Genomic DNA, 72,089 nt, shown 5'->3' with positions numbered 1-72,089 from the left:
TGAAAAGTAAGCAATATCAGGCTGGTTCAAGAAGAAAACAAGAATTCTAAATGTCACACAACCAACAGCTTTATCATTTTTCTCTCAATAATATTTCCTAGCCAGAATGCAAAACAATCTGAAATTTTGAAGTAAGCATAAACATGAATAACAAAAGTCTCAGGAGAAGCCTGCTAGTTCTGGCTTACTAGTAGAAAAGGGGAAAAATAAAAAACTATGTGGACCCTGGGTTTTTTCTTCTGTCTGATCTCTCACTCCCCAGACACCAAGCAATATTCTGGCAATGTTGGCAGAGACTTCAATGCAGTAAGAGTTTCTAGGAGCCACACCTTGAGGAAGAAAACCTCTTTCTCTGATACATGGTGCTGATAACATGATAGGGCAAATCCTTCCTATTTGTGTTTTTCTCTCTCTGTATTCAAAGGTTGGTGCTAAATGCAGGAGGAGACATTAAGGAAATATGCAACATGGTGGGATAATTAAGCCCCACCATTCAAGGGAGTGTATCAAAAAGGGGAGCCCAAGCTTATTGGAAATCACAGGCAGCATGGTGTTCAGAGTATGACTTCATAAATTTATTTGTAAATACTTAGGGTCTTTCCCAAGTTATGCATTCTCAAATCTGATCCTAACTATCTGCCAAAAACCTTGAAAACTTAACTAATGGAAACTACCATTAGGTTTCAGAATCATTGAGCAGTGCACACAAAAGAGATATGTAAACAAGATCACAAAGTCTTTAAAAACGGACTGACATTGAAACCACTGTCTATAGAAATTTGGTTGAAATTTGTCACCTGAACTTAAACAGGTCAATTCCATTCTAAAAGAAAAAAATGTTAACATTTTCCATGAGATTTAAACACAATCAGAGGTCTCAACAAAATATATAAAATGTCCAGCATATACTCCAAAATTATTCAGCATATGAAGAACCAGAAAAATTGCAACTGACATGAGGCAAGACAATAAATAAAATTTTCCAAATAAAACAGATATTGGAATTAGCTGGAAAATATTATAAAGCTGCTATTATAGAAATGTTTAAATAGTTGTGAATACTCTAAAGAAATGCAAAATAGACATAGAAAATACATAGAATATATTTGAAAACAAATAAAATAACATGGCTTTAAAAATCACACAAGATGAGTTCAATAGCACTTTAGATATGGGAGAGAATTTTGAAGACAGTACATTAGAAATTAATCTGAAAAACAGATTTTTTGAAAATAGTAAGATAGCAAAATTTCTGGAAATATAACAAAAATTAACATGCTTACTAATGGAGTCTGAGGAGAAGAGAAATATTTCAATAACACTTAAAAATTTAGTCTAACTTAGTTTTTGGAACAAAATATATGACAATTGTAATAAAAACTTTTAACATTGCCTGGTGTGGGTTTTTTTTAAAAAATGTGTATAACTATCACATATGAGACAATTGTAATATAAAAATGAGAGATTAAAGGGATCTATATGGCAATATGGTTTCTAAATTCTACTTTAACTGTTAAAATAGCCTAAGTAGACTGTGTGAAGTTGTTTACAGCAAGTCTTTGAATAACATCTTTTCATTCAACTTGATTTCCTTATAATGTTGATGAGGAAAACAAAGTCTATTCCCAGATGGAGCCACTGTCTAGGTAATGTTTGCACTTCACTTTCTCCCATGTCTGTGAGATTTCCTTTGAGTAGTCTAGTTTCCTCTTACTTCCCAAAGATGTGAGCATTAACTTAATCTATGTGTCTAAATTGTCCCAGTTAGTATTCGTGTGTGTGTGTATGAATGTGTGTGTATGTGTGTGTTTGCGTGCAGAGAAAGTACCCTGTGATGGAATGGTGTCATGTCCAGAGTTGGTTCCTGCCTTATGCCCTGAGCCCAGGACAGGCTCCAGTCACTTGTGACCCAGAACTGGAATAGATGGATTGGTGAATGAATGGAGCAAATTACTAAAAATTATTATATTAAAAAATTATGTAGTATATGATAATCATACAGATTTACAACAATATACGATATGATAAAACTCTCAGAAATCCCATCATATTGATTTTATTGTTTGTTTCTAAACTGCATGGTGGTAGAAAGTGTTTTTTATACTTTTCAACTTACAAACATTTATTATTTGATTTAACCTACCATCACTATAGCTTCTGTCATTCAAACATTTGCCAAAAATCCGATAAGTAGTCTAACTTGTTTTTATTAATCTTTCTTAAATGTATATATATAGCTCAGATTATTTCATTATTTAGCACCAAAAGACTTATTTAGAAATTCGGTGATGTTTCTGTAACCAGAAATATGCTATGGAACTTATCTCTTGCTTATATCAATTGGCCTATAGTGAAACTGGTTTTGTTACATGTTTTTTTGCTAAAAATTACACATTCCAAGAACCTGTTGAGAATATTAACTGAGAAGGTACTGTATGTTGCAAAGTCTAAAGTGGGCAATAAAAATTATATGAATTTATCAATATGGAGAAATAAAATGAAATACTAAAATATGCCAAATAGCCCCCCAAAAACAGAAAAGAATAAACAGATAAATAAAAAACGTGTAAAAAAGCACAAATAATAAAAAAGTAAACATAAACACAAATATATTAGTAAATATATTAAATACACATGACATACACAAACTAATGAAAAGACAAAGATTGTCAGAAAAGATAAAAAGAAAAACAGAAGACATTACCCTAAAATATTCTGTCTTCTAGAAATTCACTTTAAATGTAGTGATGTAGGCAGAATGAACATAAAAGAATAAAAAAAAAAGATGTCTTACATAAACCTACAACATAAATAAGCCTACAACAGTCACATTGAAAGCTGATAAAATTGATGTCATAGACATAAATTTGCTAGTAATAAAAAGGGATATTACATATTATAAAACACTCACTAAAATTGGAAGGCACAACAATATGAAGTGAGTATGCTCCTAACAATAAAGCTTCAAAATGTATAAGGCAAAACCTCACAGAACTGAAAAGAAAAATGAAAAGTGCACAATTACAGATGAAGATTTTAATATATCTCTCTCAATATTAAATATAACTAGTAACCAAATATAAATAAGATATGGTACTTTACAAACCATTTTGTTCTCATTATATTTATATAACACTTAGCCTGACAACAGCAGAATATAAGTTATTTTCAAGGGCATACAGAACATTCACCAGATCATGGATCACAAAACACAATCTAACAAACAAAAAACATTAATTAATAATTAAACTTGTAAAATTAATTAAAGAATGTAAGTTTCAAAATCATGGCAAAATTAAACTAAAAGTTACTACCATGCTCAAAAGCTGACAAACAATACAACTATAGTCAATAGGAGAATAATAGAGAAGGAATGTAGAAAGCAGTATAAGTTAATTAATTGCTCTGTATGTCATAAGAATGGTTCAGAATATATTGCCAGTGGTAATATAATAAATATAGAAACCTGAATAGAAAAAGACAATTAATGACATATAGAGAAAATTTAGAAACACTCCCAAGAACCAAAACACTATACTTACATGCTTTCACAGAGAGAGGATCTTTAAAATTTTCAGATAGATAATTCTTTTTTAAAAATATAATTTATTGTTATGAAAAATAGTATAAAATTAACTATTTTGAAGTAAAAATTCAGTGTCACATTATGGTCACAATATTAAGTACCACCTCCTCCAATGATTGCCAAAACATTTCTATCACTTCAAAGTTTTTGATGGACAATCTCTTTGATACATGGTGCTGAGAAAGCTGGATATCTATATGCAGAAGAGTGAAACTAGACCCCTATCTCTCACAGTATACAAATGTTAAATTAATATTCATTAAATACTTAAATCTAAGACCTGAAATTCTAAAACTACTAGAAGAAAACACTGGGAAACACTCTAGTACAGTGTTCTCAGCAAAGATTTCTTGAGTAAGACCACAAAGGCACAAGCAACCAAAGCTAAACTACACAAATTGGATCACATCAAGCTAAAAAGCTTCTGATCAGCAAAGGAAACAATTAATAAAGTGAAGAGAAAATGCACAAAGTGAGAAAAATTAGTTGCAAACTACCTATCTGACAAAAGATTAATAGCCAGAATATATAAGGAACTCAAATTACTCAATAGAAATAATAATTTACTGAAAAATGAACAAAGGATCTGAGTAGACATTTCTCAAAAGAAGTCTTACAAATGAACAAAAGGTATATGAAAGTGTTTAACATCACTAATGATCTGAGAAGTGCAAATCAAAATTACAATATCATCCTACCTAAAGTATCTTTTATCCAAAAGATAAGCAATCATGAATGCTGCCAAGGATGTGGAGGGAGAACACTTGTCCAGTGATAAGGGGAATAAAAATTAGAGAAGTCACTATGGAGAACAGTATTAAGGTGTCAGAAAAAACTAGACAAAGAACTACCATATGATCCAGTAATCCAACTCCACTGCATTTATCCAAAACACAAAAATATAAAATAAAAAAGGACATTGGTATAGAAAATTGATATCTGCACCCCTATGTTTATTATAGCAGTATTCACACTAGCCAATATATAGAATCAACTTGTGCCCATCAATAAATAAATGGATAAAGAAAATGTGATATATATTGCTTTTGGTGTTTTAGTCATGAAGACTTTGCCCATGCCTATGTCCTGAATGGTATTGCATATGTTTTATTCTAGTGTTTTTTATGGTTTTTTGTTTTACATTTAAATCTTTAATCCATCTTGTGTTAATGTTGAATAAAGTGTAAGGAAGGGGTCTAGTTTCAGCTTTCTACATATGGATAGCCAGTTTTCCCAGGACCATTTATTGAATAGGAAATCATTTTCCTGTTGCACTTTTTGGTCAGGTTTATCAAAGGTCAGATGGTTGGAGATGTAGGTGTTGTTATTTTTGATGTCTCTGTTCTGTTTCATTGGTCTGTGTATCTGTTTTGGTGCCCATACCATGCTGTTTTGGCTACTGTAGCTTTGTAGTATAGTTTGAAATCTGGTATCATGATGCCTCCAGTTTTGTTCTTTTCGCTTAGGATTCTCCTACCTATACAGACTCCTTTTTTTGGTTCCATATGAAATTTAAAGTAGTTGTTTTTGGTTTTGTTTTTCCTAATTCTGTGAAGAAAGCCAATGATGGGAATAGCATTAAATCTATTAATTACTTTGGGCAGTATGGTCATTTTCATGATATTAATTTTTCCTAACTATGAACATGGAATATTTCTCCATTTGTTTGTGTCCTGTCTTATTTCCTTGAGCAGTGGTTTGTAGTTCTTGAAGAGATCCTTTACATACCTTGTAAGTTATATTCCTAGATATTTTATTCTCTTTTTAGCATTTGGGAATGGGAATTCATTTATAATTTGGTTCTCTGCTTATATAATGTTGATGCATAGGAATGCTTGTGATTTTTGTACATTGATATTGTATGCTGATTCTTTGCCGAAGTTGCTTATCAGCTTATGAGTTTTTGAGCAGAGACAATGGAGTTTTCTAGATATAGACTCATGTCGTCTGGAAAAAGAGACAATGTAATTTCCTCTCTTCCTGTTTGAATACCCTTTCTTTCTTTCTTTTCCCTGATTGCCCAGGCCAGAATTTTCAATACTCTGTTGAATAGAAGGGGTGAGAGAAGGCATCCTTGTCTTGTGCCAGTTTTCAAAGGGAATACTTCCAGCTTTGACCATTCAGTATGATATTGGCTATGAGTCTGTCATAAGTAGCTCTTATTATTTTGAGATATTTTCCATCCATACTTTACTGAGAGTTTTTAACATGAAGAGATGTTGAATTTTATTGAAGATGTGATCTAATTAAACTAGAGAGCCTCTGCACAGCAAAAAAACAACAACAACAACAACAAAAAAAAAAACGGTATCAGAGTGGACAGGAAAGCTACAGAATGGGAGAAAATTTTTGCAGTCTACCTATCCGACAAAGATGTAATATCCAGAATCTAAAGGGAACTTAAAAAAATTACAAGAAAAAAACAACACTATTAAATTTTGGCAAAGGATATGAACAGATACTTATCAAAAGAAGACAGGGATGCAGCCAAAAAAACATGAAAAAAAGCTCATAATCACTTATCATTAGAATAATGCAAATTAAAACCACCATTAGATACCATATCATGCCAGTCAGAACGGCAATTATTAAAAACCTAGGAAGTAATAGATGCTGGTGAGGCTGTGGAAAAATAGGAAAACTTTTACACTTTTAGTAGGTATGTAAATTAGTTCAACCATTGTGGAAGACAATGTGGCAATTCCTCAAGGATTTAGAACCAGAAATACCATTTGACCCAGTAATCTCATTATTGGTTATATACTCACAGGAATATAAATCATTTTACTATAAAGATATATGCACACATATATTTATTACAGCACTATTTACAGTAGCATAGACTTGGAACCAATCCAAATGCCCATGAATGATAGACTGGATAAAGAAAATATGCCACGTATACACCATGGAATACTATGAAGCCATAAAAACGAATGATAATTATGTTGTTTGCATGGACATGGTTGAAGCTGGAAGCCATAATATCCATAAACTAACACAAGAACAGAAAAATAAACACTGCATGTTCTCACTCATAATTAGGAGTTGAACAATGAGAACACATGAACACAGGGAGGGGATTAATACTCACTGGGGCCTGTTAAGGGTGGTGGTCAAGGGGAGGGAGAGTATTAGGACAAATACCTAATGCATGTGGAGCCTTAAACCTAAATGATGGGTCAATATGTGCAGCAAACTACCATGACACATATATACCTATGCAACAAATTTGCACATTCTGCACATGTATTCCTGAACTTAAAGTAAAATGAAAAAATAAATAAAAAGATAATATGATATACACATAATATAGTATTATTAAGCCATGAAAAAGAATAAAATTTTATCACTGATGACAACATAAATGAAACAAGGGGGCATTATAGTTAAGTGAAATAAACCAAAGCACAGAAAGATATATATCACATGATCTCACTAATTTCTAAAACTTTTAAAAAAATTGAACACATTGAGATAGAGAGAAGAATAATGACTGTCAGAGGCTGGGAAGGGTAGTGGTGAGAGGGAGATAAACAGTGAATGGTTAATGAGTACACAACATTATTATTTATAATAATTAAAATAAGTCAATAACAATAAATAAAAGTTTAAAAAACAACAAAAAAATTACCTATTATTTCTCTCCATTCACCTCTTTCCTCAGTGCCTGGTTAAAAACAATTTTCATTAAGCATCTATAGATTGATTGATTGATGGATGGATGGATTTAATGTTATGATTTGGCAATGTGTCCCCATCTAATCTCATCTTGAAATGTAATCCCCATGTGTTGAGAAGGGACCTGGTGAGAGGTGATTGGATCATGTGGGAGGCTTCTCCCATGCAGTTCTTGTGATAGTGAGGAAGTTCTCATCAAATCTGATGTTTAAAAGTGGCAGTTTCCCTTGCACTCTCTCTCCTGCTGCCATGTAAGGTATTCCTTGCTTTCCCTTTGCCTTCCGCCATGATTGTAAGTTTCCGGAGGCATCCCCAGCCATGTGAAATTGTGAGTCAATTAAACCTCTTTTGTTTATAAATTACTAGTCTTGGGTTGTTTCTTTGTAGCAGTGTGAAAATTGATTAATAACTTAATCAATTTAAAATTTTGACTAATATATTTGACTTAATCTAATATATTCCAAATATTCAACATGCAATTAACAGAATTATAAATATTTTACATTGTACATTATTTTTATGAGTGCTAATTTTAAAAATTAGGTATGTTTTTATTCATTATTGATTATTTAATTTTAAATATGGATTAATAGTAGTTACACATTTATGGGCTCCATGTGACATTTTGATATACAATATTTAGTAATCAAATCAAGGTAATTGGTACATTCATCACCATGTACATTCATCATTTTGTTGTGTTAGGAACATTCTAATTCCATTAAGTAATTTTGAAATATACAATAAATTATTTTAAACTATAGTTGCCATATTATAGTACTGAACAATAGATATTATGCCTAATCTAACTGCATATTTGTACCCATTAACTATCCCCTTTTTATCTCCTCCTCACCACTACCCTTCCCAGTCTCTGGTAACCATCATTCTATTCTCTATCACCATGAGGTTTTTGTTTTGTTTTGTTTTTATTCATGAAAATATGAGATAGTTGTCTTTGTGTGCCTGACTTATTTCAGTTTTCTCTATGCTGTTGCAAATGACAGGGTTTTATTTTTATGGATAAGAATTCACTGTGCATATGTACCACATTTTCTTTAGCTATGGATTTATTCTGAATATTTTATATAAATGAACTCATAAAATGTGTGACTTTTTGTGATTAGCTGCTTTCTTCTTTCACTTAGCTTACTGTTTAAGTTTGTCCACATTTTAGAAAGTGTCAGTACTTCATGCTTTTTTGGCTGATAAATATTCCATTATTTTTGAAATTTATCCAAAATATATTGCTTTGTTTATCAACATTTGGGTTATTTCTATGTATTGACTCTCAAGATTAATGCTGTTTATGAACATTTGAGTATATGTTTGTTTAAATACTTGTTTTTACTTAGTTTGAATGTATATTTAGGAGAGTCATTGCAATTCTGTACTTAACTTTCTTGAGGAACTTCTAAACTGTTTTTCAGAGCTGAATCATTTTGAATTTTTACCAGCGATGTCTGAGCATTTTTATTTCTTGATATCATCATTAATACTCATTTTTAAATAAAGTTTTATTTTCAACTGATAATTCATTGTGGTTTTAATTTGTATTTTCCACTGACTAATGATATGGAGCATTATTTTTTCATGTTTTCCAGGTCATCTGTATACATTATTTGGGGAGATATCTATTCAAGTACTTTGTCCACAGTTTAATAGAGTTTCTTCTTTTGTTGTCAAGCTTTAAACATGCTTCATAGACAGTTTGAGTAAGAAAAAGTAAATGACTTCACTTTAATGTAACATATCAAATTTACAAAAATCCTGGAGTGCATAGGAATACACAGAAAAAGGTTTTGTCAGGATGATCCACACTTAGGTCACTGAAAGGGACACCTTTGACAGGTCAGTGCAATGGGTAATCCATGTTATATTTTTTCTGATGATTAGTCATTTTATAGCATTTTACTGGCTTTATGAATAAAAATTATGATCCAGGGAGTTGCAATTAGCTGGATCTGTGAATAAAATCTACCCAAGAAAATCTTAAACATTTTTGTCTAAGATGGGGCTCCTTTGATATCCCAAAACTTACATATCTGTTTGCACAATTCAAACAAAGAAAATGGTGAACACCTAGGGGACAGTTGGAAGCTATTTTTCCATTGATGCTTTAATAATTCTAATTAGAGAACGAGCTAATATTCAGATTCTACAAACAACTTAAACAGATTTACCCCAAAAAAACAACTCAATCAAAAAATGGGTGAATAATATGAACAGACACTTTTCAAAAGAAGACAACAAACATAGGAAAAAAAGTTCATCATCACTGGGTATTAGAGAAATGCCAAGTAAAATCACATTGAGAAACTATGTCACACCAGTTAGAATGGCAATCATTAAAAAATCTGGAGACAACAGATGCTGGAGAGGATGTGAAGAAATAGAAATGCTTTTACACTGTTGGTATGAGTGTAAATTAGTTCAACCATTGTGGAATACCATTAGGCGATTCCTCAAGGATCTAGAAATTGAAATACCATTTGACTCAGCAATTCCATTTCTAGATATATACCCAAAGAATTATAAAGTGTTCTGTTATAAAGATACGTGTACGCATATCTTCATTGCAGCACTGCTTACAATAGCAAAGACTTGGAACCAACCCAAATGTCCATCAATGATAAACTGGATAAAGAAAATGTGGCACATATACACCACGGAATACTATGTAGCCATAAAAAAGGATGAGTTAGTGCCCTTGCATGATGAAGCTGGAAATCAACATTCTCAACAAACTGACACAAGAACAGAAAACCAAACACCACATGTTCTCACTCATAAGTGTGTGTTGAATAATGAGAATACATCAACATAGCTGGGTGCAGAACATCACACACCAGGGCCTGTTGTGGGTGGGGGGCTAGGAGAGGAATAGCAGTGGGTGGAGGGATTGGGGCAAGATAGCATTAGGAGAAATACCTAATGTAGATGACAGGGTGATCGAGTCAGCAAACCAACATGGAAGTGTATACACCTATGTAACCAACCTGCACGTTCTGCACATGTACTCCAGAACTTAAAGTATAATAAATTTAAAAAGCAAAATAATAAAATTCTAAATAGAATCAAGAGCCTACTATTGCCTGTCTTAGAGAAAACAATTCCAAATTTGGTGAGCGCCTTAATAAAATAGAAAAGAAAGCATAGTGCTTCTAAGACTGAAATCAAACTGTAAAATCACTCTTAAAAGACCCTACTCCCACTTAAACCCACTTGCCTGCTGCAGTGCCTATCTTCTTGTACCCTTTTCACTACCTCTGCTTTTATTTGTCACTCCATTCCTCCTTCACTCTTTCAGGTGGTTATCTTTAAAAGGTTTTTAATTTTTCCTAAGGATCCTTTGTGTGTTTCCTTGTAATATCCTGTGATAAATTTCTAAAACTGTATTTTACATTGGTATCCATTTTAATCCTCTTTTAACACACCAAACAGCTTCTTGAAAAAGCTTAAATTCTTTCTGTGCTTGGAGATGCAAATTTGCTACTCTGTTTTCTCTAAAATTTGGTAAGGGATTAAGTCATGTGGAATAAATTTCAGCCTGTTTCATTTACAGAGATGTAATTTGAATCCAAATATTCTTTTAAACTAATGAGTTTTACCTGACTCCTTGTCAAAGCTTTTAAATTAAAGCTATATGATTTTAAATTTTGTCTGTCTGTATGTCTGTCTTATTTGTATATATACATATGGGTACTGTCTATGGTACCAAATTAGCTTATAAGAAAATAAATATTCATGAATTAAGAAAAAATCCCAAATGCTTTTTAAGTTTACATGAATTATTAATATTTTTGAGGATGAGACTAGTATAAAAATTTTGGTTTGATGGGAATGGCTGTGTCTTCTGAGTTATCAACAAAGCATGCCTATATTTATGTTTCTTGCCTAATGTACAGTAAAATGGAAATAAATGGTTAATCAAAAATTTAATTTGAAATGATGGCTAGTTTTAGATGATGCTTCATGAAATTTCTTAGGCATAATTATTAAGAATGAATGGATTAAAAGGATGTAAGTGAGATGAAAGCATATAAATTAATTTTCGGAAGTGATTGTTTTTTAACATGTTTACTTGGGAAGGTTTTTCACATTTTTTAGTAACTATACACTTAGAGATTTGCTAAGCTAAATTAAATAATGGATAGTCATCAAATATTTAGATTATTTTGAAATAATATATAATATTAAAACATTTGTTGCTGAATATGAGTTTAGACTCATTTACTTGGGTATCTTATTTCATAGAAAGAAATGTTATTTGGATCTGTTAGTTAAGAATAGTCCTGTTTCATGCTAAACATTTGTTCCATTAGAAAGTCTAGGTCTCTGGATATTGGAAACTGTGTATTTATGAATGGCTGGTACAGAGTTGATGGCTAAAAAGTGCTTATTTTTTAGGTTTCCATGAAATTAGTGTTGCTGATAGTTAACATTGTAATTAATATGTGTGATTAAAACTACTAGAGATGGAGAGACAATTGTATATGCAATGTAAAATGTACTTTTGGTAAGAAAAATTGTAAAAAGGATAATTTTTATGATGAATTATCTTGTGCAGTAAATTTATTTTCTATAATAAAAAAGTGAAAAATTGAAGCCCTTTGTACATGGCCTTAGTAAATTATGATAAGGTTTATGTAAATAAAGTTTATAAAAGGAATTTTCTGTGTGATTAGTTAGGTTGGGTGTAATTGGAAATAAATGGTTTCCAGGTCTATGAATTGAGTTTGATTTGAGAAATGCACTGATGCAGACAAAAAAAAAAATTGTCTCCTCAGGCTTTCTTAAATATTTATTTTCTCATGGTAAAATTCGGTTTGAGATTTAATTCTGAAATCTAATCTCTTCACAATCATCCTTTACAGTAAAAACAGTTTATATTTCTGCCATATTTCTTCCTGATAACTATCTAATTTTTTTAAGTTTAGGTTGAAAGTGCAGCTTTCCTTCCGTTTTCAAAAAGACCTAGCTTTTTGCTTGGCTACTGTGATAACCCTCTCATTTAACTTTTTTGTTAGCTGCTGTAATTTTTTTCTTCAGTTCTAAGTCTCCTTTTATTGCTTGATATGGTAACATGTTTATCTTGAAGGTCTTGAAAGGCAGTGTTTCCTGCAGTATAACTTGATTCTGTACTGTTGACATTTTTTAATGTGCCTAAATTATTCCCTGTACCAAGAAATTTATTATGCTGTTGATAAAAACTGTGCATTCTCCTCAGCTGAAGGTGTTTTTTCTTGTTACATTCCTCCGAAATTGAGTGTATCCTCATAATCCTATCAGGATATTCTTTCTGTGTCTAATAAAATTCAGCTATCTTTTTTGTCAGGTTTAATTTTCAGGCCATCTAAATGGGCTTCCTTTAGAGGGAACTGATAACACAGCAGGCAGAAGGTTTCTTTGCTTTTTGTTTTGTTTTGTTTTTCCTTTATAGAAACTGACCAAGGAAACAAAAATTCTGTTTTTATTGAGATGGAGTTTCGCTCTTGCTACCCAGGCTAGAGTGCAATGACATGATCTCGGCTCACCGCAATCTTCGCTTCCTGGGTTCAGGCAATTCTCCTGCACCCGGCCAAAAATTCTGTTTTACCAAGATAGTTTTTTTGTGCTTCCTGTTGTCTTTATTCAATTTTTGCTTATTTAGGATAAATGAGCTTCAAAAGGGTCATGGCTTTTATATCCATATAACTTTCTGTATTGCTTTTGATGTCTCTTGATTATCCCTTTAGTTAAATGAATAATCATTTTACAGTGACCTGTGATTCTGTTAATAATTGTTTTGAATCTTTTCACATTTTTTTTTTGGCAAGCTTCCTCAGGAACAGAATCTCAAATTGTCTTTTTGACGTAAAACTAACTTTGGGATTTTCCAGTTAGGCCCCTGGAGAACATCAAAGAATAATATTTTATCATGTGGAGATATTAAATAATTAAGTTTATTTGGTAAATTGTACAGAAAACATTGCTAATTGATAAGTGATACTAACTTCTTTCTCAATACATTTCTGGGTATAATATGAAAATATGTTTCACAGTTTCAGTTTCATTAGAATTCATGTTATTAGTCATAATTTTGGATATGATTAATGTGAATATTCTAAACATTATGTGAAATTTCTAAAAGCCTAATGGTTCTTATGTAATGTCAGTTTATTCTTGTTACATTAAATTATTGCACATAGTAGAAGTGGCTAAATTTCCTTCATAATTGTAAATTTTCATCAGATTTTCTCTTATTTGTCATTCACAGATACTATTTTAAATTATTTTCTGGAATCATTTGCTTTTTCTTCTCCAAAATTCAGAATCTATTATTGAGTATTCTTATTTTATTTAAATAATTTCGATAAAAAATTTTTTTTTTATAAGTAGGATAAAATTGGAAACATTAGTTATATTGCCGCAGTTTTGACTGAAATGTCATACATAAGAATGTGGAGGCGGAGGTTGCGGTGAGCTGAGATCGCGCCACTGCACTCCAGCCTGGGTAACAAGAGCGAAACTCCGTCTCAAAAAAAAAAAAAAAAAAGAATGTGGATAAAATTTCTGCTTAAAGGTTTCCTAGCATTATAGTAAAGAAGTAAAAATTATCACTTTCTGACTTGCCTAAGAATCTTAAGGTTGTAAGCCAAAAATAAGGCCTGCTTTTGGTTAGCTATCGAGACCCAGTATTTTTTTTTTTTTAATTCTGAGTTTCCTACATAATCATTGTGAAGAGGAAAAGTTATGTTTCTAGAGAAAAGCTAAAGTACACCTGTCGTTAGTTTGTAGTCTTGTCCATTGTTTTCAGGTTCTTGTCATCTATCAGTAAACTGACCTAGATCCTAAATTCCCCCAATTTCTCACAATATTTGGCTATAACTAAATCTTTATACAGTCCCCTGGCCCTCATCCCCTAAGTAAAACTAGGGATGCTTTGGAAACATTCAAGGAACATTTTTCTTACTTAAAGCTAGCCAACTAAGAGAATTAGATAATTTTGTATTTTTTCCCTGGAGTTCTGAATTTATCCATATGGTCACTGTAGCCACCAACTTATAATGGTTCCTAAATCAGTACCTATTCCCTTTCAACTGGGGCCCCTTACTGGGAGGCACTGCCTTTTGCTTGTCCTAAAGTCTCTCATATGCCTGCTAGAAGGAAATTCTTAGGAATCTACCAAGCCCATATTTTCTTCTCCCCTAAAAAGTATTTAATGCTTGAGTTATCTTCAGGAGATTTTACCACAGAAGTAGCTTTTACCCAACTTTACATCTACTCAATTACCTCACCAACATTAACTACCTTTTTTTCCAAAAGCTTCCTGAGAGTCTTTTGGCACCATCCAACATCAACAATAACCCCTCAGACTATAAATGTGACAGTTGTGGACAGTTCCAACAATGTGACTATCATGATAGGGTTAGCCCACATGAAGGAGCTAGATTCTATAGATTTCTGTAATTCTGATTGAAATTAATACATAATCAGAAATATTTCCTATATTATACCAAAATTGCCCATTCCACTTCCTGAGCCATCATGACACAAGAGAGATCCTTAGACTCTCTTACGTGGTCCCAAAAACCACATTACATTAGACTGTCTCCTGGATGCATAGGGCAGTGTTATGGCATCAATACTACTTCCTCTGCACTACTTCCTCTGCACTTCGAATTAACCAGGTCTAATTCAAAAAATGTAAGATCTTTAAGCTGACCAAATCTCTGAAACGGCCATCTTTAGAAAACCTCCTTGCTGGACTTACTGGACTAAAGTTTCCATTTTCGATATTTTCAGCTGTTTTTCCCTGGTGTAGGACCCCTTCTGCATTCTGACCTACAAGTCCTAATGACTTAATTATGCTGATCCAACACCTTGAGACTTTCAACTTACTTCAGTCAGAAATCAGAAGCACATTAACTCAAGAAACTTTTCCAATTTAAAAAGATACTTTAGTGCCTCTGGTGGGAAAATGACTGTTGTTGGTCAAGTGACCACTGTCCTGACATGGGGATCTTATGTGAGAGATTAAATGGAACCCATGAACGTTTTCACCCACTCTGACATCATGTTGGATGCAGCCAACTTATTTGACCAGCAAAGGCTGTCTGCCAACATTTTTTTAATAAACAGTGAGGAAATGTCAACAAATGACCCTGGAAATTTCACTCTTTAAGCTGGATCATCAGTGACTAACTGGTTCTAAATTTAAAATAGGGCCGGGCGCGGTGGCTCACGCCTGTAATCCCAGCACTTGGGAGGCCGAGGAGGGTGGATCACAAGGTCAAGATATCGGGACCATCCTGGTCAACATGGTGAAACCCCGTCTCTACTAAAAATACAAAAAATTAGCTGGGCATGGTGGCATGTGCCTGTAATCCCAGCTGCTCAGGAGGCTGAGGCAAGAGAATTGCCTGAACCCAGGAGGCAGATGTTGCAGTGAGTGGAGATCTCGTCATTGCACTCCAGCCTGGGTAACAAGAGCAAAACTCCGTCTCAAAAAAAATAAATAAATAAAAAATAAAGTCAAGCAACCAGTTCCTTACTAGAGGTCACACATGTACTCCAAATTCTCAGAACACATACCTAGGTTTAGGACTTTTAGATCCTGCTTGAACAAATCAGAGCCAATGGCCAATCAGGGCTTTCATGGCCTGTCTTGGCCAATCAGGGCCCAGCTGTATCAAGCAATCAGAGTTTGGCAGATTTGAATACTTATTTGCATAAATAAACTTCATTGGATACAAGTCTCCTTTGTTCTCTGAAACAAACCTTTAATTTACACCAAAGGCTACATGCATCTTGTATGTATGTACACCAGTTTGTAAGCTGTTCACAGGAATAAAGTCTTCCAAATTCGTTTTCGGAGAACTTTCGTTCACATAACCATATTGAATATAAACCTGGAATTCTGTGTACTCTATGAACTATTTTATCTTTACCAGCTATAATACCATATTATTGCTGTAACTTGCCAATGTTTCCTTATATGGTATTTAAGGGAATGAGTTTATTTACCAAGTACTTAAATTTTTCTTTGCCTGCAACTTTGAAAATAAGTGCAGATACAAAACAACCTCAAGCTATTTATGTTTTATTATTTCATCCAAATCTCGTACAATTAAAATGTGTAATGTCAAGGATTGAACATTCATTTAGTTACATTTCCTACTTTGATTTAGTGAAGGCCTTCTTAGTAACTGTTAGCATTTTAATATGAACAAAGGTGTTCTTCAGGGCAGTAAAGACTACAGTACCCTACTTTTCTCAAAACAATCTAAACTACCTTAGTTCACAAAATATGTGTTTACTGTAAACTTTAGGACAGCTTGATTTTTGAGAGGACATAGTAATTTCTGAAGAACAAAGACACACACACATACACACATCTTTATTCACTTCTGTTTATAACAAACTTTCAAATGTGTTGTACATTCATTTTCTCATAATTTACATTTTTATTGAACACACCTGTTTTAAAAATTCAAAGAAGTTTAGAAACAAGTATATTAAGAATGTTAAAAATTGATTATTTAATATTTGTTCAGCAGCTTAGATGGTTATTTTTGCTTTCAGCTTTGACTTTCGCTTTGTCTATCTTCATGCCTTCTCTAGCTCCCAGATGCTATCATAGCCTTGTGAATGCTTCCCAACTCAGAGCAGTAAACAGAACCACCATGCTTGAGAATAACTACTTTGAATATTGTACTGGCACGTTTCAGCAAAGACAAATATTACCAGGTGCCTCCCACTGGAATAACTAGATGACTTTTTTGGATCTTTTTCTCAACACAGAAAATATCTGAGTTTAATTTCTTCATATAAAGAACATACATTTTTGCAATGTTCATCTTAATATTCCTCATCTATTTGGCTTTTAAAGTATTATTTTATCTAAAATTTTACCAAACATAAATTATATAAATATTAACATAACTTATTTGTTTTTCAGAAACAATTATTAGAGAGAATTATTCATAGAACTTTAAAATATTTTGAAACAGAGGAAGCAAGGGACTTTCATGTTAATATATAAATGAATAATGTTAATTTTATTTTTTCCAGTAAAATATTTCTTTATAATGAGTAAATTCTCAAATTTATTTACTATATTTCATAATTTAGATGCAGAGAATCAGAAGCTTGTGAAAAATGTTATTTTATATTCAAACAATGTAGAAAAATAAAAAATAGGAGTATTCAAAAAATTGAATATTGTCATTTTATTATAATTTTAGATTTACTTATAAGTATTATAAACAGAGAATTTTGACATTTGGACATTACATATATGATACATATATATATTAGATGTGTGTGTATGTGTATATATAGAGATATGTAGAGAGAGAGAGTACAACCTATTCAGATAATCTATGTGTGGCAGTACACACTTTTTATCCCTTTTAACTTAAGTCATCGCCATCCATTCTGTGTTCTTAGAATTGCTTCTAGTCTCTCAGGGTCTCAGTTTCTTTCTTGTTTAAGGGAGACATTTAACCAATGTAATGTTATCAAATGAATTAAAGTCATAAGAAAATAATTATTAATTTTTTATAAAGAAAACTGTCTAATAAACTAATCAATAATGGGCCATGTTATTTTGTTGTTAAAAATAATATACCTACCAGAAATATATCCAAGCTGTCTAAATTATGGCATTTAGCCATTAAATCTCTCTTCTAATCTTACGTTAGCCATTCAGTATGGCTCTATAAATGAGAGAGTTTCTCAATCCCAGAAGAATTGGAGAAGGTATATTGCTGGTAAGTAGTCTGAACTCACAATGCCCTGTGACTGACAAAGTCCAAGCTTCATTTGTTCCTCCATAACCTTGATTTATAAATCAAAGTCAGTAAATAAACTATACCTACAATTCCATATTTAACCTTCTATCAAGACAATTACCTGACGTCTGAATATTTCTTACCACTACTTTAAAGAAATTAAAGAAAGATAAAATCTCTTTTTTAAAAGTAAAAAAAAAAAAAAAAAAAACACTGATGCAATCTCTATAGCAAAATCTTTAGCAGAAGACATATAAGTTTATATTTTGATGGGGCAAAGAGACCTGTAAACTACACAAAAATGCCACAGTTTGGGAGCAGAATAATAAGCAAGATAGTGACGTTATTTACAAATGAGTTAATAAGTAGGATGTGAGATTAGATAATCTAGGGTAGTCTAATAAAGAGATCTCCTAGACTGAGAATTAAAGTTCTACATTGTAACCAGAGAAATACAGCTATATTTCAGTGGAAAAGATGACATACTTTTCAATGTATAGAGTTGTTGATTTTCTTTTTACAAAAGCATTCTAGGTATGTACTACAAACATGGTATTTAGTATTCTGTGTGTCATATCCTTTATTTCTTATTTAATTCTATATTCTGCTATCTCTAGCCATGATTTTACAGATTATTTTAAATAAGTTGCTCTCTAGAACTGTGTGAAAGTTTGAAATATTTAAAAAAATAGTTTACTGCGTGTCTCCAGAAAATTATATACATGTCTTTTAGAGCATATTCTCTCAGGTTATCTCATGCTAGACTTTTGTTGTCTTTTTATAATGTTGTGGGGTTAACACTGAGTGTAAACTAGATTGGATTGAAGGATGTGAAGTATTGTTCTAGGTATGTCTGAGAGGATGTTGTCAGAGGAGATTAACATTTGAGTCAGTGGACTGAGAGAGGCAGAACCACTCTCATTCTGGGTAGGCACCATCTAATCAGATGCCAGAGTGGCTAGGATAAAAGCAGGCAGAGGAAAATGGAAGATAAGACTGGATGAATCATCTGGATTCCAGCTTTCTCCCGTGATGGATGTTTCCTGCCTTCCAACATCAGACTCCAGGTTCTTTGGCTTTTGGACTCTTGGACTTACACCAGTGATTTGCCAGGGCCTCTTGGGCCTGCATCCACAGACTGAAGGCTGCACTATCTGCTTCCCAACTTTTGAGGTTTTGAAGCTCAGGCTAGTTTCCTGGCTCCTCATCTTGCAAATGAACTATTGTGGAATTTTACCATATGATCATGTGAGTCAATTCTTCTAATAAACTCCCCTTCATATATTAATCTATTCTATTTTTTCTGTCCCTTTAGAAAACCCTGACTAATATAGATTTGGTACCATGAGTAAGGTCCAAAAGAGGAGAAGGCCCTGTACAAGCTGCTTTGCCACTTGGGCCATATGACCCAGTAGATCCAATGGAGCTTGAGGTGTCAATGGCAGACAGAGATGCTGTTTGGAGCCTTTGGCAGGGCCTGAGTAGGTGAATAACAGCAGACGCCTCTGGGATTTTGGAGCAAGGTCTTGCCATCTTCTGCAGATAACTACTTTCCTTTTGAGAGACAGCACTTGGCCTGTTACTGGGCTTTGGTAGAAAATAAATTTTTGACTACAGGTCATCAAATCATCATGAGACCTGAACTGCCTATGATTAACTGGGTGCTTTCTGATCCATCTGGCCATAAAGTGGGGCATGCCTGGCAGCATTCAGTTATTAAATGAAAGTGGTATACCTGAGATTGGGCTCAAGCAGTTCCTTAGGGCATAAGTAAGTTATATGAAAAAGTGGCTCAAATGTCCATGGTCTCAACTCCTGCCACCCTGCCTTCTCTCCCCTAGCCTGCACCAGTGGCCTCATGAGGAGTTCCCTATGATCAGCTGACAGAGGAGGAAAATACAATGGCCTGGTTCACAGATGGCTCTGCACGATATGCAGGCACCACCAGAAAGTGGACAGCTGTAGCACTACAGCCCATTTCTAGGACATCCCTGAAGGACAGTGGTGAAGGGAAATCTTCCCAGTAGGCAGAACATCAAGCAGGGCATGTGTTTGTGCACTTTGCTTGGAAGGAGAAATGACCAGATGTACAATTATATACTGATTCATGGGTTATATAGCCAATGGTTTGTCTGGAAGATCAGGGACTTGGAAGAAGCAGGAATGGAAAATTGGTGACAAAGAAATTTGGGGAAGAGGTATGTGGATGGACCACTGTGAGTGGTTAAAAACTATCAGGATGTTTGTATCCTATGTGAGTGTTTACCAATAGGTGACCTCAGCAGAAGAGAACCTACGCAACTGTCTTGCATGCTCTGCTCATGTACCCCAAAACCTATAATCCAATAAAAAATTAAAAAAAAAATAAAAAAAAAAAATAATCAAGTGTACAGAAAGACTCACTCTGTGGCCACCACTCAAGTTCATTTCTCAGTGACCTCTGTCATTGCCCAATGGGTGTTGCCAAAGGAGATTAACATTTGAGTCAATGGACTGGGAGAGGCAGCCCCACCCTCAATCTGGGTGGGCACCATCTAATCAGCTGTTATCTTGGCTAAGATAAAAGCAAACAAAGGAAAGTGGAAGGACTAGATTGGCTAAGACTTCAGGCATCTATCTTTCTCCCATGCTGGTTGCTTCATGCCCTTGAATATCAGACTCCAGATTCTTCAGCATTTGGACTCTTGGACTTACATCAGTGAGTTTCCAGGGGCTCTCAGGATTTCAGTCATATACTGAAGGCTGCACTATCAGCTTTCCTACTTTTGAGGTGTGGGGATTTGGATTGACTTTCTGCTGCTTGTGGACAGCCTATTCTGGGACCTCACCTTGCAATCATGTGAGTCAGTTCTCATAATAAACTCTGCTATATAATATATTAATCTCTCCTATTAGTTCTGTCCCTTTAGAGAACATGACAAATATACCTCTTGAAAAAATTGACTCTGCTTTAGAGTTTTTTTGCAACAGTTTCCTCATTAACCATGTTTCAATATATTTAATGTATGTTTATTTTATATTGGTGTGTGTCTCTAGATTTTGGAATTTACTTCTATTCATAATGGAAATATATGTGATGCTGAATCTGTTTAGTATCTATAGCAGAATTTGATAATACATTCAAATTAGTGAAATATCATGGTTATTCACGACTTGATGAAACCTTGAGCATACATTACAAACAATGCCATCTATTGTTTGCTAGGCAGTTAATTTAAAAATATTAAATATCCAGGCATAAAATTATAAATCAAGATCTTGCCTTTATTTTTATTTGTTTATTTATTTATATTTTTAAACATTTTTAAAGATATTCTTGTCTGTTGAAAAGGTTGAAGGGCAGTGAAGCAATCTCGGCTCTCTGCAACCTCTCTGCCCCTCGGGTTCAAGAAATTTTCATGCCTCAGCCTCCAAAGTAGCTGGCATTACAGACCTGAGTCACCACACCATACTAATCTTTTGTATTTTTCACAGAGACAGGATTTCACAATGTTGTCCAGTCTGGTCTCAAATTCCTGAGCTTAGGTGATCTGCCCATCTCAACCTCCCAAAGTTATAGGATTACAGGTGTGAGCCACCACACCCAAGCTTGCCTTTATTTTTACACTTTAATTTAAATTATATGACCATTTGTTTTAAGAAGATATTTTCTAGAAAATTCAAATAATTTGAGACTATAAGTATTTATTACATTATAAAGCATAGTCTCATAGACTTAGAAAACTAAAGAAAACCTTCCTTTGCATTCTCTCTCTCTAGCATATATAGTACTCTGACTTTCAAAGTAGGATTTAAGTAACGCTGTCAGCACTTGAAACTGCCAGGAAGGATCAATGGGGCAGGATAAGCAAAGTATATCATAGCTGTATATCAATATTATTCAAATATTTTATGTAAAGTTCTTATTTTCAGGTTTTGCCATTTATGCAAACAGCCCAAATAAGTGGAGTCCTTTTCTGTATGTTGCCTAATCTTATGCAAGTATTGCAAGTTAGTAGAATATAAGATTTTTATATGAAATTCATTATGGGAAATCTTTCTTTGCCGTGTCTTCTATATGTAGTTGAGGAAACACCAAGAATTGAAGGTTGCTGAAATGAAGGTATCAGTGTTTAAATTCCTGAGCGCTAACCATTTATGTAGCCTGTTAATCTACTACACTTCCTTAGTCCATTAACTTTTGTATTCTTAGACTCTACTTATTAGTTCCTATCTTATGTTAGACCTTCAATATTTTCTCCTTCATCCTCACGTTCAGTTGATGACCTCACTTCTTAATTCACAGGGAAAAAAAAAAAAAAAAAACAAGAAACAACAGCATTAGACAAAACTGGTAACTCACTCCTACTAGAAACACTTTATTCGTTTGAATTTTAGGGTTACATCCTCTTTTGATTTTGCTCCATTCTTGCTGCCCTTTTCTTCTTAGTGTTTTTTGATGATTCTCAGCCTGACATTTAAATGATGGAATGTCTCAGAATTGTATCTTTCATATTTATCTTCTGTTTTCTAAATACATACATTATTGATGACCTCTTTTCATCATATGATTGTAAATTTTTATTACTATAAAATCTTTAAATATTTCATATACATCATAGTGAATTTTATATATGGCCATATATTTTATTTTATATAATACATGGCACTTTCATAGTGTAGAACATGGTTAGTGTTCCAATTTAACTATTCTCTCTACTTGATGTTGCATAGACCTTTCACATTTAAGATGTCTAAACCTAAATTTCTAAAATGTGTCTATTAAATCTGTCTACTGACATTCTTCCTCAGAAATTTAGATAAGTTTGAACTCAATCACTAATTTATCTCCAACAACGTTTAGGTTAAAAAAAAATGCAGAGCAAATAATATCACCCATATTCCAAACTAACAGTATAATAGGAGACATTTAAGTAAACTTTAACTTAAATGTTGGTGAATAAATATGCAGCTCAAATTCAAAGTTGTCTCTGAGATCCTCTATGTGGCTTAGTAGAGGCAGAAAACAGATTATATCAATGGAGAAGACCTCCAGTCTTATGTAGTACAATAACTGAGAACCATAAGAAGGCCTGGTGTTTTAGCACACTGGTTATTGTATTGCTGAAAGTAAAGAATTTGGTTATTGTCAAAACCCTTAGGTGGCTTTCCTCATATCAGAAACTTGAAAATAAATTCTTTCAGTTTGTCAGGACAAAAATATTGGTAGTATTCTAGACTCTTTTATTTTTCTCACACTCTGTGTTCAATCCATTAATAAATCCCAAGAAATGTGCCTTCAAGATATCACAGTCTGATAAGCGCTTACCACTATCATGACTAATACTCTGGTTCAAGTCACCATCATTACTCACCTGGATGCATGAACTAGAACTCCCTATCCCCACCCTATCTTGCACTTAGATGCCTTCAATCTAGTCTTAACAAACAGAAAGAAGTATCCTTTTAAAACATGTCAGATCATTGAACTCCTCTGATAAAGATTTTCCCTGAACCAAAGTTCTTCAAGCCCTACAGAGATTGGTCTTTTGTTATGTCTCTGATCTCATTTTTTCTAAATCTCCAAAACAGTCTCCTTGATATCTGTTAAACCCTGGCACTTATTTTTTTATGTGTTGTGCTCATCCTCACTCGTACTCCCACATAACTGTAGAATCAGCTTCTCACTGTATCTTTGCTTAAATGTTATATTCTCCTAATGACTTTTCAACTAGTTCCATTCTTCTTCCCTGGGGCAATCTAAATTCCACTTCCCTGGTTTACACATGAATCTTTGTTTGTTTTGGAAAGAGAAAGTGGAGGCTCTATTTAATTTCATTAGTCTTTCATCTCTCATTATAACAATGTCTGAGATGCTCTGAAATATGGGAGTTGTTTTGTTTGTTTGATTGTTTCTCTTTGTCATTTCTCCCCAATCTCCAGCATCTGTTCTGTTTGTACAGAAAGCGAACTTCTGGTAGCTGGAATCTGTCTCCATTTGGCCCATGGATTCAAGAATGATAACTTTTCCCCTTAGGGTGAACAGGTAAGCCATAATGTTCCTCTCAGCTAAACTGAAATTAGGGTTCATCCTGCCTTAGTCTTCTTGCCCATGTCTCACTCTATCCCTTACAGAATCTAGATGGTCTAACTCCAGATGTCCCTCTTCCCTTTTCTTAGAGCATTGACTTTAGAATACTTGTATTACTTTGACCCATGAGATGTAAATATTTTTGAAAGTCTACTGACAGTTTCACAACCCACGGCTATCTTTCTAAAAAACATAGAACTGAATACAGATATTTAAAAATCCAGTTAAGTGATGCAAAGGCAAAATGCAGACTTGATTATCAATAAATGGTGTTTGTTTCTCATGGATGACTTTCATGTACTCCATGAGACAGGAATACAAATCATTTCACATTTTACATCATTCATCACTTGCTTTAGTGTAATGACCAACAGAAACTCTGAACCAATATTTCCTAAACTGTTCTCAGTAGCACAGTGTCCCATGAGCTGTTCATAGGTGTTCTGAGATGCTTAGTTTATCAGATAATTTCATAAAATATTGAATATTATCTCTTTTGTAAAATCTCTAAGAATATTAGTATATGAAGACTATAAAATTTCTTGCAGTTTGAAAGTGACACAAAATTGTTTAACTTTGTGTGACTATGTATATTATTTTTGGAGAGCCTATTATAATATTACTGGTAGTCCTTTCTCCCATGTTGGAGCTAAAATAATGGAGAGGTGCTCCATGTGAGTTGAGTTTGAAGAGGAATTTCAAGTGGTTGACCAAACCTGGGATATGAAGGAGAATCACATTTTGAGAAGAAACAAAGAGAAAATTGAAATGGACCAACGATTTCCTTCATGAAAAGAAATTCTGTGTATTATTTATTGTAATAATTTTCTATATTGCATAACAAATTTCCATAGATTTAGCAGCTTAAAATCATATACATATTTACCATCTTACATCTTTTTACGTCAAGAGTCTGGATTTGGCTTAGGTGAGTCCCCTGCTTAGAATGTCAGAGGGCTGCAGTTAAAATGTTGACTGGTTCTGGGGTCTAATTTGAGGCTAAACCAGGAAAGGATCTGCGTTTTAGGTCTTCCAAGTACTTGCAGAATTCCTTTCTTTGCAGCCAAAAAATTTGTGGCTCGTTTAAAGCCAGAAATGGAGAAAAACACTCAAGCAAGATGGACACTTCACTCTTATGTAATTAAGCATGTGTAATCATGTTTGTCCCATCATTTTGCTGCATTCTATTGGTTAAAAACAAATCACAGGTTCTACTTCAGAAAAGGATGTCACACAAATCACAAATACCAGGAAGCGAGCAATATGGAAGCTGCTATAAACTGTTTTGTTACATATATTAATTTGTATAAGATTCAGAGAAGGAAGTATCTATTTAAAAAAAAAAAAAAAACTTTTTCTCAAAAGGAGCCATATGTTTAATTTTATATATTGGAATCTGTAAAATAATAGCTTTGCTATTACCTGCCAGGGTTTATGCAGTTCATTCATATGTATCATAACAACATATTATAGGATAGAGAATACTCAGGTGATATTTCTTCCTTATTTTAGAATAAAAAATAAAATTCCATTGTCTCAGTCCCAAAACTCCTTAAACTGTTAACTTCAGCAAAGTCTCAGAATACAAAATCAATGTGCAAAAATCACAAGCATTCCTATACACAAATAATTGACAAACAGAGAGGAAAATCATGAGTGAACTCTCATTCATAATTGCTGCAAAGAATAAAATACCTAGGAAGACAACTTACATGAGATGTGAAGTACCTCTTCAAGTAGAACTGCAAACCACTGATAAAGAAAATAAGAGAGGACAGAAACAAATGGAAAAACATTCCATTCTCATGGATAGGAAGAATCAATATTGTGAAAATGGCCATACTGTCCAAAGTAATTTATAGATTCAATGCTATCCCCATCAAGCTACCATTGACTTTCTTCACGGAATTGGAAAAACTACCTTCAATTTTATGTGGGACCAAAAAAGAGCCCGTATAGCCAAGACAATTGTAAACAAAAATAACAAAGCTGGAGGCATCATGCTACCTGACTTCAAACTATACTAGAAGGCTACAGTTATCAAAACAGCATGGTACTAGTACCAAAACAAATATATAGATCAATGGAACAGAACAGAGGCCTCAGAAATAAGACAACACACCTACAACCATTTGATCTTTGACAAATCTGACAAAAACAATGGGGAAAGGATTCCCTATTTAATAAATGACATTGGGAAAACTGGCTAGACATATGCAGAAAAATGAAACTGGATGCCTTCCTTATACCTCATACAAAAATTAACTTAAGATGTATTAAAGATATAAACACAAGACCTAAAACTATAAAAACCATAGATGAAAGCCTAAGCAATACCACTCAGGTATAGGCATAGGCAAACACCAAAAGCAATGGGAACAAAAGGCAAAATTGACAAGTGGAATCTAATTAAACTAAAGAGCTTTTGCATAGCAAAAGAAACTATCAGCAGAATGAGCACACAACCTATAGAATGGAAGAAAATTTTTGGAGTCTATCCATCTGACAAATGTCAAATATCCAGAATCTACAACAAACTCAAACAAATTTAAAAGAAAAAACAACCAACCCCATCAAAAGTAGGCAAAGGATATGAACAGACACTTCTCCAAAGCAGGCATTTATGTGGCAAACAAACATATGAAAAAAAGCTCATCACCACTGGTCATTAGAGAAATTCAAATAAAAACTGCAATGAGATATTATCTCATGCCACTTAGAATGGTGATCATTAAAAAGTCAGGAAACAACAGACGCTGGAGAGGATGTGAAGAAATGGTAATGCTTTTACACTGTTGGTATGAGTGTAAATTAGTTCAACCATTGTAGAAGACAGTGTCCAATTCCTCAAGGATCTAGAAATAGAAATACCATTTGATCCAAGAATCCCATTACTGGATATATACCCAAAGGATTGTAAATCATTCTGTTATAAAGACACATGCACACGTATGTTCATTTAAGCACTGTTCACAATAGCAAAGACTTGGAACCAACCCAAATGCCCATCAATGATAGACTGGATAAAGAAAATGTGGCACATATACACCATGGAATACTATGCAGCCATAAAAAATGAGTTCATGTCCTTTGCAGGGACATGGATCAAACTGGAAACCATCATTCTCAGCAAAGTAATGCAAGAATAGAAAACCAAACACTGCATGTTTTTACTCATAAGTAGGAGTTGAACAATAAGAACATATGGTCTCAGGGAGGGGAACATCACACACCAGAGCCTGTTGGGGGATGGGGACAAGGGGAGGAATAGCATAGGGAGAATTACCTAATGTAGATGACAGGCTGATGTTTGCAACTAACCACCATGGCACATGTATACCTATGTAACAAACCTGTACTTTCTGCACATGTATCCCAGTACTTAAAGTCTAATTGAAAAAAAAAAGAAAATGTAAATGCCTGTTGCAATAGCTTGTAAATGAAGAAGTCAGACTACCTAGCAACATCTTCTGTCTATAAAATAAAATAGTGCTGCTCAGCATTTTCTACTGGGTATCACTGATCTGGTAGAATTTTATACTAACAAAAGTATCATCCTATTTTTCTTTTTTAGAAATAACACTGTTATTTAATTTAGGTAGAGTTGCTTAATGAACAACAATTTCATGGAATACCTTAACTATAATCAGTTTATATGTTAATCATAAATACATATTTGTGTTTCTAATATCTTGTTTAAATAAAATACTGTAAGTAACAAGAATATCTTTATTACAAAAAAGTATCAGCTTGTCCTTCAGAATATATTCTATATGACAATAGGATCACAGAATATTTTTTGAGAAAAGCTTATTCAGCTTTCTTTTTTTAAAATAAGATAAAAAGTTAATAGAAGCAGGGGGTTAGTTGCAAACATCAACCTGTCATCTACATTAGGTAATTCTCCCTATGCTATTCCTCCCCTTGTCCCCCATTTCTAATTTCTTCTACTAATTAATTATGTAATACCTCCCTGGCATAAATTGCACTTGTTTGTGAGCTATTTAGGCAGCTAACTGTGTACATGATCTACCCTTTCGATATACATTTTTAAATGTTTATGATAGGAAAAAATATTAACACATTCAAGAAAGAAATGGATAAGAAATATGTTTGGAGAAGAGAAGATGCTCTTGTATCCATATTTATTGGTCATTTATATGAGTTTTCATAGTGATTTTTTGTTATGCTTTTTTTTCCATAGGTTTTAGCATTTCTTGGCTTTTAGGCTCTTTAAAAGGCAACTTAATAAAAGCACTCTGGTTGATTTTTTCTATTTAAAATGTTCAATTGGGGGCTCACTCTATGATTCAAGTTTAGTATTTGAGAAGAAACTAACTTAAAATTAGGCCAACTATAGTGAAGGGCTTCTGACCAAAAGAGCAGTGCTCATTGCACAGGGGAAGGTTGAAACCACACATGGTGTCTTTAGTCCCCACCACTCTTCTCCATTGCTCTTATTACACCCTACTTCTTTCAGGATAGATATGAGAATATGTTATTTGGAACAAATGCACACCACCTTTTAATATATTACATGAACACAAATTCACAAACAAAGATTAATTATGTTACATAACAGTTTTTCAACTTTGACTTTTTTGACAGTTTGACCAGGTTGGGGTGCGTGTGTGTGTGTGTGTGTGTGTGTGTGTGTGAGAGAGAGAGAGAGAGAGAGAGAGAGAGAGACACGGGGTGGGGGAGGGAAGAGAAAGAGATGGGGCTGTCCTGACAATTGTAGGATAGATAGTTGAATTCCTGCCCTCTACTTACTGGATGCCAATTGTGCTTCTCAGTTATGATAACCAAAAAAATTTTATAGTCACTGTCAAATGCCACCTGTGGAGGAAACTCCCTGAAGTAGGAAACCATTGTGCTGTATAGTATGTGATATTAAATATCTAAAACATAAATACATCTAAGAAAAATGAAACTGAATGTAAAGAGCTAATATTGAGAAAATTAACTTTAATACATTGAAATTGTTAAGAAAAATGAATAAAGTGGGTAAAAGCGTCTAATACAGTACTGTTCAGATAGTAAAGATTCTATGTATATTATTTAGTTGCAAAAATAGGAATAAGTATGAATGCTATTGCGAAATGTTAAAAATCATTAAAATAATAAAATACAAATTGAATTGTAAGTAAAGATAAAATTTGTGAGTTACAGACAAAAGAATTCATAACAGAGGGAGATGGTGATGGTTCATATTTCAGGATAAAGTGAGTAAACAAACCTATATCATCCCTTTTTATTGGTGTTTTCAATGACACAATTTCCACATAAAGACAATGCTTTTTCTCTATATTGATACACCAGGTGAGACTTATCTTCGTTTGTTGATGTTTTAACACACATCCATGAGCACTTTGCTTAATGGCAAATTTTAAATAGCTATCTTATTTACATATCATACAGTGTTAGATTATTTTTAGTTGAACAAGAAATAATTTCTCTTGATATGATTACTATCTTTTCCTTAAATACCAATGAAAATTTGGAGATATTTGACTCATTTTTTCACAGCACTTTTTCAGCAATGGCTAAAATTGATTAAAAAAATTTATATTTTACAAATAGGTATATTTAAATGTATTACATTGGTAGTTGTGATGATTATTCCTAAGTGTCAACTATATTGGATTAAAGGATTCAAAGTATTGAACCTTGGTATGTCTGAGAAGGTGTTTTGAAAGGAGATAAGTATTTGAGTCAGTGGGCTGGAAAAGGCAGGCTGTCCCTTAATCTAGGTGGGCACTGGCTAATCAGCTACCAATGTGGCTAGAATATAAACGAGGCAGAAAAATGTAAAAAGACTAGACTGGCTTAGCCTTCCAGCCTACATCTTTCTCCTGTGCTGGATGTTTCCTGCCCTGAAACATCAGACTCCAAGTTCTTCAAATTTGGGACTCAGACTGGCTTTCTTGCTCCTCAGCTTACAGATGCTCTGTTGTGGGACCTTGTGATCCTGTGAGTTAATACTCCTTAATAAACTCCCATATGTGTATATACACACACACACACACACACACACACACTAGATTACATTGTCTAATTTAGTCCATTTAACGGTTACATTGCTCTGATGTTCCCATTCAGTATTTTATAAAGCAATTTAATTGTGAAGATGATTTTAACATCTTGAGTCCATTTACCATATGTGGGTCAAGATTGCCAGGGGCAGAACTTTGTTACTTATAGTTAAATAATTACAAGCTTGCTTTGCCTATTATACACTGAGATTTGTGCCACAGATCAAATACTGATTTAAGAAAACTCCAAACTCTGATGCAGTAAAATAAAAAATGTTTAAGGTCTGTAAAAGCAGAAATCAAGCAGTTACAGGAGGCCTATAGTAAAGACCATCTGAGTGCTTTAAACTGCGGAATGTAGTGATGTGGTTGCAAGGCAGCAAATACTGCTTTGGTCCCACGATCTCTACCCAAGGTAGGGTCTGCATAAGGATGTTCTAAAGAGGGCTCGTGCAAGAACTCTGGGAAGGAATGCAACCTCTACCCACAAAACTTGGGAGTATCTTTGCAGATGTGAGCTTTCGATGCCAGAAAGCCTCGCAGGGCAGACATAACCGGAATGCCACAGGCTCTGCCTGTGTTCCCAGAATATTGAGTAATTCTGATTGCTCCATGTCTGCAATGCTTGGGAGATAAAAGCCCCTTGATACACTGTGTGTGGTCAGACCTTATGGCGCCTTATCCGCGCTGCCTCTTTGCAGATGCACCTTGATAAACAATGGGTGGTAAAACTCCATGTCCTAAGTTAGCATTACTTAGAAGATTCACATTTGCTATTGAATGCTGCAGATATATGCTCTCCTCCGCCCTGCTGCCATCTTCCTTCTCCCATCTCCTCCCCACAGACTGATGCACCTAATAAATGCATGTGGAGCCCAGAGCTCAGAGCCAATGCCATTCACCCCAGGCTAGAGTGCATTGGCAGCCTGGATGTGTAATGTAGAATTCTACTCTCGTCTTTGTCCTATTTCTTTTCTCACTTCCTCATCACTGCTTGGACTCAGGACATCCACGTACAGGGTTGGGGCTGGCTCCCAACAACCATGTATGTTATTCTGGGAACTTAATGATTAAGAATTTACACAAACTTAGCAAGATTTGAAGACTTTATGTTTAAGTGATGAAATATTTGTCAAAGATCAACAATAACCATCTTCTTTTGTTGATATCCCGTTGAATATTTTCTTTTTTAATAACTGTTACATTTCTCTGATGTTCCCATGCAGTATTTTGTTGAGATTCACTAGGAGTGGCTGGCAAAATATTAGGGGAAGTTATAGAATATAATCTCAAACCTTTTGGAAGGCCGAAAGGTTTTATTGGGACAGATTGAAGGCAGCCAGTCCATTATGTTAGGGAAGAGATAGGGATGATAAAAGACTTTCCCAATTTAAGTCAGTTTACTCCATGTCTGTTTGTCTGTACTCTGTTTACTCATGTAAACTTTGTGCTGAATGGTCCTCTCAGGGAGAGATCAAAGTGGAATTACCCATTAATAGTGTTTACTCTAAGCCCAGAACCTAAAACATTTATCATTCATAAAACCACTCTTTTAACCATGTTAATTATCCACAAGCATGTTAACTTAAAACCTCTGTTATGAATAAAGGTGTGTATGTACGGGGTCTTGGTTGATTGGTTGCATTTTGCCCTCTAAAAGCAGCCAAGAACCATCCCTAGACCATGTAAATCACTAAATCAGGTTTAAGAGGGCATTTATTACATACTATATCATTGATAAGGGGTTAAAATCCAAAATAAATAATGAATCCAAACCACCCAGTGGCAAGAACATATTCTAAAACACGAGCAAGACACCTTAATAGAGAGCTTATACAATGTTGAGCTTAATAGACATTTCTCAAGAAAGAAATGTAAATGACCAACAAGTATGTGATGACATAGTCAATATTACTTATTAATTCGGAAAATGCAAATTAAAGTCACGATGAGCTATCACCTCTAACCTGCTAGAATGGTTACTATCAAAAAGACAAAAGGTAACAAGTGTTGGTGAGGATTTGGAAAAAAGGTAACTCTTATGCACTGTTGGTGGGAGAGTAAATTAGCAGAGCCATTATAGAAAACAGTATGGAGGTTCCTCAAAAAAATAACAATAGAAATACCATATAATTCAGCAATCTCACTACTGGGTATATGGCCTAGGAAATGAAATCAGTATGCCAAAGAGATATTTGCACTCTCTTGTTACTTGAAAAACTATTCACAGTAGCTTAGATATGGAAGCTACCTAAGTGTCCCTCAGTGAATGATGGATAAACAAATTGTGGCATATATACACAATGGCATACTATTCACCCTGTCATTTATGGACAGTAAGAATGAAATAAGAGGACACTGTGCTTAGTGCAATGAGCTGAAGTGAAATAAAAATATTGCATAATTTCACTTATATGTGGAATAAAAATCTGCATTCATAGAAATAAAAATTAGAGTGATGGTTACCAGGATTGGGCAGGGAAGTGGCATAGGGAGATGTTGGTCAAATAATATAAAGTTTTAGTAAGATGGAAAGAATAAATCCTGAACATTTATACTACACTTTGGTGACTATAGTTAATAAATTTTATGCTTGAAATTGCTAAGAGAATAATTTGAAATGTTCTCTTCACAAAAATCTAAGTACATGAAGTATTTGATATGTTAATTAGCTTGATTTAATTATTACTCAATGTATACATATATTAAAATATTACATCATATATGGTGACAAGTGACTGTCACATCAGGATGAGACGTCAATCACCATCTGCAGAGGTCTGTCTTGCAGACCATGTCTCGGCAACAGATGAATGAAATACACTCTCAAACACGAGAGTACAGTGAATTTGAGTGGGTTAGGGAGGTCATCAGTTGCTCTCAGAAGGCAATTGCAGCTAACCAACCACGACTCCCTGTTCCTCCTCACATTTATTCAGTATAGATTTAATAACAGACATTCTAAGTCAACAGGCTAGTGGATAATTAAGATGGTTAAAAGAATGATTTTACCAATGATAAAAGCCTTTGGTTCTGGGGCCCAGAATAAACACCATTAATGGGTAATTCCCCTTTCACCTCCATCGGAGAGAGACATTCAGCACAGAGTTTACATGAGTAAACTAATTAGAGTAGGGACAAAGGAATGTGGAATAAACAGACTTAACTGGGGAAGCTTTTATTTTCCTAATCTCTATGACTTAACACTCTACCATATGAACTGGCTGCCTTTATCGGCATGTGTCTTATAATCATTCTCTAATATTTCCCTTAATATTTTGACAGCCACTTTGAGTGAATCCCAACAAAACACCATAAATATATTGTTTGTTTTTGTTAAATAAATAAATTGCATACATTTCTATTACAAATTGAGCCTTTTTATATGACTTTGGTCATTTTATGTCTCATAATAGCCTTAGTTATTTTTATTTTTTCTTAAAAATGGGAGTAGCAATAATCTACTTCTCAAGGTTTCTATCTCAGTTGTATAAAATACTCCCTTTATTGTATTCAACATATTACCTTGGTACATAGATAATGCTTGTTTGTTAATTATAGAAATGATAGGGAGCCGCCACCCTATCTTGGAAGAGTTCCTGCTTCTGTAGATTACCCACAGGTTGAACTCATAGCCTCTTAAATAATATCTGGCAAGCATAAATCAAGCTCAGTCTGGGTTATGGAGAAGTTGAAAATTGTTTTGTTCCTCATTAGTTTCTAATTGTATAAAATACGATTTTAATGAAAACTTTTCAGAATTCATATTTGTATAGATATTTCAGAGCACCATTTTTACTTTACATCCTAAAACTGCCTTTTCCTATGGTTTTGTCAGTAAAACATTATGACGTTAAAAAAAACAACTCTTAATAACTATTAATAAGTATATATTCCACAGCAACCCTTCAGAAAGGGTCTTTACACTGAGTATTGTTAATAATTTAAGAGTATTATTAAAGTTCCATAGTCAAATAATTTTAATTGAAATAAAGTTAAGCAGAATTATTCTTAAAACCTATGAAGGTTTCCAGAATCATTAATATGCTTATGGTTGTGACCATCTCAGAGGAATTTTTATTTGCAGCAATTTGTAAACTTATTTGACTACTTAGTACTGACAGAGGTGGGGCTGTATAACTGAGGGATTACATTCTATGGATTTATACTTCATAAAATGCTGCTTCAAAATCACTGTCCTCATCTTTTCATCTAGGTTCATTTCCAGGTTCAGGTTTAATTAAATCTGGACATCTTCAACTCATGATGCTTAAGAGGCTATCCATTCATTTATCATGTAAATTTAAGCTACATTAGGATGGTTGTATATGTAGCATATTTACTCATTTTGGCCAATTTATGTGAAAAATAACATTTTTATTCATTTATCTTAATTCATTTAGTTTCATAGTTAATTTTCATTATTTTATAACATATGAACATTATTTTAAGACAATTGCAATAACGCAAATATGTTTAGTATTAAATAAAAATTAGTTTTTATTCTCAATTTAGAATTGTGTGCTGAGAATTGCTTTTTTATAAAGCAAAAGCTCAAAGAGATGTGATTGTTCACTTTAAGAAACATTTATGTACTAAGTGTTTCACTTGAAATAGCTTTTTAACTTTCTGGCTTTATTTTTCAAACCTCAAAACAATTCATCTTATATATGACCACAGAAAGAGTGGCAATGAAATCATACTATTAAAGCCAGGACCTAGTAATGAATTCTGAAGTGCTTAATTTGTCAAATATAAGTAGCCATTTAATCTATAAAAACATAACTAAACAAAGATGAATTCACTGAATTGTGAAGAAGTTTCTTGGAGGCAGGAAAGTGATTGTAATACTAAGTCAGCATTAAAAATATAAACAATTTACAGGAGTGTTCCAGTAAACGATGAGATACAAGTCCATACTTAAGGAAACTGTGCAGCTGCAAAAACATCAATATGATGCTGTGTACTTTGTCCACCATTGTTACCCATGGTAATATTTTTGCAATACAAGGTTGTTGAAAAAGAAAAAACAGTAAAAATAAATGGTGTTCATCTTGTATTTTCACCATTTAAAAATGCATGTGTCCCCAGCAATTTAATCTGTAAAACAATTTCAATTGTTTTTGAATTGTTTGTCTTAAAGAATGAAAAGTTGAGTGCATTATAATTTATGTTTTTCAGAGGACTTGATTAAGTGGAAGCCTAGATGAGTAGGTTAGAAAACAAGCATTTCTACTTATATTTTCCATTTGTAGGTGAATATATATCATACTAATACTGTTCTTTTTGTGCTTATTATAAATTTTCATTTAAAAATACTATATGCCATCAAATGAAATGAACAATTTCAACAAAAATTACCTGTAAATATTTAAATAAATTTATTATACAGTGTTTCCATAAGTGTTGCCTTTCAAAATAGAAAATTACATGATTTCATATTTTTAAAATATGTATGCTAATTATATATTAATTTTAAGTGAATTTAGATAAAAATAATGCTATTTTTGAATAGTTTAACCTTCTACATCTTATTTTTCTGGTAAATTAGTCAAGAAGGAGCCCAGTATATTTTTTACAAAGAAAGATTATGTTGGAAATCCATTTTCTTAAAGCCTCATGATTTTTTATTAAATATACTTGAAAATATCTATAAAGAATAGAAGAAATACATTTTAATTTGAGGATTTCATGTATCATCAATTATTTATTTGTTTTCCTCCTGCTTTAGGTAACTCTTGATGTAACTGTAATTTTAAAGCAAATTGTTATTAAAATGTTGGCATTTAATAATTGTATTTTCAAAACTGTGTTTCAAATGCTCTTCACTATAGTCATTCTTACCCTTAATGGAAGAGCAACAAATGCTATAAGTACTGGTTTTTATACATGTTTGAAATTTGAAAGATAATCCAATTGTTTTTTAGTTCTGTATTAAGTGGAGAGTAGAGAAAAGAAAAATGCCTTTCCCTTCTACCCATCTTTTGCTCGTTTCCTGGAGACCCTATAATAGATAGAGTAACAGGTGAAAAGTATACACGTATTTCTGACCAACCCTAAAGCAGGTCATAAATCCCTCAGGTGAGAGGTGCTCTCCTCTATACAGAAATAAGAGCAACATCCTTATGGCCAAAGACAAAGAGACACAGAGAGAAATCTGAAGGAGCAAGCCTTACTAAATTTCCTTCAATTTCCTGCACTTATGACCTGCTTCAGGGGTAGGTCAGAACTTCTTTTCTGCACATGCCATTTCTCAAAATCCTTCAGCTAACATATTGAAAATGCCAAGCTGCCATATTTTGGGGTAGAATGTCCTGAACTCCATCGGGAGCATGAACATGGACACACTCCAAATGAGAAACAATCACAAATCATAGTTTTTATGAAGACAATTTTTTAAGCCAATTCCAGAGAGCAACAACTTACACTTTTTAATGTCAATCTTTCATATGGTCAGAAAATACTGTGGTTCAAAAATGATTTTCAGTATCAGATTGATGGTTTCCTTTAGCACTCACACGTAGATTAGAGGACTTTTGATAATTTCAATAAGGTTAGAACTTTAATAGAGGTTCTCAGTGACTGTACTTTTTAATCTGTGTTTTAAATCATTCAATAAAATGTTAGCTATGAATCTCTGACTTAGAAGAAAAAAACAAATAATTGAAGGCCAAAAGCACTATTTGCCCTTAAGCAATGACTATTCCATCAATAAGCAATAGATAAAACAAACAAAACAGGAATTATCACCAGGACACTATAGTTCAAGAGGTGATATCTTTGCATGTCTGAGGAAATAAATACAAGGGCAAAACTTAATTCACTGAAACTCGTATGGTTTTGTAAAATTCATCTCAGATGCTGTTATCGTAAACTTTCCTGTTCGAATTCTCACATTTAGAAAGCTCTTATAGACCAAGATCAGAGCCCAGTAAGAGTCACAGATGTTCAGTACTCCTAAGACTTTCTTAATAAGAAAGTATCAATTTGTATTACCACACTGTGTATGTGAGTGTGTGTGTGTGTGTGTGTGTGTGAGAGAGAGAGAGAGAGAGAAAAAGGTAGAGAGCATGTATGTAACTGTTGCTGCTTCCTGACATTCTTATTTTATTGTTATTGCTGTCTTCCTCAGTACACTTTCTCTGTCTGGGATGCTTAGTTATCTTTTACAATTTATTTCTACCGTTGCTGCCTGGAGATTCTTTCACACCTTCCTCACTGATATTTATTACTGCAGTATTTTTTTTAACATTTTCTTTATAATTACTGAGTTACTTAGCACATTGAATAGTAGTGATCAGTTTTATAGGTCTGTTTCTCACTCACACCCCCAACAGTGCTTGCATTTAAAAGGATAAATTGCACTTCATTTATTTTCATATGCACTCCACATAGCAGAGAGCTTGCTACATAATTACCACTCTAACTATATTCATGCCAGAGTAAACCCAGTGTTCATATACTTTGTGGTACTCAGTTTACACCATGTTATTTTAAGGGAGGAGAGGAATATAGTCTTTTAAGAGTATTTATTTTTCAACCAATTTGATGACATTCACATTTCTTTTCATTGAAGACCTGCAGCAAAGGTCAGCTGCAACAAAAATTGAGTCTTGATCCCAACAGTGTCAGGAATCAAACTCTTCTTTTTTTTTATAGTTGTAGCTGGAAAACATCTTGATGGTGATGTCAATTAATATATAACCCAAAGGGAAAAAAAGTTGAAAATGTCGAATGCTTCTATATCATAATTTGTAACAAAATTCTATAGGCAGCAGAGATATAATGATATTAATTTATAAACATGAATACTTTGTGGAATAATCTTATTTAGATTATTTTATTTTATTGTTTATTAAATGGAAAAGAAAACTTCATACAAATCCCTTGTGATTGTGAGCAGTTATGCTACCTTTCTCTATGATGTCCTTTTCACTCAACCATTTGTATAACATTTCATCCAAATATACTAACATAAAGCATTGAACTTGACCACTGCTCATCCTCCATCATCTTCTGCAACCTCAAAGAGCAATAAATCATTCATGATATCCTTAAAGTAGTTCAACCAGAATATTAAATCTTACAACAGTAACATGGACAGAGTAACATGGTAAAATAGAAGAATCTGATGACAGATGAACAGTTTGGAATCAGCTTTAATTTGGGGGCTTTTTAACTTGTTATTTTCTTTAATTTGTTTTTATGTTCCTGGATGCAATATGTAATGAGGACTTCTTATATAAACAATACCTGTGCCATTTTATATGGCAGACAACTTTTCAATAAACTCAGTGACCTCTGTAACTCTAATCAAAAGAGAAATTTGGTTTCTGTAACTGATACATAGGAAGGTCACTTGATTGATTCACCTTTCTTCACTACCTGAAAGGTGAGTGGCCTTAACTCTTTTTTTTTCTCAAAATTTCAAAGTGCTTAATAATTTATAGGTGTACAAGCAGGATTTATAATTACAATTACACAACATTTGTAATGTCTTGTGTCAGTAGTTACATAGCAGACAAGATCACAGTTCCTTTTAATTTAACTAGTTGCTTGTTTCTTGGTCCACTGCTTCCTTAAGTTCATATCATCAGTTAACTAAATGTATTTACAATTGATACATTTTAATATTCTTTAAATTATAAAGAGCAGAACGTTTAGCATAGGAAAATTAACATTATTTAGGATTTCTTTGGCCCAATATAATGTCTTATGAATTCAGTTTAATACTTTATTGAAATAATCACATTCACTTCTCAAGGCTTAATTGTAAGGACAAGGTGGAATTTCAATCTCAATAGCAAATTTTAGGCAAGGATAAAACTCTTGCTATGGTTTGAAGAGTGCAGGAAAATATGTGCCTTTCTCTCTCTCTCTCTCTCTCTCTCTCTCTCTCTCTCTCTCTGTGTGTGTGTGTGTGTGTGTGTGTGTATTATAAGAAATAGGCCCATCAGCAGATAATCAGATTGATCTAATTGATCTAAGTTGAAAAATAGAAAATGAGAAACTCAAAGGAGTAAGAACTTCATCTTTTAAAATTAATCTCTATTATCAATTTGATGATATTTTATATAATAATCTAATATTCAGGAACATAGTATATTCTTTTTAATGTGGCAGTAATTTGCTGCAATATATATCATGCTTCAGGTTTTTGGAGTAAAGTTTACCCAAGAGTCTTCGTGGCATTTACTTTAAGTAAGGAAGATATTTAACAATGTTGCTTAAAGGCCCACTGTACAAAGAACACCAGGTGAAAAAACAGTATACACAATAAAGTAGAAGACACAGAAGTGAGGTAATTAATCATGTAAGAAATTTTTTAAGTATTAAACAAATAATTTGTCTCCTGAATTTGCAACTTGTAGAAAAATAAGAAATATGGTAAGGATAATTAAAGTGATTTTTTTTTTCTGTTTATGAAGAGCAAAGAGACTATATTCCTCTCCTCTTTTTTGTAAATTGCTTCTTTGGAGACATAGTGAATCTGAGTTTTTACTTTAACTCTTGGGAATGAAATAAATCTTATCTCTGGATTAAGCCCAGATCCCAGTATTTACAATGAAGAGATATCACCAAGGTCCTAGTTAAATGACTTATAAATTTATAAAAATATATTTCCAGAATTAGCTCATGGGTGATTTGGTAATACTGCCACAAAAAAAGAACCCCTTTGATTTGTTGAAGTTATTATTCTTCCTCCTGTTTTGCTATATCAAATGTGTGACATTTTGTTCTAACTTTGTAGTTGCTTTCATGCATACAAATCTGCTAAGGCTAGTATAAAACTGGCCTTTCCTATGTTGTATACAAGGCTCTTCTGTTGGTAGGAGTATTTTACATTCTCAGTCTAAACACTGACATTCACACACACATGTACATACACACATGCACACTTAAGGGGACATAAAGGGGAATTCATGGTACATTTTAAAAATATTATAGATCTACATGTATAATTGTTTAAAGAGCACAAATTGAATCTGACTAGGTTTAAACTAGTAATTCTCAAATTGTTTTTCCTGAGCTAAAGAGATTTAAAGTATTTCTATGATAAAATTATTTTGGGAGTGATCCCTTCTTTCGTTCCTTCCTTCCGTTCCAAGTGTTTTAATTTTCACAATGTGTATGAACGTATGAATATCACTGCAATAAAGAAAAGAATCCTGTTCATTTTTATGTTTATAAATATATTTAACTACTGACACATTTTCTGAGCATATACCCAATTCACTTATCCTAGAAATGCCTTCTTCTTAAATACTTTTTCTGAAACACTGATTTTGCTAGAATAAATGAGGGAAGAAAGATTATTGCATGGCAGAAACTTGGGAGAGTGTGAAGATCCAGTTTCTATTATTACAGTTAGGGTTCTTGTAGCTGTTTATGTTATTACGGAGAAGAAAAATATATTGGCTTTTTTTTCTGACTTTCTTTCTTAAAAAAAAAAAAAAAAAAAAGAAAGAGGTATGATGACAGAAAATGAATGTGATAGCAAATTGTAGGCAAGCCCATAACTCTTATCATGGTTTAAAGAGTACAGGAAGATATCTCTCTCTCTCTCTCTCTCTCTCTCTCTCTCTCTCTCTCTCTGTGTGTGTGTGTGTGTGTGTGTGTGTTATAACAAACAGGCCAATCCTGGAGATGAACAGATTAATCACTAAGTTAAAAATAGGAATGAGAAACTCAAAGGATTTTGTGAAAAAGATAATAATTAGAATAAGCTATACATTAAATATAAAAAATAATTTTAAAATTCTAAATTTAACAGCACTCCTGATGACAATGTCACCAGTCACTCAAATAGAGAAATCTTTTGCAAGAGGGGTGGGAAATGGACATCGTTAAGGGATACAAAAATATAGTTAGACACAATTAATAAGATCTAGTATTAGTAAAACAGGGTTACTACAGTAAGACATAATTTGCTGTACATTTTATAATAACTAGGAGAGTACATTGGGATGTTTGTAATACAAAGAAATGATGAATGTTTGAGGTGATGGATACTCCATTAACCACGATGTGATTATTATACAGTGTATGCCTGTATCAAATATCTTATATACTCCCAAAATATATACACCTATTATTTATTCATAAAATAAAAAATAGAAACAAATGGAGAAATTCTATAATAGGTTTAGATAACATTCATATGTAATATATTTTATTAACAAATCTGCATTATGATACTATTTTTCAAACATAATCTATTTGAATACAATAATTAAGCAAAAATAGCAACCTTAAGAACTATAAGTATAAATGTAATAAACCTCACAGACACTATTAGATTATTATTTATTAAGCAAAAAATAATTATCTTAGAGAACTATAGTCTCAGGCATTTAATCTATAAATAAAGGAAATATTAGCAGAGCTCTTACTCTGAGTACCTTGGTTCTTTGCATGTTTTTGGCCATAAAAATAGAGAGGAGGTGACTGGGGAATCAGTCAGTCCTAAGAGCAGGACAGCTCATAAGTTGTAGACTTGCTAATATAACAAAGATCTCTAATTGTAAATATCTGTGAGGTTTATTACATTCACAGTTACTCTCAACTCTAATTAAACTGAAAGTAGATAAACATAGAATATAAAAATATTTAAGTAAAACATAAAATCTAATCAATTTAAGAATTTTTTCAGCACTTTGGGAGGTCGAGGCGGGTGGATCACGAGGTCAAGAGATAGAGACCATCCTGGTCAACATGATGAAACCCCGCCTCTACTAAAAATATAAAAAATTAGCTGGGCATGGTGGCACGTGCCTGTAATCCCAGCTACTCAGGAGGCTGAGGCAGAATTGCCTGAACCCAGGAGGCAGAGGTTGCGGTGAGCTGAGATGGTGCCATTGCACTCCAGCCTGGGTAACAAGAGCGAAACTCTGTCTCAAAAAAACAAAAAAAAAGTAAATGAAAAATTTAAGAAAATCTAAAACATTGACTAAGTGCTATGACTTGACTGTCTTCCTTCTAAAACTTTAGTGTTGCGACTTAATCCCAGTTCAACAGTGTTGGAAGATGGAAACTTTTGGGAGGTGTCTACCTGAGGAGGGTTCTGCCCTCAAGAATGAATTAATGCCTTTATAAGAGGACTTGATGGAGGATGTTTGCCCCTTTTTGCCATTCTGCCTTCAGGCATGTGAGGATCTAGCTTTCTGCTCCTCCACAGAACTTCCTCCTGCAGCATTCAAAGTGCCATCTTCAAAGCAAAGAATAGCCCTCACCAAACATTGAAACTTACCTTGATCTTAAATTCCCAGTCTCCAGACATTTGAAATATACACTTTTGTTCTTTGTAAATTACTCATTTTCAGATATACTGTTATAGCAGCATAACATAGATTACGACCTCAATATATTTAAATATATTACTTCTACTTTTTTATTATATTTTACATTCTGAGATACATGTGAGGACACTGCAGGTTTGTTACAAAGGTATACATGTGCCAAGGTGATTTGCTGCACCCATCAACCCATCATCTACATTAAATACTTCTCCTAATGCTATTCCTCTCCTTGTCCTCAACCCCCTGACGGGCCCCGGTGTGTGATGTTCCCCTCCCTGTGCCCATATGTTCTCATTGTTCAGCTCCCACTTATGAGTAAGAACATGCAGTGCTTGGTTTTCTGTTCCTGTGTTAGTTTGCTAAGAATGATGGTATCTAGCTCTATCTATGTACCTGCAAGTACATGAACTTATCATTTTTATGGCTGCATAGTATTCCATGGTGTATATGTGCCACATTTTCTGTATCCAGTCTATCATTGATGGGCATTTGGGTTGGTTCCAAGTCCTTGCTATTGTGAACAGTGCTGCAGAAACATACCTGTGCATGTGCCTTTATAACAGAATGATTTATAATCCTTTGAGTATACACCAAGTAATGGGATTGCTGGGTCAAATGGTATTTCTGGTTCTAGACCCTTGAGGTATTACCATACTGTCTTCCAAGTGGTTGAACTAATTTGCATTCACATCAATGGTGTAAAAGCATTCCTATGTCTCCACATTCTCTCCAGCATCTGTTGTTTTCTGACTTTTTAATGATCACTATTCTAACTAGTGTAAGATGGTATCTATCTCATTGTGGTTTTGATTTGTATTTCTCTAATGACCAGTGATGATGAAGTTTTTTTCATTTGTTTCTTGGCCACATAAGTGTATTCTTTTGAGAAGTGTCTATTCAAATCTTTCACTCACTTTTTAATTGTTTTATTTGTTTTTGTAAATTTGTTTAAGTTCTTTATAGATTCTGGATATTAGCCTTTTCTCAGATGTATACATTGCAAACATTTTGTCCCATTCTGTAAGTTATCTGTTCACTCTGATAATAGTTTCTTTTGCTGTGCAGAAGCTCTTTAGTTTAATTGGAACCCATTTGTCAATTTTGGCTTTGTTGCCAATGCTTTTGGTGTTTTGGTCATAAACTATTTGCCCATGCCTATGTCCTAAATGGTACTGCCTAGGTTTTCTCCTAGGGTTTTTGTGGTTTTAGGCCTTACATTTAAGTCTTTAATCCATTTTGAGTTATTTCTTATATAATGTGTAAGGAAGGTATCCCATTTTAGTTTTCTGCATATGGCTAGCCAGTTTTCCCAACACCATTTATTAAATAGGAATTTTTTTCCCCATTGCTTGTTTTTGCCAGGTTTGTCAAAAATCAGATGATTGTAGCTGTATGGCATTATTTCTGAGGCTTCTGTTTTGTTCCATTGGAATATATATGTTTTGGTAGCAACACCATGCTGTTTTGTTTACTATAGCCTTGTAGTATAGTTTGAAGTCAGGTAGTGTGATACCTCCAGCTTTGTTATTTTAGCTTATGATTGTGTTGGCTATATGGGCCCTTTTTTGATTCCGTATGAATTTTAAAGTAGTTTTTTCTAATTCTGTGAAGAAAGTCAGTGGTAGATTGTACTTTGGGCAGTATGGCCTTTTTCATGATATTGAGTCTTCCTATCCATGAGCATGGATTGTTTCTCCATTTTTTTATGTCATCTCTTGTTTCCTTGAGTAGTGGTTTCCTTGAGTAATGATTTGAATTTTCTCATTAAAACATTGATAATATGAGGTATTTATAAGAGATTACTTATTTCTCAATGATTTGCTCTAAACGCTTATTGGTGACTATCAAAATCTGCTTCACAATTGCTTTCTAAAAAAAAATTATCACTTACTAATGGGGGTCATCATTCATTTTCAAAGAGGCTTGAAAGATTTTAAATTAGGTGAAGTTTTTTTAGTTTATAGAACAACCCTATTTTGTAAGTTATTTCTATTTCCTCCTTTTTTTGTCCAGGTCACCAAGTACTCTCATGCTGTCCTTAACGCCTCCTCTCTGGAAACTAATTAATTCAACAGTTACTACTATCCTTTTACATTTTTTTTTAAATTTTTTATTGGATTTTAGGTTTTGGGGTATATGAGCAGAGCATACAAGACAGTTGCGTAGGTACACACATGGCAGTATGCTTTGCTTTGCTTCTCCCCTTCACCCACATTTGGCATTTCTCCCCAGGCTATCCCTCCCCACCGCCCCCTCCCGCTGGCCCTCCCCTTTTCCCCCCAATAGACCCCACTGTTTAGTACTCCCCTTTCTGTGTCCATGTGTTCTCATTTTTCATCACCCACCTATGAGTGAGAATATGCGGTGTTTCATTTTCTGTTCTTGTGTCAGTTTGCTGAGGATGACGTTCTCCAGATTCATCCATGTCCCTACAAACGACACAAACTCATCATTTCTGATTGCTGCATAATATTCCATGGTGTATATGTGCCACATTTTTCCAATCCAGTCTATTATCAATGGGCATTTGGGTTGATTCCAGGTCTTTGCTATTGTAAACAGTGCTGCAATGAACATTCGTGTACATGTGTCCTTATAGTAGAACGATTTATAGTCTTTTGGATATATACCCAGTAATGGGATTGCTGGGTCAAATGGAATTTCTATTTCTAAGGCCTTGAGGAATCGCCACACTGTCTTCCACAATGGTTGAACTAGTTTACACTCCCACCAACAGTGTAAAAGTGTTTCTTTTTCTCCACATCCTCTCCAGCATCTGTTGTCTCCAGATTTTTTAATGATCGCCATTCTAACTGGCGTGAGATGGTATCTCAGTGTGGTTTTGATTTGCATCTCTCTGATGACCAGTGACGATGAGCATTTTTTCATATGATTGTTGGCCTCATATATGTCTTCTTTCATAAAGTGTCTGTTCATATCCTTTGCCCACTTTTGAATGGGCTTGTTTGTTTTTTTCCTGTAAATCTGTTTGAGTTCTTTGTAAATTCTGGATATCAGCCCTTTGTCAGATGGGTAAACTGCAAAAATTTTTTCCCATTCTGTTGGTTACCAATTCACTCTAGTGACTGTTTCTTTTGCCGTGCAGAAGCTGTGGTGTTTCATTAGGTCCCATTTGTCTATTTTGGCTTTTGTTGCCAATGCTTTTGGTGTTTTGTTCATGAAGTCCTTGCCTACTCCTATGTCCTGGATAGTTTTGCCTAGATTTCCTTCTAGGGTTTTTATGGTACCAGGTCTTATGTTTAAGTCTTTAATCCATCTGGAGTTAATTTTAGTGTAAGGTGTCAGGAAGGGGTCCAGTTTCTGCTTTCTGCACATGGCTAGCCAGTTTTCCCAACACCATTTGTTAAACAGGGAATCCTTTCCCCCTTGCTTGTTTTTGTCAGGTTTATCAAAGATTGTATAGTTATAGATATGTTGTGTTGCCTCCGGTGCCTCTGTTTTGTTCCATTGGTCTATATCTCTGTTTTGGTACCAGTACCATGCTGTTTTGATTACTGTAGCCTTGTAGTATAGTTTGAAATCCGGTAGTGTGATGCCCCCCGCTGTGTTCTTTTTGCTTAGAATTGACTTGGCCATGCGGGCTCTCTTTTGGTTCCATCTGAAGTTCATGGTGTTTTTTTCCAGTTCTGTGAAGAAAGTCAATGGTAGCTTGATGGGGATAGCATTGATTCTGTAAATTACTTTGGGCAGTATAGCCATTTTCACGATATTAATTCTTCCTAACGATGAACATGGAATGTTTCTCCATCTGTTTGTGTCCTCTCTGATTTCGTTGAGCAGTGGTTTGTAGTTCTCTTTGAAGAGGTCCCTTACATTCCTTGTGAGTTGTATTCCAAGGTATTTTATTCTTTTTGTAGCAATTGTGAATGGCAGTTCGTTCTTGATTTGGCTTTCTTTAAGTCTGTCATTGGTGTAGACGAATGCTTGTGATTTTTGCACATTGATTTTATATCCTGAGACTTTGCTGAAGCTGCTTATCAGTTTCAGGAGTTTTTGGGCTGAGGCAATGGGGTCTTCTAGGTATACTATCATGTCATCTGCAAATAGAGACAATTTGGCTTCCACCTTTCCTATTTGAATACTCTTTATTTCTTTTTCTTACCTGATTGCTCTGGCTAGAACTTCCAGTCCTATATTGAATAGGAGTGGTGAAAGAGGGCATCCTTGTCTAGTGCCAGATTTCAAAGGGAATGCTTCCAGTTTTTGCCCATTCAGTATGATATTGGCTGTTGGTTTGTCATAAATAGCTTTTATTACTTTGAGATACGTTCCATTGATACCAAGTTTATTGAGGGTTTTTAGCATAAAGGGCTGTTGAATTTTGTCAAATGCCTTCTCTGCATCAATTGAGATAATCATGTGGTTTTTGTTTTTGGTTCTGTTTATGTGGTGAATTACGTTGATAGACTTGCGTATGTTGAACCAGCCTTGCATCCCCGGGATGAATCCTACTTGATCATGATGAATAAGTGTTTTGATTTGCTGTTGCAATCGGTTTGCCATTATTTTATTGAAGATTTTTGCATCTATGTTCATCATGGATATTGGCCTGAAGTTTTCTTTTCTTGTTGGGTCTCCGCCGGGTTTTGGTATCAGAATGATGTTGGTCTCGTAAAATGATTTGGGAAGGCTTCCCTCTTTTTGGATTGTTTGAAATAGTTTTAGAAGGAATGGTACCAGATCCTCTTTGTGTGTCTGGTAGAATTCGGCTGTGAATCCATCTGGACCTGGGCGTTTTTTGAGTGGTAGGCTCTTAATTGCTGCCTCGACTTCTGACCTTGTTATTGGTCTATTCATAGTTTCAGCTTTCTCCTGGTTTAGGCTTGGGAGGACACAGGAGTCCAGGAATTTATCCATTTCTTCCAGGTTTACTAGTTTATGTGCATAGAGTTGTTTATAATATTCTCTGATGATGGTTTGAATTTCTGTGGAGTCTGTGGTGATTTCCCCTTTATCATTTTTTATTGCATCTATTTGGTTGTTCTTTCTTTTATTTTTAGTCAATCTGGCTAGTGGTCTGTCTATTTTGTTGATCTTTTCAAAAAACCAGTTCTTGGATTTATTGATTTTTGAAGGGTTTTTCGTGTCTCAATCTCCTTCAGTTCAGCTCTGATCTTAGTTATTTCTTGTCTTCTGCTGGGTTTTGAGTTTTTTTGATCTTGCTCCTCTAGCTTTTACATTTCTTAAAGATCTTTATACTTTAAAACCTATCCATCAGTGAAGTGTCGCAAAATAATGTTAGTTGGGGTTCAAGGGAAATGAAGAAATATCTAAATGGTAAAATCCAAGATATCAGAGACAGTTATTGGTAAATAATTTTGGAAATGTGTATTAAGCTTTTCAGTTCCTATTAGATTATTGAATACAGAGTATCACCAGATATTCCAGGATTGATTAGTGTGTTTTGGGGGTTTGAGAAAAAGTGAAAACCATAGTCAAAGCAGCCACTTCTCAGTAGTATAATCTTCATGTTGAAGAGTTTGGAAAGTTTCTGCCTGATTGATATTTTCTTTCACAGTTGATATGCACCATTGCCTTTGATACTTCTGAAGTTCTTTGATTAGAATTACTCCTAAGGGCTAAACCATGAATGCATCCATCCACTTAGTCGTTAACAGCTTCCAAAAACAGATAAGCAAACAAATAATCTTCGTGTTCATAGTAGAGGAATTGTACCAGCACCTTTTTGGATAATACCCTGGCTAGTGAGGATATAAACACAAATATTCTAGAAACAGCATCTCTCTATAAATACCTTTAAGACTAATTCATATTTGGCAGTCAGCCTTAATATGGACTGTTTAATTAGAAATCTAATTTTTGCTTGATATGCATATTTCTACATAGAAGTCATAGTAATGGTATAAAGCAATTAATGTGAAACTTCTGCAGAGACACTCAATAAATACTTGAAAGCCATGCACATTTTTTTTTTAACAGACAGGACAGAATGATTAAAAGATCAAGTAGAAATTCATTGACTGAGCTAATATCATTATTTTTAGTATAAAAGGTTAACTTGCTGTGTATGAAAGTGGTCGTTTGCATGTGATAGTAACTGCTGAAGACATTCCCTGCAGAGTTTGGCAGAATGCCTTGTATTTCAGAAGACATTTAGCTTTGATTCAAACTTTGAAAGAAAAAATGGAATAGCTCTTTATTTTCTCAAGCATGCTTCTTAACTATGGTTATTATCTTAAGGATGATTTATTCTTATCACAGAATACATTTTAGTATCCAATTGGTTGATCTGAAGAGATGTTCTTTCAATCCTAGTTCAAGGTGGTTTATTCACTGGTTGTGGAATATTTTAAGTGTCAATCTGGAAAATACTCAGACCTTACATCTAAAAGCCTAGCTTAAAATCATAGCATATTAAAAACATACACAAATCAAATGTAGGCATTCTGAATTCTATAATTATGCTATAACATTTAATATTAGAAAAGTAATGCATAAAATTAATGATAGCCTACTAAAATGCATGTAAACCAAACTCTCAATATAAGTTCCGTGTAATAGTAAAGTGCTTGGAAATTGAAATTTCCCTGGACTCACTCATGAGCTAATTAATATTATAAGAATGTGCTGTAGCAGAATGGACTCTATGTCAGTACGTGGTTTTCCTAACACCTGGGATTCATTTCCCCTGCTCTTAACCAGACAAAGATGTGTTCAAATCAATCTCTATGATGTCTGCATATATCTACAATAAAAAATAGTATTTTCTGTGCATCCATTCATATTTGTTACTCATTAGAATCAGCATTTGCCACTTAAAAACATTTCTATGATAATTTTGTTAGATTTAAATTCTTCCTTATTAGGATATTTTAGTAATTCTTGATCTGTAAACTCATGCCTATTAAGATGCCTTCTTCACCAGAAAAAAATCAGTGAAATGTAAATAAATATTAACTCAAAATACTTTACGTCTTTTAACAGACTTCCTTTTGCTTGTTGGTTTGATTTCTTGTCATTTGTTCTATAAACTTGAGATCCTAACAACTTACACTCTAAGGAACAATATTTGAGGAAATAATGACTCTAAGAGAGAAGAAAACATAGCACCATTTATTACTGTTATAAGATAGTTATTGAACATGTGAAGCAGATGTTCATCTGCCAGCAAAGAAGGTATACAAATACACTTCTTTTTTTTTTTTTAATTTTTTATTGGATTTTAGGTTTTGGGGTATATGAGCAGAGCATGCAAGACAGTTGCGTAGGTACACACATGGCAGTGTGCTTTGCTTTTCTTCTCCCCTTCACCCACATTTGGCATTTCTCCCCAGGCTATCCCTCCCCACCTCCCCCTCCCACTGGCCCTCCCCTTTTCCCCCCAATAGACCCCACTGTTTAGTACTCCCCTTTCTGTGTCCATGTGTTCTCATTTTTCATCACCCACCTATGAGTGAGGATATGCGGTGTTTCATTTTCTGTTCTTGTGTCAGTTTGCTGAGGATGATGTTTTCCAGATTCATCCATGTCCCTACAAACGACACAAACTCATCATTTCTGATTGCTGCATAATATTCCATGGTGTATATTGCCACATTTTTCCAATCCAGTCTATTATCAATGGGCATTTGGGTTGATTCCAGGTCTTTGCTATTGTAAACAGTGCTGCAATGAACATTCGTGTACATGTGTCCTTATAGTAGAACGATTTATAGTCTTTTGGATATATACCCAGTAATGGGATTGCTGGGTCAAATGGAATTTCTATTTCTAAGGCCTTGAGGAATCGCCACACTGTCTTCCACAATGGCTGAACTAGTTTACACTCCCACCAACAGTGTAAAAGTGTTCCTTTTTCTCCACATCCTCTCCAGCATCTGTTGTCTCCAGATTTTTTAATGATCGCCATTCTAACTGGCGTGAGATGGTATCTCAATGTGGTTTTGATTTGCATCTCTCTGATGACCAGTGACGATGAGCATTTTTTCATATGATTGTTGGCCTCATATATGTCTTCTTTGGTAAAGTATCTGTTCATATCCTTTGCCCAATTTTGAATGGGCTTGTCTGTTTTTTTCCTATACATCTGTTTGAGTTCTTTGTAAATTCTGGATATTAGCCCTTTGTCAGATGGGTAGACTGCGAAAATTTTTTCCCATTCTGTTGGTTGCTGATCCACTCTAGTTACTGTTTCTTTTGCTGTGCAGAAGCTGTGGAGTTTCATTAGGTCCCATTTGTCTATTTTGGCTTTTGTTGCCAATGCTTTTGGTGTTTTGTTCATGAAGTTTTTGCCTACTCCTATGTCCTGGGTGGTTTTGCCTAGATTTCCTTCTAGAGTTTATATGGTGCCAGGTCTTATGTTTAAGTCTTTAATCCATCTGGAGTTAATTTTAGTGTAAGGTGTCAGGAAGGGGTTCAGTTTCTGCTTTCTGCACATGGCTAGCCAGTTTTCCCAACACCATTTGTTAAACATGGAATCCTTTCCCCATTGCTTGTTTTTGTCAGGTTTATCAAAGATTGTATAGTTGTATGTATGTTGTGTTGCCTCCGGTGCCTCTGTTTTGTTCCATTGGTCTATATCTCTGTTTTGGTACCAGTACCATGCTGTTTTGATTACTGTAGCCTTGTAGTATAGTTTGAAATCCGGTAGTGTGATGCCCCCCGCTGTGTTCTTTTTGCTTAGAATTGACTTCGCTATGTGGGCTCTCTTTTGGTTCCATCTGAAGTTCATGGTGTTTTTTTCCAGTTCTGTGAAGAAAGTCAATGGTAGCTTGATGGGGATAGCATTGATTCTGTAAATTACTTTGGGCAGTATAGCCATTTTCACCATATTAATTCTTCCTAACCATGAACATGGAATGTTTCTTCATCTGTTTGTGTCCTCTCTGATTTCATTGAGCAGTGGTTTGTAGTTCTTTTTGAAGAGGTCTCTTACGTTCCTTGTGAGTTGTATTCCAAGGTATTTTGTTCTTTTTGTAGCAATTGCGAATGGCAGTTCACTCTTGATTTGGCTTTCTTTAAGTCTGTTATTGGTGTAGACGAATGCTTGTGATTTTTGTACATTGATTTTATATCCTGAGACTTTGCTGAAGTTGCTTATCAGTTTCAGGAGTTTTGGGCTGAGGCGATGGGGTCTTCTAGGTATACTATCATGTCGTCTGCAAATAGAGACAATTTGGCTTCCACCTTTCCTATTTGAATACCCTTTATTTCTTTTTCTTGCCTGATTGCTCTGGCTAGAACTTCCAGTACTATATTGAATAGGAGTGGTGAGAGAGGGCATCCTTGTCTAGTTCCAGATTTCAAAGGGAATGCTTCCAGTTTTTGCCCATTCAGTATGATATTGGCTGTTGGTTTGTCATAAATAGCTTTTATTACTTTGAGATACGTTCCATCAATACCGAGTTTATTGAGGGTTTTTAGCATAAAGGGCTGTTGAATTTTGTCAAATGCCTTCTCTGCATCAATTGAGATAATCATGTGGTTTTTGTTTTTGGTTCTGTTTATGTGGTGAATTACGTTGATAGACTTGCGTATGTTGAACCAGCCTTGCATCCCCGGGATGAATCCTACTTGATCATGATGAATAAGTTTTTTAATTTGCTGTTGCAATCGGCTTGCCATTATTTTATTGAAGATTTTTGCATCTATGTTCATCATGGATATTGGCCTGAAGTTTTCTTTTCTTGTTGGGTCTCTGCCGGGTTTTGGTATCAGGATGATGTTGGTCTCATAAAATGATTTGGGAAGGATTCCCTCTTTTTGGATTGTTTGAAATAGTTTTAGAAGGAATGGTACCAGCTCCTCCTTGTGTGTCTGGTAGAATTCGGCTGTGAACCCGTCTGGTCCTGGGCTTTTTTTGTGTGGTAGGCTCTTAATTGCTTCCTCAACTTCAGACCTTGTTATTGGTTTATTCATAGTTTCAGCTTCCTCCTGGTTTAGGCTTGGGAGGACACAGGAGTCCAGGAATTTATCCATTTCTTCCAGGTTTACTAGTTTATGTGCATAGAGTTGTTTGTAATATTCTCTGATGATGGTTTGAATTTCTGTGGAATCTGTGGTGATTTCCCCTTTATCATTTTTTATTGCATCTATTTGGTTGTTCTCTCTTTTCTTTTTAATCAATATGGCTAGTGGTCTGTCTATTTTGTTGATCTTTTCAAAAAACCAGCCCTTGGATTTATTGATATTTTGGAGGGTTTTTCGTGTCTCAATCTCCTTCAGCTCAGCTCTGATCTTAGTTATTTCTTGTCTTCTGCTGGGTTTTGAGTTTTTTTGATCTTACTCCTCTAGCTCTTTTAATTTTTATGATAGGGTGTCAATTTTGGATCTCTCCATTCTCCTCCTATGGGCACTTATTGCTATATACTTTCCTCTAGAGACTGCGTTAAATGTGTCCCAGAGGTTCTGGCACGTTGTGTCTTCGTTCTCATTGGTTTCGAAGAACTTCTTTATTTCTGCTTTCATTTCGTTGTTTACCCAGTCAACATTCAAGAGCCAGTTGTTCAGTTTCCATGAAGCTGTGCGGTTCTGGGTCGGTTTCTGAATTCTGAGTTCTAACTTGAATGCACTATGGTCTGAGAGGCTGTTTGTTATGATTTCAGTTGTTTTGCATTTGTTGAGCAGTGCTTTACTTCCAATTATGTGGTCAATTTTAGAGTAGGTGTAATGTGGTGCTGAGAAGAATGTGTATTCTGTGAATTTGGGGTGGAGAGTTCTGTAAATGTCTATCAGGTTTGCTTGCTCCAGGTCTGAGTTCAAGCCCTGGATATCCTTGTTGATTTTCTGTCTGGTTGATCTGTCTAATATTGACAGTGGAGTGTTAAAGTCTCCCACTATTATTGTGTGGGAGTCTAAGTCCTTTTGTAAGTCATTAAGAACTTGCCTTATGTATCTGGGTGCTCCTGCATTAGGTCCATATATGTTTAGGATCGTTAGCTCTTCTTGTTGTATTGATCCTTTTGCCATTATGTAATAGCCTTCTTTGTCTCTTTTGATCTTTGTTGCTTTAAAGTCTATTTTATCAGAGATGAGAATTGCAACTCCTGCTTTTTTTTGCTTTCCATTAGCTTGGTAAATCTTCCTCCATCCCTTTATTTTGAGCCTTTGTGTATCCTTGCATGTGAGATGGGTTTCCTGGATACAGCACACTGATGGGTTTTGGATTTTTATCCAATTTGCCAGTCTGTGTCTTTTGATTGGTGCATTTAGTCCATTTACATTTAGGGTTAATATTGTTATGTGTGAATTTGATACTGCCATTTTGATGCTAAGTGGCTGTTTTGCCCGTTAGTTGTTGTAGATTCTTCATTATGTTGAAGCCCTTTAGCATTCAGTGTGATTTTGGAATGGCTGGTACTGGTTGATCCTTTCTATGTGTAGTGCCTCTTTTAGGAGCTCTTGTAAAGCAGGCCTGGTGGTGACAAAATCTCTGAGTACTTGCTTGTTCGCAAAGGATTTTATTTTTCCTTCACTTCTGAAGCTCAGTTTGGCTGGATATGAAATTCTGGGTTAAAAGTTCTTTTCTTTAAGAATGTTGAATATTGGCCCCCACTCTCTTCTGGCTTGTAGTGTTTCTGCCGAGAGATCTGCTGTGAGTCTGATGGGCTTTTCTTTGTGGGTGACCCGACCTTTCTCTCTGGCTGCCCTTAGTATTCTCTCCTTTATTTCAACCCTGTTGAGTCTGACGATTATGTTCCTTGGGGTTGCTCTTCTTGCGGAATATCTTTGTGGTGTTCTCTGTATTTCCTGCAATTGAGTGTTGGCCTGTCTTGCTAGGTGGGGGAAATTTTCCTGGATGATTTCCTGAAGAGTATTTTCCAGCTTGGATTCATTCTCTTCGTCCCCTTCTGGTACACCTATCAAATGTAGGTTAGGTCTTTTCACATAGTCCCACATTTCTTGGAGACTTTGTTCATTCCTTTTTGCGCTTTTTTCTCTGATCTTGGTTTCTCGTTTTATTTCATTGAGTTGGTCTTTGACTTCAGATATTCTTTCCTCTGCTTGGTCAATTCGGCTATTGAAACTTGTGTTTGCTTCGCGAAGTTCTCGTATTCTGTTTTTCAGCTCCTTTAATTCATTCATATTCCTCTCTAAGTTATCCATTCTTGTTATCATTTCCTCGAATCTTTTTTCAAATCTTTTTTCAAGGTTCTTAGTTTCTTTGCATTGATTTAATACATGATCTTTTAGCTCACAAAAGTTTCTCATTATCCACCTTCTGAAGTCTAATTCCATCATTTCGTCACAGTCATTCTCCGTCCAGCTTTGTTCCCTTGCTGGTGAGGAGTTTTGGTCCTTTCTAGGAGGCGAGGTGTTCTGGTTTCGGGTGTTTTCCTTCTTTTTGTGCTGGTTTCTTCCCATCTTTGTGGATTTGTCCACTGGTCGTCTGCGTAGTTGCTGACTTTTCGATTGGGTCTCTGAGTGGACACCCAGAATGTTGATGATGAAGTATTTCTGTTGCTTGATTTTCCTTCTACCAGTCTAGCCCCTTCGCTATATGACTGCTGAGGTCCGCTCCAGACCCTGCTTGTCTGGGGTGCACCTCTAGCAGCTGTGGCACAGCGAGGGATGCTACCAGTTTCTTTTTCTGCTCTCTTTGTCCCAGGATGATGCCTGCCTAATGTCAATCTTTCGGATATAGACGGGTCAGGGAGCTGCTTGAGGAGACAGTTTGTACTTTATAGGGGTTTAATTGCTGAGCTGTGTGCTCTGTTGTTCCTTCAGGGCTGTTAGGCTGCTATGTTTGATTCTGCTGCAACAGAGCTCATTAAAAAACCCTTTTTTTTTTCCCTCAAATGCTTTGTGTTGAGGGGTTTGGGCTTTATTTTTGGATGTTCCATGAGGTGTCCTGCCCAGCTAGAAGGCAGACTAGCCACTGTTTGGCTGCCGAGGCTCCGCCCTGCTGTTGTGTGATTCGCCCTGTTCCTACAGGCTCTGCTGTGGTCTCCGCTATGCCCTGCGGCAGAGTCTCTTCATTGTAGTATGTTGCCTCAGCAACGGCAGGCTGTGTCAGCAGTGGGCGTGTATCTCAGTTGGGGCGGGTGGCCTCAGCAACGGCTGGCTGCATCAGCAGTGGGCGTGTATCTCAGTTGGGGTGGGTTGCCTCGGCAACGGCTGGCTGCGTCAGCAGTGGGCGTGTATCTCAGTTGGGGTGGGTTGCCTCAGTAGTTGTGGACGCCCCTCCCCCACACAGCGTCTTGGGCCATCTGCTCGGGATAGTTTGAAATCACGGTTTTGTTCGTCCCACTGGGTATCCCAAACGATCTGTCCCTACAATCCCCTGGGCTGGGCTTCTGTCCAAGTCTCATTCAGTATCAAGTCCAGCCCTCTCAAGTCTCAGGTTGCCGGTTCAACAAGGCATCCGGACAAGCGCGCCCTGTGGGGATTGCTGGGTAGGGCCGGCCGCCGCCGCCCCGGCTGCCAGCTTCGCCAGGCAGACCTACTGCCTGGCGTCCCGTGTCTTTTTTATGCTTGGGAGTTTCCCCGTTCTGTGGGCAACAAAGATCAGTCTGGAAATGCAGCTCAGACTCACCGTTTGCGGATTCAACGTGAGCTCCAATCCTGGGTTGTTCTCACAGCGCCATCTTGAGTCCTCCCACAAATACACTTCTTATCCAAGGCTGAAGAGTTACAGATCCACTGATGTGAAAGCAGTACAGGATTCATTAATAATGCATTCAGCCCAAATTTTGGCAACACATCATAAAACAATATGGAGGACATTTGGTAATTATAAAATTACACCAAGACCAGAGAAAAGGTAGCATCAAGCAATGAAATAATTACTCCTGAAATCAAGGTGAAGCAGAGGACTACTAGAGTTGAATTGCCTATATTAATGTTGTCTTTAGCAAGGTATAAAACAGGAGATACACTGGTGATAGGTAGGTAGGTGAGTGGGCACATTTTTCTGCAGAGTCCTTTTTGCAGTTTTATATGTCAATGTTTATTCATAAATGCTAAAACAGAATATCCTTTATTTTCTCTAAAGCAATAGAAATTATAGCTAATCTAAGCTAAACCAGTGCCTGCCAAAGTGAAGCCTGAACTTCCCAGACGTTTTCCTTTTGCAGTTCATTGTAAACATAATAGTTGGTCATCACCAAAATAATAAGAGCTTCATTATTACTACTCTAGGTGCTACTCTTGAAGAATGGATTGGCCTATTTAGTCGTGCATGTGTTATATATTGCAGAAAAAAAATTCACATTATTTTCATTGAATAATTTTCTGTGTTTAGCTACAACTGACATTTTATATTTAGCTATAAGTGATTTACATCTGTTTGAAAGTTTTAAAACACAATTTAAAAATTAAGAGTTTTATGTTTTTGAATTATATTCAAGTTCATTCTCATTAAAGAGACATTTGCTAACCTTTATATTTTAATTTCTTATTTTAATTATTATATGGGTTTAGAAATCAGGAAACTGCGAACTTGTCCAACTTCTTTCAAAGAAGCTTGATTTTTCCCCTTTGTAGATTTCAATCAGAAAAAAAAAGCAGAAAACAAGTACAATAACAATAATTACAGTAAATGTTTGAAAAAAATGAGTCAGCATTCAGAAAGGAAGAAGACATCATGTCTGTAAAAAAATAAATACTTTTATTAAAGTAATGATGCTTAAAGAGCAATATTAATGGCATTTAAGGAAACTTTCAGGAAGTTTAGAAACTGTTTCACATGTATGCTTTGGGTTCCAAATTGTGTATAATGCTTTCTATGTTATTTTAGCTAAACCACTGCACATATCAACTCCTTAAGAAACAATGCTAAACAGGCATGGGAAAAAAAACACACACAAATCTCTCCTTCAAAAAAAAACCACAAAACAGTTGAACTGAAACCCTCAAAAATATTTCCTTCCCAGTGAATTCTAAACATGCTTGTTACTTTCTAACATCTCTTTAAGAGTTTGATTATGAAGTCTAAAAATAAATTTTAAAATAAATAGGCATTTTGACAAGGGAAATGTATATTGCTGAAGACCTTTCTGTTTACACAACTCTTTTATCATATATATATATATATATATATATCTTTTTTCACCTATGTATATATCTCAGTCATATATATCATATATATATAACTCTTATAACCTACACACATATATATATGTGTATATATATATAACCTACATACATATATATGTGTAGGTTATAAGAGTTTTATATATATATACATATATATATATATGTCAGTCTACAGCAATATGATACAAAATGTATAAATATATAATTTAAGAAATAATATTGCCTTGAGAATACTGGCTTTGCTGTATTTAAAATGTTTATGCTTGAACTTTACCCAGAGTTTAATTTTTTGATGAAACATGATTTTCTTTGTGTTTATTGTACAAGGAGGAAGTTGAAATTAGTATATAATATAGATGTCCCAGAAGAGTAGAAAGAAAACTGAAAGAGGACATTAGATTGAAGAGTCCAAACATTTCTTTTTTTTCTTTATTCATAGATACTAAATTTTTCAAAAATTAGGAACAGAATTGTTAGATGTTTATTGATGATGTATCTGTTTCAAATAGTTTACTGACATATCTGGCTGGATTCTGTACTTCACAAACCTACTTTTTAACCTCACCATTATGAGTTTCCATTATGTGAGCAAATTTAAATGTTTCAAGTTAATGTCATAGAAACTAAATTTTCTAAATAAAATTAGTATAATAATTACTATAAATTATAAGATTACACACAAAACTATTGACTGAAAGAACAGAAATATACTTCACCTAGATATTAAATTTTATATTTTGTTTCAAATTTTTAGTTTGCTTAATCATTCTCCGTATTTTGTAATAAAAATATAGCCCATTTGTATAATCAGTATGGCCTAATTCCCACAGTTTGAAATCATATTATCAAAGACATATTTTTATTTGTCCTTAAAAATAAGCAACCAGGGATGTGTTCATTTTACACTGAACATTTTTTAAGGTATCAACATATTTTTAACTGCATTGCAAACCAGGAAATGAAGAATGACTTCAAAGAAAATAAAGAACATCCAGTATAGTAATTATGTTACTCAACGACAGAGAAATACAGGAGCAGTGGATAATGTATGATACTAGAAAAGTTGGTAATTGCTAGGGTATGCTGAATTCTGTATATTTATTTGCTCAAATGCATAACATAAAATATGATCTAGCTATCATATGGAAGAGACTACATTTTAAAGCACTTTACAGTCAACATAACAAATTTTATGATTTCAGTTCTCACTTATTTTTCCTGTCATTGTAGCAAAGTTTCAAACTGGCAGATCACAGAGCATATCTACAAAACAGGAAAAGCTATTTTACTAGAATTTTACCAAGTCTTGATTTTTGTTACTCTTACCTCTCATCTGTTGTACTACAAATCTAACCAGTTTAGAATTTTTTTAGACAGGGTGTCACTCTGTTGCTCGAGGTGGAGTGTAGTGGCATGATCTCAGATCACTGCAACCTCCACCTCCTGAGCTCAAGAGATTTTCTCACCTCACTCTCCTAAGTATCTGGGACTAGATGTGTGTGCGACCACACCCGTATAATTTTTGTATTTTTGTATGTTTTTCTTGTAGGGATGGGATTCACCATGTTGATCAGCCTGGTTTCCAGCTCCTGACCTCAAGGGGTCTCCCCACCTCAGCCTCCCAAAGTGCTGGGATTATAGGCAAGAGCCAGTGTGCCTGGCCAGTTTACACATCTGTTTTCTTTACTTCATTTAGTTTTTTGAAATGCAACTGCAGTTTCAATATCCAAGAAAATTCATTAATAAAGTTTTATTTGTTTATTGTTATTCTTGAGCAATTCATGATAATTTTGAAAAAATAATTCTAAAATTGGCATGAAATATTAAGGGGCCCTAATATCCAAAATCATCTTGAAAAAGAAGAGCAAATATGGAGGACTCACATTTTTTAATTTTAAAACTGAATACAAAGCTACAGGAATCAAAGTCATGTGGTATTTGCATAAGGATAGACATAGGTCAGTAAAATAAAATAGAGAGGCCAAAAATAAACCCTCATATACATGGTCAATTGATTTCTGACAAAGATGCCATGAACATTCAATAGAGCAAAGATAGTTTTTTCCTAACAATTGGTACTGGAAAAAATATCCACCTGCAAAGGAATAAATTGAACTTCTTCTTTATACAAAAATTTATTCACATGGATCAAAGCCTTAAATGTACATGTTGAAATTCTGATACTCTTTCAAGAAACACATAGGAAAACAGCTTTATTGAATTTGCCACTGATTTTTAGGATATGACATCAAAAGCACAGGCAACAAAAATTGAACTTCATAAAAATTCATAATTTGTGCACTAAAATGTGACATATAAACATATCTAAAGCACATATATGTATACAATGTTATATTATTTAGCTTTAACAAAAAATAAAATTCCGATACATGTTGCAACAGTGAACTTTGACAATATCATGCTAAATGAGACAGATACAAAAGGATAAGTAATGTATGATTTCAATTGTAAGAGGTACCTATTAAATAATAGACTAAGAGAGATAGAAAACAGAATAGTAGTTATCAGGATCTGGGGACAAAGAAGAATTCAAATTATGATTTGATGGGAACAGACTTTTAGTTTCTGATGACTAAAAAGTCTTGGAGACCAATATTGGCAATGGTGGGAAAACAATATGAATGTATTTTATGCCACTGAATTGCACACTTAAAAATTATACACTTAAACGCATATAATAGTAAGTCCTATGTTATGTATATTTACCAAAATAAGATAATTGAGTGTTAAAGATAATAACTATCTAAATGTGTAATTTAAAGAATATATATGCAATTAAAATGCTTACTTCTAGGCTAATGCAGATTAATAACAACTAATGCATACTAATCATATGCATACTAATAATAACTAATAATCTGAAAACAAACCAAATGCCTATTGACAGGGAAATGGCTAAACTGTGGTATACTCATATAATAAAATACTAAGCAATAAAACATATGCAATAACATAGATAACTTACAAAGAAAGTATGTTCTGTGAAAGAAACCAGGCAAAAGATCATACATAATGTATAATTTTATAAATACTAGAAAATGCAAACTAATCTAAAGTAACAGAGGTGCTTGCTTCTTTTACCCCTACTATTACCTAAGGATGTGGCAGCGGAGTTCAGTAGCAGAGTGGAGTGACTACAGAAGAGCACAAAGAAACTTTCGGGGTGATAGGTATGTACATCATCTTCATTGGCTGTTAAAATTTAATGTACATACTGTGTAAGGAAAATACATCTCAAGATCCCAGAATCACTTAGCCAAATGGAAAAGCCAGGCTGAAAACTTTGGAGGGCAAACCTGCCTCCCATTCTATTCCTAAAAAAAGATAACTACAAATAAAAATGCTACATACCCTCCTTACAATTTGTCCACAGTGAAACTCCCAGGATGTGGAGGTTGCAGTGAGCCAAGATTGTGCCACTGCACTCCAGCTTGGGCGACAGAGTGACACCCTGTCTCAATGTGATTGCTTCCTTTGGAAAGGCTATTCAGAAACTCAAGGAAATGTAATAATCTGTCTCTTCCCTACCTATAACCTGGAAGTGCCCTCCCTGCTTCAAATTGTCTTGCCTATCCAGACAAAACCAATGAATATCTTACATATATTGATTGCTGTCTCATGTCTTCCTAAAATGTATGAAACCAAGCTATGCATCAACTACCTTAGGCACATGTCATCTGGACCTCCTAAGGCTATGTCATAGGCATATACTTAATCTTGGCAAAATATACATTCTAAATTGAATGAGGCCTGTCTTAGATTTTGAAGTTCACAATAATAATTACATAGTACAATGTTAAATTATAGATTCTAACTCATTTGGTCTGCATTGGGACCTGAGTTTGTACATTTCTAACAATCTTTCAGGTTATGTCAAAATTATTTTTCCTAACACTGTACTTTGAGTAGCAAGGCTATATTATAGTGCTTCACAACCTATCTGAGAGAAAGGTCAGGTTTTTTAAAAAAAATCAAACAATTATATAACCCCGCCTCTACTAAAAATACAAAAAATTAGTTGGGCATGGTGGCACGTCCCTGTAATCCCAGTTACTCAGGAGGCTGAGGCTGGAGAATTGCCTGAGCCCAGGAGGCGGAGGTTGCGGTGAGCTGAGATCATGCAATTGCACTTCAGCCTGGGTAACAAGAGCGAAACTGTGTCTTGGAAAAAAAAAGATTAGTGTGGGTGACCAGCCTTCCCCAAGCACTATGTATATGCCATCCCTGACCAAACAAGTCTGTAAGCCCTATGAAAATCAGACAGCACCATCTCTAGCCTCCTTATAAAAACTATTGCAGTCCACCACCTCCCACTTTTTTAGGATGTCTCTCTCTCTCTCTCTCTCTCTCTCTCTCTCTCTCTCTCTCTCGCAGTGAGCTGCTCTCTTCTCTGCTTTCTTCTGTCTATTAAACTTTTCACTCCTAATCCACCCACATGTGTCTATGTCCTGAATTCTTTCTCAGCACATGACAAACAAATAGCATAGCTGCTTCAGTATTTAATTATATTTTTAAACCCATTTATGTATTTTTAAAGCAATATATATTGCTTTTACTATAAAAGAACATTGAATAGAAAGTGTTCTATTGTACCTAATTTCAGCTAGGATTCCCAGTGTTTCAATAGAAAGAAACAATTCTGTAATCATTATTTCATATTTTCTTATCAGACAACTGTATGCAGGGGTCTATAAATTCAACTGGGAATTGACTTGGTGATTTATTGTAAGTCTTATGGGTAGAGAGACTACTTTGGCGTATTATTTCCTCTACCATTGTAGATTCTCCTCATAAAATCAAGTAAAGGGCAGAAGATGCTTAAGAAAACAATTTCCATTACTGTGTTGACTGAATGATTTAAATATGTCACATTTACAGTCAAGTGACTTCATGTGTGCCATGTATTTTTTGATTGATCTTAATAGGCTTGTTTGAGCACCAGAGAGAGGAAGGATGGGTGATGGGCAGAAGAATGCAGTGGCACACCCATCATTTTGAAAGACAGGGTTGATAGTTTCATGTGAATAAAGTGGGTGTTATAAAAGTTAGCTGGGATTGAGCAGCAAGATTGTGAATTTATTATAAGCATTCAAATCTTGGAGGAAATTTAGAAAAGGAAATACACGGTTTTACATATTGATAATTATCTAAAAGATTCTCACATAGGCTCCACAAATAACTGTTCGAGAAGACATTAGGGATAAAAGTGATCTATTGCCACTTATCTCCTCATGTCAGATCTAATACAGAAATGTGGAATTAGCATTAAAAGAATATAAGAATTAAGTTGTAAATCCTATAAAATTTTATTTTTAAAAACACTGACTGGGACTATGTGACTAGAAAGCTAAAGAATCTCTTTGAGATAATGTTCAGATATAGGACGTGAATGACAGAGTTTTTTTTTTTTGTTTTTTGTTTTTTGTTGAAGGCAGATGGATCCTGATTACAGTATTACAGCAGGTTTGCCTTGCTTAAATAAGTCAGAACTCTTGGAGAACACGACAGAAGTGTATGGAAGGTTCAATGTGGTTCCATCACCATATCACTGTAATAACATCTATGCATGATACCCTCTCTTTCTTATTGGTGACTTTTTGACATTGTTACCAGTGGAAAGTGTCCAAGTTCTTGGCATCTTGAACAAAGAACTGGACAAAATGCACCAAGAAAGCTAAGAAAGAATAAAACAAGAAAACCGGAGATTTATTGAAAATAAAAGTATACTTCACAGGGTAGGAGCAGGCCTTAGTATGGAGGCTCAAGATCACTGTTACAGGATTTTCTAGGGTTTAAACACTCTCTAGAGGTTTCCATTGATTATTTGGTGTACACCATATGTAAATGAAGAGGATGAAGTAAAGTTATAAAGTAATTTACTCAGTGTATGCCCTATGTAAATGGAGAGGATATTTCCTGTCATAGCTGAAGTGTGTTCATTTGATTCAGTTGTCAGGAGTCAGTGAAAATCAACCTTATATTCCCCATCTGTAGACCCTGTTCTCCTGCCTCGACATCCAAAAATAATCATTTTATTTAGTTTTTCTGATTAATCATACAATATTGTGAAGGAGTAGTGATACTAATATATACACATTTAACTGATTTGCTCCCCCAAATATGGACTATATTCAAAAGCACAGAAGCCTTGATAGTTGGAGGTGATAATTATTTGAAAAGACAATCTTATTCAACATAAGCATTTGACAATTTCAGATTTTGTCAACTTGTTCTATGAAACTTAAATCTTATTTTCTTAATAAGAAATCTTAAATCTTAAGATTCCCATTTTCAGTTTCCATAGTGAGTTCCCATATCTTCTAGTTACTTTCATTCTTTATTTTAATGATAATGACTGCCACCATTTCTTGGGTTGTTATGTATTTAAGCCACTGCTAAATGCTTTATGTGCATTATCTGTGTGAATTGATATTATTATTTCCATTTTTTCTGTAAGAAGATTCTTGGAGGCATTGGATACATCACTGGTTCTCACTACTAGTAAACAAAAGAACCAGAATTCAATATACACTTTGTTTTATTCCAAAGCCCAATTTTTAGTCACAGTTCTACCTTAATAATAATAATGCAGGAATCCAAGGTTGACTCACTATATGCAGATCAATAATAACGATTTACCACATAAATAGATTCAAAAACAAAATTCGTATGTTCAGCTCAATAGATGCAGAAAAAGCATTTGATAAAATTTCTAGTGCTACAATACACACATATGTGCATGTGTGTTTATAGTAGAATATTTTAAAGCTTTGGTTATATACCCAGTAATGGGATTGCTGGGTCAAACTGTACTTCTGGTTCTAAATCCTTAAGGAATTGCCACACTGTCTTCCAAAATGGATGAACAAATTTACACTCCTACCAACATTGTAAAAGCATTCTTATTTCTCCACAACCTCTCCAGTACCTGCTAAGAACATTTTTGAACCTTGCCTTGTCTGCTACATTTCCTAAGAAAAATTCTAGATCTATTCTTAACTGCAGATTTGATTTTCTATAGCTCTGGTCTTTCCACACTTTTTAGTTACATAATCACTCTATGGTGAGCTGACCAGCAGGGTAGTAAAATAAAGCATTTTACTACTTTATATATTTTGTTTTTTCATCACTTTATTAAGATAATAGATGGCTTCAAAAAGCCAGCAAGTTCAGAAAAAGAGTAAACAATGTTCTTGCTCAGTTGTTCTTCAAAGATTTATGTGTCATAAATTAACTACAGTGTCTAGTAGCAAGAAGGAAATTATAGAAACTGTTTTTCTTTTTCTATCAAGACAAATATTATGTAATTCAGCAACCTTTGTCCTACTCCACAGTACTGAATCTCAAAAATTGTGGGTAAACTGAAATTTACCATGAAACTGGAATTATACATTTTAGATTGTAATTTATGTAAATAATCAGATAGCACACATGCTATGTTTCTGGAAGTTTAAAATACTTCCTTTGTTTAAGATAATTAACACAAGTCCTATAAAAAAAATGGAATAGAACAAATAATTTGATTGACTAAATATACACATATGTAGTTCTTATTCAAATATATTGCAATCATTTTCAATATTAATTTTTTATACATTAATATTAAATTTGATTAATTTTTTAGTAATTCCATGAGCATATTTTCATTTTAGCAACTTAAAAGCTACTATTATGGTTAAACAAATAGCATTTTACATAATTGACAATTGACAGTATGTACAAGCTGTTCTGTTCATTAGTGGACCAAAGGAATGGGTTATAAAATGATAGAGGACATTAGTTTCCTAATTCACAGGGTATATTAAATGTTTCATGGTTTGAAGGATATTTTGATGTTATTTTTCTACAACATTGTACCTATTTATTTATGCACTAAATTTCTCTTTCTCCACAAACCTTCATTCATAAGTGTGCATAACTAAAAATATCTTCAAATTTACTTTATTTTCTTCATATTTTCATCATCAACAAGTTAAAATATTTATTCTAATTACAATTATTTTAAATTGTATATATTTTAACTTTGAAACAAGCATAGAAAATACAACCCAAAAGTCACATATACAGTCAAAATTAGTGAATATATATGTTTATCATATTAACTTCAGATTTTGTAATAAACAAAAAAGAAATAGATTTTTTATAACATATGTTGATTCATTTTCATTCCTTTCTTTCAAACCGTATTAGTAACTTATCCAGTGTTATTTTGTAAGATTCTTCTTTAAGCTTAAATATATTGTTATGTAATAATTTATATTACCTATTTACATTTATTTAGATTTTTGCATCCATATTAATACATATGAATTCTATTTCATCTTTTGTGTTACAGTCATTTCATTAAGAAGTCCCTCTTCAGATTTCCATATTTTATCTAATGTAGTTCTAAATATTTTGTTTTTATTTTTTATTCTTACAGTGATCCAGTAAACATCTCTATAAAAATTCTCTAATGCACATTTATAAAAGTTTATCTAGATTATATATTCAGAACTGCAACTTGATTCCAGCATTAAAACATTGTAAATTATTTTAGATACCTCTAATATGCTGCATATGGTTATACCAATTTACTCTCTCACCAACAGGGTATTAGAGTTTCCATTTTTCTAAAAGTTTTCCAAGATGGTCACTGTGGTATGCACCTTTACTCCCATCTCCAGAGGCTGAGGCAGGAGGATCACTTGATCTCAGAAGTTTGAAGCTGCAGTGAGCTATGATGGCACCACCACATTTTTAGCCAGGGTGACCGAGGAAGATTCTATCTTGAAAATTTTAAATAAAATTTAAGAACAGAAAACAAAGGCAAAAATTTTCCAATACTTACTATTTTATTTGGTGTCTTATTATTTCTATATTTAATGGGAGTAAAATTATATCTATCTCAACATGATTTTCCCACACCACTTTTCTAATTACTGAGATTGGGCACCTTTAATATGCTTATTTTCTGTTCCTAATTATTTTCCTGAATATATTTAGGTCATATTATTTTATATTTGTCTATTGAATAAATTATTTTTAGAGATTTATTGGAGTTCTTTATACACTGTGGATATTAATTAACTCCATTTTATGAGAAACCTATGCTAAAAGTCAGCTGTTATCTCTTAACAAAGATTAAAGTTCAGCCTTTATTAAACAGACCGTCAATGTCTAGTTACTGCTTTTTCTGCTATTGAAAAGATCCATGCAAAGTAGAATTACTAGTTTTGCTTGTTTTCAGGGCAATTCCATCAAAATTTCAACAATAGATCCTGGATGCACAGGAATAAATTCATTGTGTGCTAACTCTGCTCCACATCTTGGCTATGATCAGGTCTACAGTGATAGTAGGAGGGCTATGCATTAACAGTTGTGGGAAGAAAATAGTTTAGAGGTTACCTGGAAAAAAGCCTTCCCTACTAGGCAGAAGTAATTGATTCTATATTAGTTGTTTCATGAAACTGTTGGGAATGCACCCTACCAGCAGTAATAGCCTGAAGCTTTTCTACTTCACTTTTTCATGTCCCCTATGTGTGGACTATATAAACTTTTTCTTTAGTGAGTTCCTAGGTGTTTTAAATACCTTTGTGAATGCTTGAGTTTTATTGAAGTAGATACTATATTTCTTTTAATAGAGAATTATCTTTCTACCTATTTGCCACATTGGTACACTAAGATTCACAGAACATAAGTAAATTCATTTTAATTATTGAAATTTGAGTCACTTATAAATGTGTAAAAGTGATTTTTATGAAATTGTCCTAATATTTAAAATATTATACTGTTTGGCAAATACAATTCTTTGTAAAATAGGAAAAAGGAAATAGGTCAAATGTGAGGACAATTCCTCAATTTATCTCTTCTTCAACACATACGTAATGATTTGAAAACAGTAATAATAAAGTATTGTAGAACATTGACTAAAGATAACTTTTTTTTCTGCCTGTGAGAGAAAAAAACAATATGCTGTGATTGTGGAAATTACAGTTTTGTTTTTTGTGTCAAGGTTATGCATGAAAAGTTACTTATAAAGATCATTTAATACTCAGGGATATGCTAGACTTACATCCTTTCAAGAACTTCATTATTGCCATCTTATTTCACGTCCCAGGTTTCCTGCAAAAGTTGAAATCAAACTGAATTACAAGTTGAGACTTAGTCAACCAAAATGTGACAATGTGGCCTCAGTGGTTTCAGACAAAGGAAATGAGATATTCTGTAGTGTGTTTTTTACTGTTATGTTAAAGCTAAATATTCCAGGTTGTTAGAAATCTATTACTAAAATATTGATGAGATTTGTCCTCCAAGTACTTGCATAGCCATCTTGAACTACTTTGTCATTTTACTGTTTATAGAGTTGCCATGTGGTTATAAGACAATCGTTCCAGAACTCAGCAGAAGAATTTCCCATCATTCTTTGGTACAGAAAATAGTTGAATGCAAAAAGCATATGCTATTTCTTCATTATTATAGAACAGTTATCTGTGCAACTTTCCATAGGAGGATGTCAAAGAGGATGTTTCAGCTGGTATCATTTCTGCAAGTATGTATTAAAAACTAGAAATATCTATCTTTATTATTCAATTTTAAGTGTTTCCAATTCATTATTATAATAATTATTTATATATTCCTGAATTTTAAAACACACTACTGAGTCTTATAATAGGCAGTTGTTCTGTTCCTTTGCTGTGTTTTTTTACTGTTGCACCACTGACTGTGTTTTCTGGTTATTTTTTAGTAGGCATAATTTCTGTATGCTTATGTTTACATAATGAAACAGCCATTAATTTTCTTCAAAATCATCTTAAACATACTGAAAAAGATAAACAAATTGGATATCATACTGGGAATTCATTATTCACTTGTTTAATATTTTCCATATCTTAAACAAGGAGTGTGAACATTTCCATGTTCTTTTGTTCAATAATTTTAGTTTAAAACTAACAAAATTAATGTTTTTAATATAAAGAATTGTTGATCTCTAAAGCAAGAATTGTTGAATATAGACTAGCATATCTTTCTACTTTATATTAATGTATGAAAAAATAAGCAAAAACAGCAGGCAAAATACTTCAGATACAATTTCACAAGCCATAGTAAAATGATTATGCAGAGGCTTTTCTACCTCATGAGTGGTTCAAGTAGTTATTTTATCAGTAAACTTAAAAGCTCTTCTAAACAGGAAAACATGACAAATAACATAAGGATATCTGATATTTTTACTTAGAATTAAAAATGTATAAATTATAATTAATTAACCAGCCTAGTTGTGAAATTTAGTCTTCACTTAGAATATATTTTGCATGAATAAGATTCTATCATTTTTCTTAGAAAGCACATAATCGCTGTAAATGAAACATGACTTCTGATTACAATGTCTAAAAAAATGAACACTTAAATAATTTATGAAACAAATTGTATGCAGAACCCCTTAATTTTTTTGTTTTAAATTATTTACAGTTATCTTCTCATTCATTAAATTTTTGAACTATTCACTTTTATTATATAGAAAACATTTTATATAAACTTTTATTTTCCTTCATATATTTTATTATTTTTATATTAAATGCTATAACAATTAAATTTAAAGTGCTATAATAAATTCAACTGGGACAAACAAATTTGGACATAAATATAACTGATTTTTGGTGCTCTTAAATGTGGTTGTTGTGACTATATGAATTCATAAGAGAACTATAGTATTCCACTAGCTGCAACAGTGCATTGTCCTTGAACATTGTCAGTTTTTTACATAGCTACTTAAACTGTATGATAATGGGAAGGAAATTAAAGTTAATAATTATTTTTTTAGTATAGTACTCATTTAAAAAATGTATTTCTAGTTTCGTGAATGGCAATTTTTTCCACAGTCTTCAATATTTTATGAAATTAGCATTTTCCTTTGGAACCATTTAAAAATTTCATCAGAGTTAACCAAACTTAGTAAATAGTTTCTACTGTGTCCATAGTTGCAGGAATGTGACTTTGTTTTATTCTTAGCAATTGACATTGACCAAAATACTTGGTGAACGGTTCCAGGAAGCATATTTGATTCTGCTAGGGCCAAAAGACTCTGGGGGATTAGTTCCCTAGCCTAAAAGCCCAGAGTAAGCAGGGTGTTACATTTCAGACTGTTGCCCCAAATCCCACACAAGCCTTTACACTGCCATGCTCTCATGAACTGCTCAACACTGATGATTTCTCCAGGGCTTGGGGTAAGTAGTGAGCTGTAGAACGTGTTGTCACATACAAATGGGAATAGCAATATATCCTGTGAGTTTCTGTTTGATACAAGAAGATATAAAGTGTTCTTTAGAAAATTAAATTTCTTGAAATTAATTTTCCTTATTTCTGATAGTCAGTGGATACAAAGGAGTTATATTACCAATGATAATAAAATTTTATAGGGTCTTGTTCCAACTGGTTCATGCTTATCCTCAATGCAACACTCTCAACATACTTCCAGGGAAGCCAAGAGACTCCATATACTTGCTATTGAAGAATTCTGGTATATCATGGCAGAAAATAAGTCAGGATCAACTATAGTGTCCTCCTGGCTATTACTACTTACAACAGGGCATGACTAGTACACCCTAGCCACCTGCCTGATACCAAGTATTCCATTATATGACCCTTAGAATTCTGAATGCTTCCACTTTCCACCAGATTTTATTTGGGGACGAAGCAAAAAGAAAAAAAAAAAAAAACAAAAAATTCTACTGTTATATTCTCTTATTTAACTATCAAATAGTGACTCTTTTTTGCCAGCATCTTACAAAGCAGGTTTAGGGAAGCATATTATTCCAATTTTACATATAACCTTATATCTCCATGGGATTAAAACATGAATCAACTCAGAGGCTGAAAATGGAGACAATCCAAGTGACACGCAGCATGTCATTCTGAGAACTGGCACTTCATGAATAGACTGAGCTTAAAAGGAAAATGAGAGTCAGAGGCAAAAATTGGCATGTTCTTTTTAAGCTATCAGATGCTGGGTATTCCACTCACATTGATAACAATGTTCCCAATGTGATGGTAGATCACACTCATTTATCCTGATGCCATTCAAAGTTCATTTTATATCTTTTGTGCCTTTTAAGACAATTTTAAAGTAAAGTACAAATCTGAATGTATACATTATCACATACTTAGTACTGATTATACACTCATAAATCAAGTTTTAATTGTGTTTGCTTTCATGTTGATCTACTACAGAAGGCAGAAGTTTTAGTGTAAGTGGTTTTATTTAATAGTTCATATGAGTTCACTCTGTACATGCTGCAATTTTTGAGAACAAATTCTGAGAAGCACTGGGCTAGATTATAGATTGTGCTAAACCAGTCAAAGGCCAACACGAGAGGCTTCTTGGGAATTAGCCAGTGTTTTTTCATCAGATCTAAAGTACTGACTTTGTTAATTTGAGTATTTCATTAAAAATATTTCAAAGACCAGTTTCTAACTGTTCTTTCAAATTGTGAATTTTATATAATCTCCCTTAATGGGAATTTAGAAGTCCCATTGCCCATTTACCTGCTTTCTTAATAGGCCCATTCCTTATGTCTCCATTGAACATTGGGTTCAGGGATGGAAATGGCTCTGTTAGATGACATTTCCTTTTGTAAAATTTACTAATGACTTTGTCTCTCTCTACTTGAAAAATCTTGACAGCATTGTTTTGGAGATTCAGGCAAGTAATTCTGAAGAGACTCCTCTCAGGTTACCCTAGATCAAGGTGAAACAATTTATACTTAGGATCAGATGGATACTAACACATCAGACTGCCTTTTATTCCTTTCTCCATGGCTAATCAGAGAAAGTTTTAGAATATTGGATCTCTTTTTCTTATTGCTGAAATCCCTGGCTTCTTTCTCACTTCAGAGATTTCATCTTTGAGCGTGTATCTAATTTATAAAAATTTTATGAGTTCTAATTTCCAGAATAAACTCAAGATTTTAAATACCAAAAGAGAATTACATTGTAGATAATTGCTCTTGATTTTGGACTGTACAAAGGCCAAACGATAAATGTCTGAAGGCTAAAAGATAAATTGCTGCATTTGAAGTCACAAGACCTAGGTTACAACAGTGGCTCTGTTATTAATGAACTGTTTGATGCTAGAAAGTCACTTTAACTCTCTAGAGCTCAGTGATTTCATCAGTAATGAGGTTGGGTTCGAGCAGTGTTTTTCAAGTCAAATTTATTTTAGAGTGGTAAATGATTTAAATTGCATACCAAAGATCCTAGGAGATAAGTATTAATAGAAAAATATGGAGATTAAAAAAGAAGAAACCTTTGTTTTCTTTGGTCCACAGACAGTGGGTAACGGAGGACTAAACTACATGATCTGCTCAGGTTTCTATAATCATAAACTTGAATTTTATGTCACTACTGATTCATTATTACCCTTTCATGCATAATAAATTACAGGAACATCTATTGACTTATCCACATTCTCTCATATTGTCTTTTTAGAAACAATAGAAAGCCACTTGAAAAAGACCTTTTGAAATCACCAGTAATCAAGTTTGTAATCATATAATGGAATAAAAAAATCACATTGGTTTCAAATTTATAACTTTGCTCTCCTACATAATGTGCCTTAAAAAAATG

The 72,089-nt window shown here is 34.1% G+C and overlaps 1 long non-coding RNA gene across 3 annotated transcripts; it reads left to right on the top strand.

Moving 5' to 3' along the window:
• The first annotated feature begins 20,748 nt into the window (after positions 1-20,748).
• LOC108591216 (uncharacterized) lies at positions 20,749-66,277 on the top strand. 3 transcript variants are annotated; one of them, XR_004741417.2, is made up of 4 exons: positions 20,749-20,884; positions 23,988-24,070; positions 60,587-60,658; positions 66,080-66,277. It is a non-coding gene; the product is annotated as an uncharacterized LOC108591216 (long non-coding RNA). The 3 variants fall into 3 exon arrangements; XR_001911063.4 differs by lacking the exon at positions 66,080-66,277 and adding an exon at positions 62,920-63,548 and having other exon boundaries at positions 23,968-24,070; XR_001911064.4 differs by lacking the exon at positions 66,080-66,277 and adding an exon at positions 62,920-63,546.
• Positions 66,278-72,089: the final 5,812 nt, after the last annotated feature.

This window comes from Callithrix jacchus, chromosome 4 (assembly GCF_049354715.1).
Source record: "Callithrix jacchus isolate 240 chromosome 4, calJac240_pri, whole genome shotgun sequence".
NCBI lineage: Eukaryota > Metazoa > Chordata > Mammalia > Primates > Cebidae > Callithrix > Callithrix jacchus.
This window is presented reverse-complemented; position numbering and strand designations above follow the sequence as displayed.